This window comes from Lactuca virosa, chromosome 5, assembly GCF_052849685.1.
Source record: "Lactuca virosa cultivar CGN04683 chromosome 5, Lactuca_virosa_CGN04683_v6, whole genome shotgun sequence".
NCBI lineage: Eukaryota > Viridiplantae > Streptophyta > Magnoliopsida > Asterales > Asteraceae > Lactuca > Lactuca virosa.
This window is the reverse complement of record NC_136430.1, coordinates 222,579,373-222,651,461: the sequence shown is the minus strand read 5'-3', so window position 1 is coordinate 222,651,461 and position 72,089 is coordinate 222,579,373. Positions and strand designations below refer to the sequence as shown.

Here is a 72,089-nt window from a genome sequence, read left to right as displayed (position 1 = left end):
TAGTAGAACGACATACCTTTTGATGGAGCTTGAAGTATTGAACCTTTAAGAGCTTATTGCCCCAAGTGTTGCACCTCAAATGGTTCACAGAACACCAAAACCCTTGGAATAACTTGAGAAGAAGAATACTTATGTTCACTCTTATGAAATTGGATTTGCCCTCTTGTGTACTATACACTAGTCCCCAATTTCATGAACTAGAGACCTCTTTATATAGTGTGGAGGATTAGGGTTACATTCATGTAAACCCTAATACCCATGACCTTTCATTTCCATAGGATCCATGGGTTAAAACTCCATGGACTATCCATGAAAGCTTAGCCCAACCTAAATGAACTTGGCCCATCCTATATATAAATAAGAGTTCATATTTAATTAGTTCCTTTTGATCACTAAATTAATTCTAAATTAATTCTTGATCAATACTAATTAAATAATATGATTTCAGATTAATATATTAGAACTTATAATATATTAATATAAATCATAAGATCCTTTTTCTCATTTTGTCTATCCAATTGTTCTGATGCCATGCAACCCAAATGGATCATGCTACTCTCGGGTCGAATACATACCAATAATAATTATGGGCTTAAACATCTAATCCAACAAGAACAACGGTAGGAACAACAAGCGAAACATAAAAGATCACTTCAAAGCATATAACCTTCGAAATCGAGTTAGGTTTCTGCTGACAAGTATGGATCCTATATGCTTCGATAATTGAACCGAAAAAGGAAGAAGGAGTCACATGAAGGCCGACTTCAAAGTAATAAAGGTAAAACCCAACTGTACCGGATGGTGGACGATCGCTAACTGCATTAGGACCAGGAAGGGCGACGCCATCTTTGTCAATAAGATGATACTTTGTAGAAATCTGGTTAAGTCGTTCACGACTAACAGAAGAGTAAACGATGGGCATAACCAAACGAGACATTCTCTCGCCAACACTAATGAGGATTCGAAAGGAATAAAGAATGGAGACAATAAAAAGAAAAGAAAGGAAGAATCAAAAAACTTTCAAAGATTTAACTGGAATTTGTGAATGAAGAGACGGTAAAGCCAACTGCTATGAAAAACGCTCGAGTGCCCATAGGCCTTCACGAGGATCTAGGCACGTGGGAAAACAGCATGTACTACCTATTCCGGATAAAGTCGGAAAGGCAAGACCATTTAGGCCCAATTATTATAAACCAGCAGCACTTTATAACAATTAGGGGCTTAATGGGGGTATGGGTGGCAGCCCATGTAATACCAAACTATCCAATGAACCTGCCTTGGTGACATACACAGGAACGATACCGAGCGCGTATAGCAAGAATCACCCTGCTATCGTACACAACCTATGAAGCATCCTCATGAAACACCTAAAAGGAAAACCTATTTTATTAAAAAAGAGTCTTACCCTTGCAACCTAAAGACCAACGCAAGACCCAAAAGAAGAGACCAAGAACTGGTCCGAGCACTAACTATAAAGCAAGGTTCCACCCAATCCAAGTGAGGCAAACATACCCTTTGCAATTCTATCCAACCCATATCCATTTCCTAAATATGACATCTAACTTAGGCATCGGAGAGCAATATCGGGGTTCCACCCTCGGTATGGCTTTCTAGCCTACCTTTGTCAAATTTGTGCAGCGTGTTGCCAGGACTGCTCATTAGAAGAAGCCCGCGATGGGATAGCCATGCATGCATCCAAGACTCCATGTAGCAACAACTACCCTTGTCAGCTACCTTATCCACGACCAATCTTCTCTTCTGCACCCCTACCATCAGCTTATCTCCCTCTTTCTCATATACTAAAGCTATCATCTATGTTAACATTGGAATCCCCCCCCCCTTCTTTATCTTGCTTGTAACTCCACCATTAATGGAAACCATTATGGCGATAATGATAGAGTTGATGCCACCCAAGAGTTCATATGATGGTTAGGGTACCCAAGCCCATTTATTAATTAATTATAGTAGAAATAAAAGACAAAATCATCAAAGGGCAAAAATATGGGCAATCTCATCATTTCACACATACTTAACAGAGGGATGTCGATATAGGTGTTCATCATTGGATATCCAATGGTTTTTAATACAACCGATCAAATCCAATCATTCATTGGATGTTAGATACTGTCAAATGGTCCAATCCAATTAACTTTTGTCAATCGAACCGAACTAATCCAATTAGATATTGGATATGATCAGTTTTATCCATTGGATAGTAGTGTTGGATATCTGATATATCTAATTGGATCCATCCAGTACATGAACATCTAATTTTTATCAAATGCTACATCAAAATCCAACCAACAAAAATAACCTTTGAAAACATAAATTTTAAATATGCTTCAAATACTCAAACTTAAATGTTTATCTCTTCTAGTTTTGAATTAGGTTAGGGTTTTATTAAATTTTCAAAATAGATTTTTTTTAATATAGTTTTAGTAATGATTTGTAAATATTCAAAAATATATTAATTGAGATTGGATATAAGTTGATAATAACTGGATTATAATTGGATATAGCCGGATATCCAATTGGATTTGATCGTTTTAATTTGTGATTGGATATGGATTGTCATCCGATCCAACTTGAATATTAAAATTTTGGAACTGATCCAATTTAATTTTAATTGGATCTCCAATATATGTCTATCCGTTTGAATTGGATAGTATAGTTTTTGCACACCTCATATGGATGATAACTTGTTGAGGGATCAAATTAAAGTGATAGATGTTGCAACCATAAGGACCATTGGCATCATTTTTTAAACTATGAATAAATCTGTTGTTGGAAGGTATATATCATATGGACTGAAATTGTAATTTACTCTATAGTTAGTTAAAAAACTTATAGAAGTTGCAGTCGTGACTCATGTGGTTGGAAAAAAGTTGTGATTTTAGTCTAGTTTTTTTTTCCTTTTTTTTACAGTTTCATTCCTAAATTTGGGTTTTGTTTCAAACTAGAATAAATTTTTTCATTTTTAAAACAAACGAGGTTTTAAGCCCGCGCGTTGCGGCGGGAATTTAAACAATAATTGTTGTTAAAAGTACATTGTTATGAAAAAACAAACCATTAATGATCATTTTAATAAATTTTTGCAAATCTATTTAGAACACGAATCTCATAAAATATTTATCTTCCTTTCCATAGGGGGGTCGTCCTTGTCGTGATGTTAAAAGGTCACAAATCTCATTATTTGTATCATCATTTAGTAGCTCGGAGGGTATTTCGGTAACTGCAATTGGTTCAGTTGTTATTCTTCCCGTTGATGATGCCTAGTCAGCAAGTAATCAAGAAACTAAATTAAGAGAAATTGCAAAGAATAGAAATACATTTTACTTTTCATTTTTTATTAGAGATAAAGTTTTATCCACAATAGCATTGTACTTTCTAAGTATATTGGGTTAATAAGAGTTTTTTTAAATAATTTTAAACAATAAGATAAAAATGCAAGTAAGATGTTATATTAGACAAAAAAAAAATAAAAGTACATAGCTATTCCTTGCATTTGCTTCGATTGGGCTAAATACAAGAAAAAGCAAGGCACTTTCATTTTGTTGTCTAATATAGCATCTTACTTTCGATTTTTTTTATAATTTTACTTTAATGCCTACTAAGGTAGAAAAAACTACCCACATAATAGCAATGTCATTCAAAAAGAAAGCATTTTTCATATGCTATAACTTGATAAAATTCTCAAATACAATGTCTTACGAAGAAAAAAAAAACGTTAAGTACAATGCTACAATTAGGTTTTTCTAATAGTAGGGTACCTTAATAAAAATGAGAGTCGAAACTCTTGTTCTGTGTTGTTTGCAATAGTTCTCATGCGGGATTTATTGAAGGTGAAATGAATCCACACATACAAATTTACATTGATGGGCTTTTTCCATTTAAAGTGTAAATTTATTACAGAGAATGAAGATAAAAGGAAAAATAAAAAGAAAATAGGATTGTATCGGACCGTAGTTTGTGTCTACTACCCAATAACATCTTTTACATTGTTTGTGGGTTTGACCATGAGGCGCCATTTGATGTGGTAGTCGTCACCACGTCAGGTCCACCTTGGCATTGTAATGAAGTAATGCAAGACACCAATGTGAACCGGAAAAACTTTTATCCCTAGGTCCAGGCCTGCAGCCACAACTCCTCTGCTTCCAATAATCTGTAATTTTAATCATCATTTTTATTCTACTGCTGTAACTACAACATACATGCAATTAAAAGTAAGAATTATTAATTGCACCTTAGCAAACCTGGGTGGCGGCACCATACATATTAGGAGTGTCCACCCTGTTTAGGTAAGCTTTTATTTCAAGAATGCCAGGTCCGATTACAGTAGTTGCAAAAAAACACAATAGAAATAAAAATAAAAATACCACGATCTAAACACCCTTGGAAAATTGGTCAACATCTTCTAAAATTAAAATGTGTTAGAAAGTTCCAAGAGAAAAAGCATTGAAATTTGGAGTAAATGGATAAAATCCTATGAATTTTCGGTGAAAGAAAGACATTATTTAATAAGAAATAAAGCCAAAACAAACAATAAAATTGCAATATTGATATGAAAGAATAATTTATACTTACTTTTATAACAATAATGACAGTGTTTATTAGAAAGTCAAGTAACAATCCTGAATATATTTGAATGTATCATAATATTTACAAATTTAAACCTTAGCAGTTCAAGATTTGTCACTGTTGTTATCAACCAATGGTTAAAAAGAAGCATTTGGTATCATTTTGATCTCAATTCATCAATGATCATTACTTTAGCATGAATAATTGTAGCATCTTTTTATGTCGTTTCCATTTCCAATCTCCAGTAAATATGTAATTTCTTCGACAACACTGTATGAAATGGCGATGAAAGATTCCCCCACACCTTCCTTTGTTGGAAGATCTCTATAATCCATATAATGTTGAAATCTTCTCGTGTACATGATATAAAAGACAAAACGTTAGGTTCTTAAAAAAATGAAATTCGTTTATAGATGTATTACCAAATTAACTTGATGAAGTTTATATAGGGTGAAATCATGATCGTATTTGCTGACGATGTTGTTATGATAACAAATCGTATCCTCTCTTTTTAAACTATAAAAAAATTGTTCCCATGAAGTATAGTTTACAACGATCAAAAATTGAATTTACAAAATTTCATTTCATATCTACAATGCTTTGAAGAAGTAAAACACCAGTAATTCAATGCTCATACATAATCAAAAACTTCCCGCACCTAAAACCAAATAATTTTCAATGAAAGCACATAGAAACGGAAACGAATACAATTAAATGACTTCTACACGTAAAAAGATTAACTCTCATCAATCATATTCAGGATTTATAGAAAAGTAAATGTATCTAAAAATTAGAAGGATATTAGAGTGTAAAATTGAAGAAAGAGAGCGTACCTAAACGCATTTATTGAGAACCAAAAGGAAAACAATTATGTTAATAGGTGATCGGCGATGGGGAAACTTATAGAGGCGGAGGAATGCGTACGTGTTGCTTTGGTTTTAAGCAGGGGCGGACGCAAGATTTTGTAGTAGGTGTTGCCGGTCCGTAGTAGGTGTTGCCGGTGACACATTTTATAGTAGAAAAAAGAAAAAAAAATCGAAAATTTTGCACTACGTCGGGAAAAACTAGGTGTTGCCGGTGCCACCGTTGGCACCATACTAGATCCGTCATTGGTTTTAAGGTAATGATAACTAAATGCACAACTCCATTATTCACTTTGAAACTCCACCTCTGAAATTACTTCTTCAACTTAGACCATCTCCAACCCATCTCCATTTTTCCCCCATAAATGGAGTAAATAGTGATTCATCTCCAACCCTACTCCATTTTTTACCCCAAAAAGTATATTCCTAAAATATTCTAGTTTTATAACTTATATATATTGTCAAATACACCCCTCTACTAATTAAACTCTATATTTATGATTAATTAATATAAATTAGTATATAACATGATATTATAAATATTAAATATTGTATTTAAATTATAATTAGTAGATAAAATAAACTAGAAATGTATAAAATAAAAATGAGAGTGACTAAAATTGACAACCAAACTTCACCTCCATTTTTGGAGATATGAATAGTATTCCCCCATATATGGGGGAATACTATTCATATCTCCAAAAATGGAGGTGAAAATGGGGTATGGTTGGAGAAGAATGGGGGAAGAAATGGAGTTTGGGGGTGGGTTTGAGATGCCCTTAGCCATAATAAAAATGAAAACCCCAAATAACACAAACTACCATTTTGCATATGTAGATGGAAAAATTTATAGATGGAAATGGAGAAACAAATCGAACATGTGAATAGAAGGTGGTGATGGTGGTGTAAACAGGTGAGTGGTGGTGAATGTCCAACCCCCGAAATTTCCAAGCCCTAGTCGATCAGGGTTTCAGTTTCGCACCAAGAACATCGGTCTAGGTGGTTTTCGTTCCTTCCAAGCTTCGATCAACAAAAACGTGAGAAAATCGAAACGGTTTTTACCTCAGATTATAAACAAAATAAACATAAGAGGAGATGCACGATGTCTTTGATCGTGAGGGGTTTTAGAGACAATGAGAAGAGAAATCTGAGGGGCTTGGGATTTTAGACTGAGATAGGGATGGTGAGATTTGAGAAATAGTGAAAATTAAGCTATATCTTTGGATGAAAATGGACCTACGCAAGAACATGTTTGAGCAGTGAGCACAGTGCAGGAGACTGTTTCAAGGATTTGACCTTAAGAACAGTATATCAACATTTGGTAAATGTTAATGTTTATAATGCAAAACTATATTATTAATTATTAAATAAAGTGTTTTCATTTAACTCTATAATCAAATAAATAAACATTTACTTTTCTTTATTTTATTAATTATTAAATAAAGTGTTTTCCTTTAACTCTATGATCAGATAAATAATCATTTATTTTTCTTTATTTAGTTTAAGTTTAACAAATATAACATTTATTATTTATTTTGGATATTTTAAGGCTTTTAGTGTTACTAAATTCTCAAATATGTTTAGTCATTACATATAATCTTCAACACTCCCATCCAATTAGTTTTTGACCAAAATAGGATTTGAAAAAATAAATATTTACCAATCAAGTACAGTTAAAACAAATGTTTATCAAACTAGTGTTTTTCCATTTTTCCTTTACTTTTTAGTTTTTATTGTTTTTTGTTTATTTTAAATATCCGTTTTTTTACTTTTTCTTTTATTTCAGTTTTTTACTATCTTTGTTATTTTTTATTTTAAAATATCAAACTTTTACTTTTTTTTTAACTTAGATTTTTACTTTTTTTTTAAATATACATTTAACATAAATGTTTTAACAATTATTTATACAAATTATACAAATCATTTTGAACATGAAATTTTAGTCATATTACATTAAAACTACCATTACACATTCAAGTTCTCTTCACTTCCTCATGAAGGTTATTTGTGTAATTAATACACCAAGATCATGTTAGAAATTGGTAGGTTTTATAGTGGAGATCTGGATACCCCTTGGATCGTGTAAATACTTTCTGAACTGATATTTCTACCCTATGTCCGGGTTACAAGAAATTCAACCTAGGATAATCCCAAGGAGACACTTACAAATCTAGGCACAAAAAACGCAAGCCAAATTGTTAGATAATTCTGAGTTTGTATGAAGAAAAACGAAAGCTAAAAGGTATATCCCCTTCAAAGAGGAGAGCTGATTTTTATATAGAAAACAAGATGTAGGGTTTAGTTTTTAGGGTTGGCCATCATGGGTTTCTTTGGAAACAAATCAAGGGAATCCGCAATTAATGATGAAATCAATGGTTTCCAAAACTGAAGATCTTAGTCAGTGAGGCCCTAGCCAGGGGCTCTGTCCCTTGGACCCCGCTAGGGGTGCTGTCCTTAGACCCTGCCAAAGGGGTGCTACCCCTTTGGAAACCCCGAACCCGGGGGCGCTGCCCTCGGACCCCCAACTTGACGTCAAATTGGCTTCTAATTCGATCTTATACATGTGTGTACTCTGCACATACCCAAACATATATTAGAGTACAAATTACGAAGCCACTTAACTCACACGTAAGTTCCAATTACACAAAATATCCTGGTGACACTAAAATCACCAACATATCATTCATTAACATATGGTAGTAATTTGTACTTTCCATTCATGTATTTTTAGGATAAGGGGAAATGATATTGTTGAATATATCCGACCTTGTTGGAAAGAAATTATTGAAAAGTAAAAGAACAAATAATTGATAGGCTTTAAAGAAGAAGAAGAATAGGAAGTGACAGAAACATGGTGTGGGTCAGCAAAGGTGAATCGTTTTTTAAGTAACTTTTCTATAGATGATTCCTTGATTTTGAATATATTGCATGATATATACTCAAATTATATGGCAACTAGTTCACTGTGTTATGTATAATCTATTTAAACATTTCAATTCTAATAGGATGAAGTAACAATTATAGGTGTCATCTTACTTACTTGAAATTGTTGTGTATTCTTCATGAATTGTTCTACAATAATTTACATTAGTTGAATATATTGATAAGTTATATGTCTGTCAATTAGGCCAACTTCTCTTTCATAACCTGCAACATGGATAGTTAAAACGAAGAGATGTATTCTTAACGAATAAAAGTATGTATGCCATTTGTGTACATGTATTTATGTTCTCATTTTAAAGATCAAATGATATATTTCTCTAACTAGCATTGTTATGTGGCTTTAGAATTTGATAGTAATGCATAATTCAAGTATAAAGGAGTGGTTAGATGATGATGTCATTGGGAACAATCCAATGCTCATACTGATTGTGTGACCATATTCATGAATGAACATGATTACAATGAGGCTCGCAAACTCACGCATTCTGAAGTGACTATGGAACTCTTGATTTTTATCTTTTCTTCTATTCATTTGATGAATTTGCCAATACTTTCTTAAGTGAGGTGTGGTTTTATTCTTATCAATTCATTTCCATGTAGAAACAGATTAATTCTAGTTAGCTCTTGAGTAGTTAATATGAACTTAGTGACATGTGTAACATCTTTAAACATGTTTCGTTTAATTACTTATATCTATATATCGAGCTGATTGTGATTCCAATTCCATCAGGAGGAAGAAGTTGACAAGTCACCGGAGAAAGTTTATGTCTAGTAATGTGCGTTGTAAATAGGTTGAGCTAAAAGTAAAGCAATTTGAGTCACATCATATGATCAAACTAAAACATTTGGCTAATCAATCTATTCCTAGAGGGTTTATCTCGAGTTCAATTTCATTTGCTTGTTAAAGGCACCGTAGTAAATAATGGAAGATGCCAAACTTTAATTGTGACAATCTTATGAACGTAGACTATTTTCCTTTTTTCCTATGGTATTAACCTTGAGATAAAAAAGGATATTTAAAATAAAAATAATAATAATAACTGAAAAATAGAAGAAAATGAAAAAAAAAAAACTAGTTTTGTAAATATTTGTCAAACTATAGATTGATAAATATTTTTTTTCAATAACTCTATTGTGGTCAAAAATTTCTCATCCAATACTAAGAGGGTGTTTGGGGTTGCTTTTAAAATAACTTTTGACTTTTAACTTTTCCAAAAAGTAAAAAAAAAAGCCAAAAGGTGTTTGGATAGTTCAAAAGATCTTTTGGAAATAACTTTTGGCAAGAAGAAAATAAAGAGCTTCTAAAAGTCACAAAATCATGACTTTTTGTGACTTTTTGTTGTTTTACCTATAAAAATTAAATCAAAAGTCCTTTTGTTAATCCAAACACATTTTAAAGACCTTCTCTTGCAAAAAGTCATTTTACAAAAAATCCTTTTACAAGAATGACTTTTGATGCTCAAAAGTAATCCCAAACACCCTCTAAACTTCTAGTTCTTCAACATTTGGGATTCGGCCTTAGGCCTTTTAGTGCTCAGCCCAATAATCCACATGATAAAAAATCGCCACATGATAAAACCATCCAAAATTATGGATTTTTATGTCTAAAATCCATCCAAAATAATTATAAGCAAATCCAAATATTTTTCTAAAAATAGTTTATTAATCTACTAGTGGCTCATGTATTAAATGAGTTAATTTAATATATATATATATATATATATATATATATATATATATATATATATATATATATATATATATATATAAAGGTCTAAATATTTGAGAACTTTAAATCTATAACAAAATAAGAAAAATAATGAATTATTAAAATTGAAATGTTTTTTTTATCTTTTAAATTTAAACAAATAATTTAAATAAATAAACAAAAGAAATTAATGAGCTTTAATTTGGAAATTTTGAAATTTGAAGGTAAGTCTATTAATGAAACTGATATCTATTTATTACTACATTTATTGTAATTATTACATTAATATTATGTGAAATTTATTAAAATAAAAATATCCATAAAATGACGTGTGGAAAAAAATTAATTCAAAACAATCACAAAATGACATTTGACAAGTTGAATGATAGTGTGACATGTGACAAAAAAATTTGCATTTATTAGAATAGACTAGGTGTAATACCTAAGTATTACATGTGTTCATTTTAAAGAAAAAAAATATGAAATTCTAAACATTTGAGAAGTTTGAATTTATAAGAAAAAAAATAAAAAAATATTAAATTATTAAAATTAAATTGTTTGTTTTTTTTAAATTAAACAAATAATTTAGATAAATAAGCAAATGAAACTAATGAAACTTTAATTTAGAAAATTTGAAATTAGAAGGAAGTCAATTAATAAAACTGATATGTATTTATTATTACATTTATTGTAATTATTACATTTAAATATTATGTGGAAATTTATAAAATTAAAAAAGCCACAAAATGTCATGTGGAAAAAAATTAATTGAAAATAACCATAAAATTACTTATGGCAAAATCAATGAAAGTGTGACATATGACAAAAATTCTTTATTTATCAGGAAGAAAAGCTTTTGACACCACATAAGCAAATCAAAATATTTTTAAATTTTTTTTTAACGTCTAAGTATGCTAATAAATATTTTTATCAAAAAATGTTTATTAAAGCAATTCCAAACACCCTTTAAAGATGTTAGGGCTTGAATTTCATCACTTTCAAATTTTCAGCGTTTCTCCCGCCCTGAAGCAACTTTGAAATACATTCGAAGATCACCATTTCTCTTTAGTCGATCAAACCGTACCAAGGTATCATCTTTTCTTCTAGTTACTACTTGATAATTTCGTTTTGTTCGTTTCGAATTTGCTTTTAAGGGTTTCGTTGTTTCCTTCTATTTTAGATTTTTTGTCATTAGTTAGAACGAGGATTCTGGTGTTAGGAACGAATCGCCAAAACTTAGTTTTGCGACTAAACTTGATGAGCATCTGAAGTGAACATGTTATAATATCATTGACACCTTAAACGAACAAAGCTCTTCATTCCAAAAAGAAAAAAAAAAGAAAAAAAATCTAAAAATCTACCTAGATTGTGGTGTCTTGAGGACGAAGTGATTCAGCAAAATCAATTTGGCGATTCATCTATACAAATGACAAAAAAATATTCTATAGTTGTTTTCAGTTTTTGCTAATGCCTAATTGTGTCTGATTCTTAACCATGACATGTTATTTCATCAATGGGTACTAATTTGATATATTTCTTCTAAATCCTGTTACATTTATATGTTTTTTTATTATTATTTATGCTTCTATACAATATATCCATGATGTGTAAATTATCCATATTTCTCAGAACTTTGTGGCTTGTGCTGCAGGATCATTATATAAACTTGCGCAAATAAAGAGAGAAAAAACAATGTCAAATCAACTCATTCAACAGCGATTGATCATTCAGAATGAGAATTCAAACATCATCCCAAAGAGTATACTCTTCTTTCTCTTCTCATTATTTTCTTTAATATTGATTAAAGTTGATTTTGTTTCAGAGACGATGATGATTTCTGAAGAAAAAAAGAAATCAAAGTTGGGTTTAGGGAAAGGAAGCCGTAAAGCACTTAATGACATCACAAATAAACCCAAAATCCATCAACATCAAGAAGCATCAACTAAGAAAAAGAATTCACAAAAGGAAAAGGAAAAAGAAGAGTTTAATATTGCAGAAGAAAGGTTTTTGCATGACCACAATAAGTGTCTTCAGGCACAACAAACAATCACTGAATCAATGTTTTGGGACATTGTTCTTCCAGGACATTATGGTAAATTTCTTCTACCTTTATATTCATTCAATTCATGTTAGGGTTGTTTATATATAAGCCTAAATGCTATAATAGAAAGAAATGAAAGTAGGATGCTATAATATATCATGTCAAAAACACCAAATTCTCATTTTTTTTTTCAGGTCATTTGCCATTAGAAGCTCAGTTGTCCGATCCTTTAAAGGTTCACAATATCTTCTCTTGGAAAACAATTATGCAAAAGGTTTAATGTAAATATCTGACTGGATTCTTGTTTTTTTATATTCCTTTCTGGTGATGCAGATTGACCATTATACCCCTGTGGAGTTGGAAATGTCAGAATTCTGTGATTGGTTGGAGTTGGGACCTCCATCGGAATCTCCATTGCATTTGGAATCTACTCCATGCTCTCCTTGTGCTTGGGATTTTGAAGAGGTTGAATTCTTTTTGAAGCCGGAAATTGATATTTAAAACAGACCTAAATGGATAAAACTCAAATATTTAGCTAAAAAAGATGGAATGTGGAACCCTTTTATTAGAACAGAAAATAGGATTAAAAATGTGTATGATATTTAGATATTATGTAAAAGTAGGGAAAGAAGACATAAAAAGTACTCATTTTGACTTGTTACCCGATTTATCTAACTCATTGTTTTAAAAACCGGTTTGAACCGGCCGGTTGGACCGAAAACCGGGAGAAGGAGCGGTTCAACTATCACCGGTTTTACATTGATTTCTGAACCGGATTGAACCGGCCGGTTTTTAGAAAAACCCGGTTGAACCGGTTAAACCGAATAAAAACACATGAAAAAGAATCATTTACATAATAAACTTTGGTGATTTTTTTAAAATGTATTTAGTTTTCTCTAAATAAAAACATATGGTAAATGTTATAAAGTTTTTTGATGTGTTTGTATTCATTTAAAACTATATTTCGTTTCAGTATTATATTTTATTTTCTTTTTGACGTATATAGATTAATGTAAAACACTAAAACTTATGGTTATGTGTTATTTTAATGTATTTGGATTCATCTACAACATATTTTTATGTGTATTTTTAATGTTTGAACTTGTAAATATCAAATTCATACTTTATATATGTATGTATGTATAGGAAAATAGAAAAAAACATGAAAACTATAGAAACCGGTTCACCCGGCGGTCGAACCGGTTAAACCGGTTGAACCGTGAACCGGTCACCATATCGGTTCAACTAAAAAACCGGTTTTTAAAACATTGATCTAACTTGCTTATGTTGTTACTAGTTGATGGGTACTATTTTTTACCTTTGAGACGTTAGTTTTCCTATTTTATTTATTTTACAATACATTTTCTAAGATGTGTCAACATTTGGTTTTACATTAGTTTTCTCTTATTTCCTATGTAAGAATCGAATATTTTTCTTCGGTTTTGTATTATGTTAGATGCATATTTTTTTTTTTCTTTGTGTTTGTAATATCTTGATACCAATATGCATCAACAGTTTTTACTTTTTATAAACACTATCGGTAGGTCACCCTAATCTTGATACCACTTGGACACCTAGATAGTAAATAACAATCTTTACTTGATTGTAAACACACCCCGACTCATAAACCAAATTTAACACAATTCTTCCTTAAGGCGCTCAATAGAAGGGAACAAACGTTAGGAAATAGAGCCTCCACTTTCCATTCAAAGATAAGTATAGAATGTGCTTCCCACATTACTATTTTTTAAAGAAGGCAACTAGAAGGATGCATTTGTTACTTATCATAAACACCGTTTATTGGGAACCATGAGAAAATCCATGTCTTTTTCATAGACGAGAGATTGAAAATGGGTCCTTCCTCCGTCTTTTTGGATGGGATTGGGGATGTGCATGAATTAACTAATCTAGTTCAAATTGACCAATCCAAGTAAAACGGACCCATGGACACCGAACATCCAATTATAACTGAATTGGATTAGTTCCAAAATTTTATTATCCTAGTTATTGAATATTAGTCTCGAATCCAATAAAATTTAAGTCAAGTAAATCCAATTATTATTCGATTGCATTTATCCAATTGGAACCCACAAAATTTATCATCTAAACTAGATCAAGTCGGTTCCTCGCCAATCCTAAATCCTATAAAAATTGAACCGAGTGAATCCACTTGGATTTATCTAACTAATGTCTAATTGGACTCATCGAATAGAATGGCTCCTAGCCAAGTAGTATCAAATGTTGGCGGAAATGTGTCCCTCGGACAAAGGTTGAAGGTTCAAGTTCCATTTAGGACGAAAGGACTAGGGATTGCATGTGTTAGCAATTTTAGAAAAATAAAATCTAATTCCATATTTATATAAAACTATTAATACATATATTTAAATGTTTTCTAAAGAAAATTTAACAAAATTATAATAAGAAATAACAAAATTAAAATTAAAATTTGAACTTCGTTCTCTTTCAAAAATTAATTATAATAAGAAATAACAAAATTATAGTTTTTTTCAATTAGTTGTCGTATCTTTGAACCATGATTCTTTGAAGGGTATACTCTTACGTTATTTATGGTAATTTTGGTCGATTGGAGATTGGATGAAAATTTGATAAACATTGGATATTTTGAATATTCAATCCATATAAACCAATCCAATCGGATATCCAACTAGATCATTTCGATTCGGTTAATAATAATTAATTCGATTTGATCGGCTCGCAATATCCAACATTCAATGGATTATTCAATCACATTAGTTCTATAAAAAAATGGATGTGAACCGATACACACTCCTAATTGGACCAAAACTTGCAACTTATTTGTCTCATAAACATCAATTTTGATCTCAATCAAATGCATACACAAAAACAGTAGCAAACAACTCTAAAAAAAACAATGACTAATATTATAAAAGCCCTAAATTTTTAACCCGTAATTGGAAAAAGCCATAATATTTTTTTTATTGCTATGGCGACAACTTTCTCGCAAAATTATCACTCTAGCCCATTTAACGAGTTTCATGGTTAACTTGGTTAATTTTTTTACAAAATCAGTCCCAAAAGTTCAAATTTGGTCCCTAAGGTTTGCAAAAAATTACACTACATGATGTTTTAACTTTATTTTTCGTTTTTTGTATACTTTATTTATTTTCCTTTTTTTTATAAATATATATACATTTTTTATTTTCGTTTTTGTATATACTTTATTTATTTTCATTTTTTAACTTTATTTTTCATCAACTTGATTTTTTTTACCTTTTTTTTTCTATTTTATAGTGTATATATAGAGTACATTAGAGTTTTTTTTTAGTTTTTTTTTCATATTTCTTTTCGTATTATATTTTAATTTTTTCATCTTTTTTTTTCTTATTTGTTTTCCAATTATTTGTTTTTATTTTTTTTGTATTTTTAACTTTTTATTGACCTTTTTCAAAAAATATAAAATGTATTAATATATTAGATTATATTACAATTTATATAATTTATAGTTTTTGTAATTTTTTTTATTTTTGTTCAAGTAAATAAATTTGTTATGTTTATATTTGTAATTTCGGTCCAACTTATTTTCTTTTTACTTTTTTTTCTTTAATGCTATTATATTTATATTACGAAAAAATGAAAATTAAAAAAAAAATTAGCTTGTTTATTGAGAATTAGTGTTTCAATGTGTTATATAACTTGGAAATTAAATCATATTTTTATATGTGATATCAATAGTTTAAATTCAAGATAATATTTTTCAATTTGATAATAGACTAAAAGAAAATAATAATAATAATAATAATAATAATAATAATAATCGGTCTCTATAAAAAACTTGTTATAGTAATTTATATTAAATTCGAGTTCGTTTACTTGAATCAAAATAAATAAAAACATTAGAAAAACCATAAATAACTAAGATAGAAAAAAATAGAAAACAAAAGGTATAAAAGGTAAAAAAATCAAATTGTTGAAAAATAAAGTTAAAAAATGAAAATAAATAAAGTATATAAAAAAAGAAAATAAAAAATGTATATATATTTATAAAAAAACCGAATATAAATAAAGTATACAAAAAATAAAAAATAAAGTTAAAAAACCATGTGGTGTAATTTTTGCAAACCTCAGGGACTAAATTTGAACTTTTTAGGACTGATTTTGCAAAACATTTAACCAAGTTAACCATGAAACTCGTTAAGTGGGCTAGAGTAATAATCCTGCGAGAAAGTTGTGGCCATAGCAATAATAAAAAAAATATTAGGGTTTTTACCAATTACGCGTCCAAAAAACAAAGATTGTACCCACAAATAGACATATGTGGGTATCAAAGTTCTCCGATCATGATTAAACGAAACTAGACAAGCTTTTTACAAGGTTGAGAAGGACATTCACTTTTCAGATGAGACATAAATTTACAATTTTTGTCTGGTCCAATGCACGTCAAACGCAGTACAAAACAAGACTAACTATATGTGCAAAACTTGCAAAGAAGCGGTTTTAGTGAAATTTGTTGGAGTTTAGGCGTAACATAAAAGCAAAAAGATTTATATGTTTGGTTGTTCAAAGGAAACATTACTCTTGTTATGCACATTATGTGATTATGAGAATACATATTACATATATGGAAGTACAATGTCATTTCTTGCGTGACAGGGCCGCCGCAACTCCACCAGCCAAAAGACCAACAGCCGTCGCAGCAATGCCTATGCCAATCACTCCATCTGCATCCCCACCATAATCAAAACAAATTTAAAAAAAAAAAAAAAAAAAAAAAAAAACAATTTCACTTTCATTTATTTGGAAAATAATAAAATGTTGTAATACAAAGAAATGAAAATAAAAGTGGGTTGCTATTTCTTGCATTTCACCTAATAGAAATGATATTACCTTTCTTGATACGATCTTCGATTGATTTCTTGAGAGATATTGCCTGCCTCCATTCCGGTGCAATCTGCAATATCCATATTTTGCAGTGCATTAAGTTATTTGAGAAACTCACTTTTTTTTATTTTGGATTTTGCATTAAGCAATAAAAATAGCAATGGACTTGTTGAAAATTAAATATAAAATTATTTAATATTTAATATTTATACCTCCAAGCAGCGATCAACAAGGTGCCTGCTCCTTGAGTAGTCCCCACTTCTATAATACCCAACAGCAAGCAGATACATTTTTTCTCTCATTTCCAAAGGGCTACTTATGCTGCTTGCTAATGAACCTAACACACACACACACAAAAGATTTTGCAGATTACAATATCTTCATAAGAAATAATTTGAAATGAAAAAGTTTGACTAAAAATGCAATATTTACAAATTTGTTTTTTCACCTTCAAGCATAGCTATCCCACGTTGTACATCTTCAGGTCGCTTTGAGTGAACAAGAGCCCATGACAAACGCAAAAGGCACTCACTTTTGAGTTCATTTGAAGAGCCTTTCTCAGCTTCAGCAACCTCACGCTCACAACCCTAAATTGGAAAATTCAGATAAAGTCACAAGAACACAAGTAGAAAATTTTTCACATGTATAACTTTATCAGTTCCTTTTCCTTTTCCTCTTTAAATAACAATTTCCTTGCCCTAAGTTGAAATTCTAGGGTGAACTTACCACTCACACAGATTGTGTATTTTTTTCACATTAAAAGGGAAACATATCTTTTCAGCAACCCTATGCAGATCCTATCATACTATAAGTTTGGCTTCATCACATCAGCAAAATACCTAAAGCTCAAAAAATTTATCTATCCATTTATGTCTTCAAGCTTCGAATCAACTGATAACATGAAAAACTTCTCCCAAGTACAAGCCCACACAAAACAATGATCAAATATAGGTATTTCATAGCATACAAATTAATATACAACTCAACACCGCTAGTTACTAGTTAGCACCTCATTTAATGACTTAATCATCATGTAAAACTACCCCATGGGGTTAAGACTTCAAATTCTTTATCCCAGATATTCTTACATTAAGGAAAAGCAAATAGATCCTTTAGACTTAGTAGCTAACGAGTTTCCAAATAAGAAAACAGCTCAAAATACTACCTAAAACCTAGAACCTAGAACCTAGAAATTCGACAGCATCGTTCCATTTCTCACAATATCCAAAGAAGAAAACAACTCAAAATACTACCTAGAACGAGAATAAATTCAAGTCACGCTACATAATAGCAATGAACAACATAATTCCACATCATCGTTCGACTTCATCCTGAACCTATTACCTAGAACCACATAATTCGACATCATCGTTCAATTTCTCACAATTTCCAAAGAAATAAGAAGAAAGTAACTCAAATTACTACCTAGAACGAGAACAAATCAAATTCACGCTATATAATAGCAACGAACGAGAAAGCACACCGCTAGAAAACGCTTAATCATCAACATACACGACTGCGAAAATAAGTTCGAAATTGAAGTACTCAAAGCACTTATTTTGTAGATCATAAACTATAAACTGAAATGAACTTCGAATAAAAAAGAATTAGTAAAATAGTACTTACAACAACAATGTCGGATTCGCACCAGGGAATAGAATCACCGCCGGTGAAGAAGGTGCCCACCGACTCGAAGAACTTCCCGATCTTCGCATCCATGGATTTGTTTGCACGTATGAGCGTATGACGTGATGATCCTCGAAAGAAATATCTCGAAGCAGCTGTTCTACAAGTCGTGGGGGATCAAACTTATGGGTTAAGGGTCTTTGCCTTCTCTTGCAGCTCTTGCTATTTATGATTTCCTTTTATATCCAAGAAAAAAACCTATTATTTCTTTTATTCCAAGTTATCTATGCAAACCGTTGTTTATTTGCTTGGATTTTCATTTTGAAACCGACCGGACAAAGTAATTACACGGTTACGCTAAGTTAATTGTAATAATAAAACATGGGTTGTTTACAAATTTGACCACATATTTTGAATGGGTAGTGATATTTCCAATGTAGGTTTTTATACTGAAAATTTTGGTTATTAACAATTATACCCCTGATTATATTTTCATAAATATTCTGAACGGTTTCTTTCTTCTTCCTCCCACGATGTTACTTGTTCGGCGGTCGTCGAAGTGTGTTTCTTCATGCCACCGGTATGATAAACGGCAGTGATCTCTCTCTCACACACACACACAACAAAAGAAGATAACAAGGGCGAATTGAACAAGCTTGTTCCGGAAATTGCCATGTGAGAGTTTTTTAAGCTTTTGTAATACCTGCAATGCAATTAGCATTTAGAAGAAGACGCTGATGTTATCCCCAATTCCCAATTCCTAAAGTATTAATTTATTTAAGACCCAAAAAACCTGAAAAAACACCCAAAATTGTATATGTGCACTAAAAAGCATACAGAAAACCTCATATAAGGTTTTCTTCTTCTTGTGGCAACATCATGTGGATTCTGTAAATTGGGCAAGTGATGTTACCCCGAATTGCGAATTGCTAATTTTTCCAGAAATCCTCAATCATAGTTTACAATTCAACCACAAAATTAATTTCTAGAACAGGGAAAATGATGAAGTTCACAATAGGCATTTACAGACAGAAACTGATTAGACAACTTGTTACATTGTTATCATTTGAAACAAATTTTCAGAATGGTCCATCTAATTAGACTCTCTTTACTATCTAAAATGACCCCCTAATCATTAAACTTTTTTTTTTCTTAAATACTATCATTATAATATAATGATAACCTTTTACTGTATGATTTTTTATGTAATTATTAATTAATTATGGAGTAATGATGAAACTTTTTTTAATATACAAATTACAAATTTTACTTAAATCTATTTAACCACAAACTTTACTAAAATATATTTAATGAGATAATTTTTATGTTATCAAACATTTAAAATAAAGCAGCTTTTATATATTTTTTATATTATTTATATACAATTTATAAAAATCATTTTTTATAAATATATTATAAAGTACTTATATATAATTTATGTACAAAAGTCACTATCAACTAAAAGCATTCAAATGATAATCCATAATTTGCAGTATGTGTATTTTTATGTTAATAATGTTTCGATTTTATATAAATAAAAATATGATGGTTTATTATTATTTTTTTAAAATTAAAATGATAATCCATATGCTCCTTCATTGCCGGATGAAATTAAATAAATTTCAGTATTAAATTAAATAAGTTTTAGTATCAACAAGACACTCACCTTCAAAAAAATTTGAAAATGTAAAAATGGCTTTGAGGTAGTGACTGCAATTGTAAAAATAGATGAAATTAAAAAGTGAGTAATTACAATTCTCAAGGTCTGAAAAAGCTGAAAACTCATAATAGTTGGGGTCCAATAAGTGAATATGGGGTCTAATTAGTAGGAACCTTTTCAGAAGCAAAGTATTCATTCGATTGCCCATTCATTTACCTGTGCGAGCACAGAATGACAGAAGGAGGAAGAACTGTTGGTCTCGCATTTTTGTAGAAACAAAGAAACTTTCTCTCTTAATTATCTATAAACTGAAATCAGGGGCATAATTGTCATTACAATATTTTTTCAGTGGAAGTATAAAAATCTTTAGTGGAAATATCATTACCCGTTTTGAATGATACCCAAAATTAATGAAGAGTTTTTTTGTCACTTTATTAAAACTATCACCCAATATGAAATGTGTGGTTTTGAACAATGAATACATACTAGTGGTAACCTATATAAGAGATTCTTAAATATGGTACCCACTGCATCTCAAAATCAGACTCTCTCATGGTGAAGCGACATGGATTCATATGCAAATGAGATTTAAGTGTACAGATAGGGTGTTCAAAATGGGATGTCAAATATTTTGTGTAGAATAATCGATGATATCAATATTTCGTACAGAATGCTCGATCGAATTATCCACTGGATGTTAGATATGGTCAACCAATCTAATCCAATCCAACTGATCATGCTCAACCGAACCAAATCAATCCAATTATATATTAAATAGGATCGATTTTATCCATTAGATATTTGTTATTGGTTATCTAGTTTTCAGCAGGCTCCGTTGTGGTTTTAGTCAATACTCTAAGTAACGTGAGGAGTGACGTGGTGGCATTGTCAAGCCTCAAACTTTATGATTTATGGCAAGTCACGATGTTTGTTAAGACACGACTTATAGCGGTAATTTTGTATATAGTTAATAATTATATACATATTTTCTACTATTATTTATTTTTATATACATAAATGACTTAATGTGGTATTTTCTCGATGTGTGATGTGTGGCGTCAGACAAGCCTTGGAGCCATGGTGAAGACACGACAAGCTTTTGAAAACCATACTTTTAGTACATCCCTACATTGAAATGACTAACTTACCCTCATAATATTTTTTTTATACTTTTTTCTATGTAATTAAAATTTTTTGTAAATAAAAAGTTATAGGACCCCGCCTACCCCCCACCCCCACCTCTCTCTCTCTCTCTCTCTCTCTCTCTATATATATATATATATATATATATATATATATATATATATATATATATATATATATATATATATAGAGAGAGAGAGAGAGAGAGAGAGAGAGCTAGGTTCAAATGTTTCTAGCAACTATTGTGTGACTAAATGCACCAATGAGAATTCAAGAAATAATAAATAATTAAATAAATTATTAAAGGGTATTTTGGACCTTTTGTACTTTTAATTAAGGAAATCATTTAATTGAAATCATGCAATTAAGGAAATAAAATAAATATATTCGACCTAGTCTCTCTCTCTTTATTCGTCATCTCCTTCTTATAAACCTAGCTGTAACATCCCAAAAATTTTAAGCCAAATTTAAACTTTTTCAACCATAAAACCAAATAGTGTTTTACAAAAATGTTTTCAAAATATTATTCATCAGAGTGTCCCAATAACGAAATCATAAGGATGCGGAGCGGTACGTCACGCCTTCGCCTTGCCATGATCTCCTGAAGTACCTGAAACAATAAACTGAAACTGTAAGCCCGAGGGCTTAGTGAGCTACCCCCAAAATACCAATACCACACTGATAATACCATATCAATAACAGATAATCAACGACATGCATAATGGGCCTTCGGCCTGACTGGACCGCCCGACTGGGCCTAAAGTCTATCTGGATCTATCCCGAGCCTTCGGTATGACTAGACCGCCATACGGGCCTACAGTCTACCCGGACCGCTCGTAGGGTATATTGGCCTTCAGCACAAAGCAGGACCGCCTCAACCCAAACATCAAGCAAATAACCATGTGCACAAGACTAACATATGCTAGCATATACAGATATCATATATAACTATCTCACAGATCATCGATCATAGCAATCTCTCCTAACCAGAGCACCGACCTAACCAGGTCACTAACATACCAATCCTAACGGATCATAAGAGCATAACAACATATTGTCTATCCTGATACCGATCTAACAGATCATAACCACATGTAGCATACTGTAACCAAGATAACAACTAAAAGGGCCGGCCTTGGTGCCTTAGACCCTATTGATATAATGAGGATAACTCACCTTGCAAAAGTCGGCTCGGTAACTAAACTCCAACTCTCAGATGACGGCCACAAACTCCACCACCTATTATCATATTAGAACCATACTCGTAAGTTCTTCAACCTTTCAAGGTACCCCATAAGTCAACTAGTCAACCCCTGGTCAAAGTCAAAGTCAATAGTCAAGGTCAACAGTCCATGTTGACCCTTACTCGTCGAGTACCCTCGGCTACTCGCCGAGTTCCTCGAGATACTTGTCCACTCGCCGAGCCCTCGGAGTGACTCGTCGAGTTCCTAAGGTTCGCGATCGAAGCCCTAAGGCCCCTCGTCGAGTTTTACTTCTAGCAACTCGATAGGTTCACACGCATTCATCAATTTGGGGAAACCTTAACCGACTCGCCGAGTTGTTCATCCAACTCGTCGAGTCTACGACAATCTTCATCGGACTCGTCGAGTTGTTCATCCAACTCGTCGAGTTCAATGCTTATCTTCATATGACTCGCCGAGTCGACTATGCGACTCGCCGAGTCTCTTCAGCCCTTTAACCATGCAGACACTTTCTAAGCCATGCCAAGGCCCCAAATTGCAGATCCAACTTCCTTAGGCATGCTTATCACGTAAAGTTGCAAACTTTACGTGCATGCAAGGCTTTAAGACCCTAAAATGGCACAACTAAGCTTGCAATGAAGTCACGTCCTTAAGAGAAGGCTCATACTAGACAAGGTTGATGGCTTTATGAATCTAGAAGCCAAGGGGAGTCCAGATCTGAAGTTACAACTTCAGATCTTGGCTTAAACACAAGAATCCTTTCCTAAACTCATGCACAAAAGGGTTTAGGAGAAAATGAGCCAAGGGAAAAACGATCTCATACCTTCAAGAGAGCCCTTTCTGATGCAGAACTTGAAACCCACAAACTCTTGCTTCAACTAGCTTGCTTCCCAAGAGATTCCCTCACCAAAAATCTTCCTCCAAGCTTAAACTTCCAAAGAATACACACACACTCGAGTTAGGGTTTTTCTGGACTCTCAATGGACTGTAAAGAGGCCAAAGGAGGCTTATGATTCTTTAAATAGGGTGCAAATCCCCGGGATTAGGGTTTCATCTGCCAGCTCCTACTCGTCGAGTCCCTTCTTGGACTCGGCGAGTAGGCCACTAAATACGCGAACCAACCCGCTGCTACTCGACGAGTAGGGCAACCAACTCGTCGAGTAGGCCTTGAAAACAAAAGGATTCTTATTTAAATCAATACCTGAGAATCGGAACGTTACACTAGCCAACTGTGCTCCCACCGTCTTCTCCCATCGTCGACTAATGTCCAACCCCATTGAAATCGATTGTGGCTTATTTCCCCAACCAATCAGAATTGTAGGGCTTTTTCCAACCTGTTTTTTGTTTGATCGGGAAAAAGGGAAAAGGCACACAACGAGGCTATGAAAGATACATGAAGGAAAGCATGAGGCATAATCATTGGGGGAAAAGGACTTCGATATGTGCATTCTGATCGAGAAGGAGGACCACTGTTGAGAACGAACGCAAGGTCGATCAATGGTCCAGTGGCTGAATTCGCGATTAGGGTCGAGCAACACAAGAGGTCGATGTGACAACCCGAAAATCCTTGTCCTGTAAAGTTCAGATATTCAACTCAGCCGAGTGTCAGCCTTCGTTTTGCTATCTTTTAACGAAAATGTGGGTCTATATGAGTGTTCTAGGCTTAGTGTAACCTAGATATGAGTCTTAGGAAAGGTTAGAAAGTGTGTAGCATCGCGAAATCGGGCCAAACACACCAAAGAAGGCCGCACACACCCTCCAGCCTCACACTCGACCCTATATATTAAACACTTAGCCAACCTTACACCCCTTTTCCCCACTCTCTCAAAGCTGGAACCTTCTCTCTCTACTTTCCCTCTCTAGAAACTTCATCCAAGAACACTCTAAGGGCCTCAAAAACGTGAAGTACTCCATCATTCAACTTGTTATATTGGTAAGACACTTGAATCTAAGCCTAAAACTCATAGTGTTCTTCGTGTTCTTCATCCTTTGAAGGTGTACGGCCGCACACCTTCATAAGGTGGTCGTACACACCTCAAAAACCCTCTAAAGTGAGAGTTTGAACCCCTATCTGCTAGTTGGACTTGGTATTGGCCTTGAAACACCTAAAAATCGACATTTTGGGCATGAATGAGGAGTGTACAGTCGCACACTCCTGTGTACGGCCGCACACACCCTCTGTACGGCCGCACACTCCTGTGTGCAACCGCACACACAGCCTGGCCGCACACCCTAGCCGTACACCTGACCGCACACACATAAAAGTCGAGTTTGGTGGCCTTACATTCAAATCTAAAGCCCTACACTCATTTAGGGACTTCAATAGGTGTTTGTAACACTTAATTCTAAGTGTTTTCATGTCCCTAAGGTGTGTCCATGTGTCTACTAGTGGCTATATACCCTAAGTGTATTCATATATGTGTTATTACATGTTAAACTAGGATCCGTTTGTGCTCACGACTTCATTCGACACCCGGCAATCCTATATCAATCTTTCTTTCGAGTTACTCACTTCAGGTGAGTTCATACCCCTATACTTTTCCGAGTTTTTCATGTTTTCAGGGGGAATACAAGAAAAAGTACAAGGAAACTTGTGCTCAAATATATTATTTTGTTTAAAATAATTTCATGTTCAATATGCTTTCAAACACACAAAATCGTTTTACCACTCGATTTAGAAATCAACTCGTAGAAACAGTTTTCAAATCTAAAGCAAGGAACTTGTGAACCTTATCATAATATGTATTATTTCATAAAGGATCCACGCAAATTATAAACAGGATTTTCAACATTGTTATTTGTAAGTTCGTTCGGCTAAGTTTGAGACATGTCCTCGGTAACACTCCCCCAGATTCGTGACTGGAGGACTACGACTTATAACCAGAATCTCTTGGAGGGAGAGCGTGACTATTGTGTATAGATCTATATGGGACTGACTATCCCACACCCTCGCTGCTAGCTACAGCAGAACCATTTGGTTCAGGGGTGACAAAGTCATAAAAGATACTGGCCCATTTACGCGCCTTATCCAGTCTCAGTACGGTTATGGCACTCACAACTTAGGTAACGAGAATTTACTTTTCCAATATACTCCTCTGGGTGTAACCAGAGCTTCGAAAATACGGCTAATGTACTCCTCTGGGTGTAATCAGAGCTTCGAAAATACGGCTAATGTACTCCTCTGGGTGTAACCAGAGCTTCGAAAATACGGCTAATATACTCCTCTGGGTGTAACCAGAGCTTCGAAAAGAAAACTGCTGTCCGAGTATGGTAGATACTCGCGTATGGATAATCAACTATCAATCTTTAAGAAAACATGGTATTTTCTAAGATAACTTAATCTTTCATAAACAGTCTGTTTAATGTGTAACTAATGGATAATCAAACCTCTTTCATAAGAAAATATGGGATTTTCTTGGGGAAATAACTTTTCAAAGAATCAAGGAAACATTTCTTTCACCAGAATTAACTGCTTATGAACTCACCAGCTTTATGTTGATATTCTTCAAAACTGTTTGTATTCTCAGGGAATTAGTAGACAGGTACTTCCAGGAGCTCGGAGAAGTCGAAGTGTTAGAGTCGCGTCTTTCTATTTTGCTTTTGATATGAACAAATCTATGTATTAAGACAATGTAAAATCTTTTCATATATGTATTCAATGTTTGGTTGTGTTTACTATGCTTGCTATGATACAACTGTTGTGATACTACCCATGACGTCCTCCGCCCCGGAACGTTTCCGCCTTCGGTTTCGGGGTGTGACAGTCGCCGCCTCTTGTCTTTCATTGGGAAGAGAAATTGATGCCTCTCGGTGTTTGGAGGATGAAGCGAGGGCAGCAGGGGCTGAATGACTAGAAGTATCAATCAACGAGGAAACCCTTCCCCTTTCTTATTTGTGCGAAAAATCAAGAAACTTGGGGTCACTCAATCTGTTCTTGAATCACCAGTTAACGAGGAGATGCTGGTAAGTTTACATGAACTTTATTGATCTTTGATTAAGTTTTTTGAGTTGGGTTTTTTTTAATTTTTAATTTTTTCAGAAATTTGAGGCACCATTCTTTGATGGTAGAGAACTTGTAGCTGGAAGTATTGATGATTCAATCTATGTTTATGATGTTGAAGCAAACAGACTTTCCCTTAGAATTCAAGCACATATGGTAATAGTATACCCATTTTAGCAATAATTAATCTTGATTTTACAATTAGGTTGTTGGTTGAGAGTGCATATCGTTTTTGGCTGAAGTGAATGTGATTTATTTATTTAGTAAAACCTAAATACTTGTTCATGGACGACTTGTTGTGGATCTTGATTGATTTGTTATGAATTGGTTGGAATATTTATTAGAGTAACATAGGTTGTTACATGATGCAGTCAGATGTAAACAATGTGTGCTTTGCTGATGAAGCCAACCATCTAATATATTCTGGGAGTGACAACAATTTGTGTAAGGTAATAAGAAACAGTTGTTTGTAGTTGGAAATCCTTTTTTTAATTTTTTTATAAATGGATGGGGAAATAGTGATATGAGATGGATTTTATTTATATATAGGTTTGGGACAGAAGATGCTTGAGATCAAAAGGAAAACCTGCTGGAATCCTGATGGGGCATCTGGAAGGAATTACATTTTTTGACAGCCATGGAGATGGTCGGTATTCCATTTTATATATATTCTGTTAGAATTAAATGATAATTGCACTTTAGATTATATGATTCGATTAGAATTTGTTTTTTTTTTTTTGTTTTTTTTTTGTAGTAGATGTTTCTCTCGATATGCCACTTATTTTGACATAATATGATATCATGACAATTATTCTCATAATATGATTTCATGATTCGGGGAATACTTGATCAAGTGACTTGAGTATTACATTATGTTAGAATAAATTAAAAGTCTTTAATGTCTAACACATTCTATTAGAATTTATAGTTTATTCTTTTAGAATATACTGAAAGTTATAATATTTTAAAGTTGATCATGTTTTTTTTATTATTTAGGTTTTGAAGCGGCTGCCATTGATGTGGAAAATGAAGAAAATAAAAAGAACGAGAGTATTCTAGCAGAATGTTGTTATTTTTTAAGAATTTTATTCATTTTTGTTGATATTCTTTTAAAATATGTATAATTATATTAAAATGTATAAGGCTTTTAGGTTGTAAGAATATGTATGAATTTGTATTTAAGTTCGATGTATAAGAATATATTAGAATGTTGTTATTTTTTAACCTCGGATTCAATAATTTGAACAAATTACTGAAATCGTCCCTGTGGTTTGGTTAAAATTGCGCGTTTGTCCCTAACTTTTATTTTGCACTCGAACCATCCTTACTGTTTGATTTTGTTGCGTTGATGGTCCCTCGTAAACATAAAAAGACTATAATACCCTTTATATTTATTTTTTTTACTTTTTTGATATTATTTATTAATTATTAAAAGATGTATTAATATAGTAGGTCCAACCATCACCATCACCACCACCTACTACCATCAAAAAACCACCAGCTACCAGAAAACACCACCGATGACCACTAGCCACCAGCTGCCAACCCCAACCCCTCACCAATCACCTCCGATAACCAACACCACCACCCACCTATTCCCGCAACACCACCACCCGCCTATTCACTCCGCCCACATCATCGATTTCATCAAGTGACACCCCATTTACATCCAACAACCACCATGTTCACCTCCGACAATAACTAGCATTCACTTCATGCAACCACAATTGATCATCACCTTGACCAAATCAAAATCAAACCAAAACCATGATCAAAACACATAAATCAAAACCAAACAAATATCAAATTCTGAAATTAAAACCTAGCCAAAGTCAAATCCCGAAACCGCAAAATCATAACATAAACGGAAATCAAAATCAAATCCGAAAATCATAACCTAAAATATAAACCTAACCTAAAATTGGTGATGAAATCCCAAAAATCAAATCGAAAAACAAATGGAGTCAAATTCTTGTATTTGAAATCGATGACGTCGCCGGATTAAACACATTGGGATTAATCTGAAAATGAAACACCTCACCAGATATCCCATAAATCAAAGACCAATTTTCCAGATGATGAAATCGATTTTTCCAGGTGAAATCCACGAGGTCAGCAGAACAAGAAGAAATTGGATTAGACGAGAACATGCGAAGGCAGAGAAGAACAATGGAGTTACAGGTTTTCGGTGGCTTTACAGTTGCAGGTTTCTGGAGGCGTTAGGGTTGCAGGTTTCCAGCATGTTTACAGTTGTAGGTTTCAGGCGTTAGGGTTGCAATCATCTGGAGGAGTTGTTCACATGATGGCTGGTGGAGGCTGCGACTTTCGGGAGGAGAAGGATCCGATGGGGAGTTGAGGTGAAGATCGTTGATTTAAGGTGGGGTTCAGAGGGAGAGAGGTATATCTTGAAGCCTTGAACTACGATCGATATCTTCAAGTTACAGAGGGGAATGGGTATACTGGGGGAGGGGGGTGGGGACGTGTGGAGCCCAACATTTTTAACAATCTATAAAACACTTTTAATAATCTTTGAGGTGAAGATCGTTGATTTAAGGTGGGGTTCAGAGGGAGAGAGGTATATCTTGAAGCCTTGAACTACGATCGATATCTTCAAGTTACAGAGGGGAATGGGTATACTGGGTGTGGTGGGGACGTGTGGAGCCCAACATTTTTAACAATCTATAAAATACTTTTAATAATCTTTAAGAGTTTTTTAAATATAAATACAAAATAGTAAGGGTATAATAGTCTTTTTATGTCTAGTAGGGACGAAAAACGTAACAAAAAGAAACTATAGGGATGGTCCGAGTGCAAAATAAAAGTTAGGGACCAAACGCGCAATTTTAACCAAACCACAAGGACGATTTCAGTAATTTGTTCCAATAATTTTGTTATTTTTCAATAGTATTCTAATAGAATAAAATTCTGAAAGAACATCATTCTAACAAAAAAATATTCTGACAGAATAAAATCGATTATTTTTACAAATTACGTTAGGACTAAAATTGAATTAATTAAAAAAATTCAGATTTTTAAAATTAGGAGAATTAATTATCCCTAAAAATCCGAAAATTTCCTTTTATAATTGTAGTTAATTGTCCAAAATACCATTTTGCTAAAATTGGTGTGATTATATGGTACATGCTATCCCATTGTAATATCATAGACCCTCAGATCATGACCTTTAATTATATTTCATCCGATGGTCCAGATCTGTGCATTCTGGCACACAATAGTTACTAGAAACAAAATAACCTAACCCTATATATATATATATATATATATATATATATATATATATATATATATCGACTCTCGACTCTCTTGGACATGAGGGAAACATAAATCAAGAACTTTGTTTTTGGTTTTTGGTTCACACACGCATGCACATCTTGCATGATTTTTGGTTCGATTTTCAAGTTTTGATAAACACAAGTTCTTGGATGCACATACACATCTTGTATTATATTTGGTTTGTATTGAAGATTTGGTTTTTGAGTTTTAGTTTGGATTTATTGAGTTCTTGGTTCCAAAAAACTTGAAGATTTGTGTAAATTTTATTAAGCATTTCCCATGTGTATTTAACCAAATAAATAGAGTACATAACTTTACACACCAAGAACACATCTATTTATTATAATATATATATATATATATATATATATATATATATATATATATATATATATATATAAAAGCAAGAAGGGAGAAAGTTTACTTTGAGAAAGAAGGTGCTTTCAAACCTTTACTTCATTTTGTTTGTGCACTTTCAATAAATCAAATATTCGGATATCAATCGGCGAATTGCTAGCATACATAATATAACGACACTGAAATTGAAATCGTGATGCTTCACTGTTGATATTTGTAACTAAAATAGATTTTTTTAGTTCTTCAACACACACCCACACTTAAGATGATTTCTAAAAATCAAACATTCTTGAGTTCTTGATTTTTGGAAATCAAATGGTTTAGGTATGTTTTAAATATGCTTAGATGTAGTCTTTATGAGGTTGTGGTCCCTTTTTGGTCATATGATGAGATCTAGTGGTTTTCTTCCACTCCAGAAGTTAGGAGTTGCTTCTTTTGATATTTCTGAGGTCCCTATTCCATAAAGTTAGCATCTTGATGGTTGTGGATCAAGCATGCATGTGTTTAGGTGTCACACCCCCGAAACCAGACGGCGGAAACGTCTGAGGGCTCGCGTGACTTAAATTGAATATCATCACAATGAATATACATGAATCATAACATAAACATCACCATGCATCAATACATTACAACTGATATTGTTCACATCCAGTACATTGTTTTAAATATTACACATCCATAACATAAATTGTTTGAGAGTTTTCAAAACATAACATCATAACATACTTGGTATTACCCTTCAGCTTACCTGTTACCTGAGAATACAAGTTATTTTGAAAAACGTCAACATATGACATGTTGGTGAGTTCATAAGCATGGTTGTGATAAAAATGATTTGTGTTGTTTATAAAAACCCAGAAAATCCGATATTTTCTGAAAAGACAATTGTTTACCAAAGTGTGAAGATCCATAAGTTGACGCATGAATGATTTCAAAACGTGTATAAAAGGGAGTTTTGTATTATAGTCATAGAAAAATACAAGCGAGTGATGTTGATTTCCTCGAAAAACCCGTTGTTTTCCGAATACATAAAATATATAATTGTTTTTCACATTGCTATACCGCCACAACGAATGATTTTGATTACTCTTCCTTGATTACTCGGATGGTATTGGATTAATTAATTTCATGAGTCGTTATAACCATGCATGATAATGACTAGTTATAACTACAAACTACGAACGACCCTTAGAGGTGTCGCCCGTTATTACTCACTTAATCCAAACAAAATTGATTACTATTGATTAACGACCTGAATTTGTTTACTTTGATTACACATAAGCCTAACAAACGAGGAGAAGAGGAATACAAAGTCCTGCTACTTTCGTGAGTTATTTTAGGCTGTTGGGTATACGAATGACACGTTGGCCCATTTCGCATTTGATTACTTGGACCTTACTAGCAAGGCTAATGGGTCACTAAGGACCAATAGCACTTAAAAGCCATTGAGGGTCCCTTTAATATGAAATTGGGTCATATAAGGCCCAACAACATTTATTATTATTATCCCTTGGGCCCAAAGATCATGTTAATGGATCACAAAGGCCCAACAAGCATGATTGGAGCTTTCAAGCCCAAAGTTTTGAATGTTTACTTGTTTTAGGTATTGTATAATTGTTGGAAGGTTTGATTGAACGATTGATATTTTTGGATTGGCACGAGGCCGTTCGGTTGTTTATAACGATTTTTGGAATTATACATATATTCCTCTTCCCATTTTCATGAGTTGTAGTTTTTGGTATTTTTGACTCAAAAATCTTAATAGTGAAATAATTGATTCAAAATATTGGTTTGACCTTTTCCGCCTTTCTTTAACAAAAATGACAATTTTAGTCCCTTATATATATAAAAAAAGACATTTTAGCCCTTAAACCATTTTCTTGACACATTTGACCCATAGACTTGTTCAAGTGATATTTTTAGCTCAAAACTTATTCTTTGGCAGTTTCAGCCCTTCCAGAAAAGTGTTTTTCGGTTAAAGTCCAAACTTTTTGCAACTTTTACAAATTTGGCCCAAAATCCAAAAACTTTACATTTTTTATCCTTTTTGGAAAAGAAAAGCATTTTAACCCTTGAAATAGTTTTGTTTAACTTTTTATCCCCTGTTTTGAGGAATTTATCATTTCAGCCCCTTGAAAATCATGTTTTTCGCAATTTTGGGCTTAATGGGCCGAAAGGCCCAAAAATTGGCTCATTAAGCTACAATTTACATTTCAAGTCCTTTGAAAAGCATAGTATTCATAAAAACATTTATTTTAACTGTTTTGACTCTTTTGACCCTTAAGAAAACCGTGAAGGGCAATTTTTAACCCAACTTTTGTTTATTTGACAATTTAAACCCAAAAATTGGTTTTATGTTGAAATGTGTTTATCATAATCTTAGAGGGTAATATTCTTGACTTGTTTAGTGTAATATTTCATAGATCATGTTTGTTTTCCTTATTATGCCATAGATTTCGTGATTTCTTCCCTTTTTGTTACATATTTACCACATAAACACATATAATCTCACATACATGCATAAAATCATACATAGCATACAATACACATAGATCTACACATTTTACTTGTATTCTCCCCCATAAAACTTATGAAAACCGAAAAGAGAGGGGTATGAACTCACCTTGAGTTTGTGGGTTCGGTTTTGAAGAAGAATGGAAGAAGTTTGATGCTATTCTCGGCCTAGCAAGCTTCTTGGAGGATTTTTGGCTTAGATGTGTTCTAAGAGGCAAGATCACGAATTTTGTATGAGTTAAGGGAAGATTTTTAAGGAAATCAAGAAGTTAAAGTATGGATCAAGCAACAACTTACCAAAGATTTGTGATATTAAGAAAAGATCTCCTTGTAGCCCTTGTGATTCTCGAAATTTTGAGGGAAAGTATAAGGATGTTCTTGTGAGTGTTTGAGAGAATTTGGAAGAGTGTGAGTGTGTGTGATGTGTTCTCGGCCGAAGAAGAAAAGAGAGGGGGAGAAGAGAGAGTGTGAAGTGATAGGTGCTTGGAAGTATGAGATGTTGCATGGATATCCTATGTGTAATTGTGAGGTGACATGTAGGAAAGTCAACTCTTTTCCCCCCATTTGTGTAGTTGGGCCGAGAGAAGGAGAAGAAAGAAAAGAAATTGGGCCTTTTTGTGCTTAAGTCCATATTTTGGCCCAATTGGTCTTTGGAGAGGGTTCACGGCCCAAAATAAGTCAAAGAATGAGTTTTATGGCCCATTAGGGCTATTTTAATTTGTTATGGCCCAATAAGGCCCACTTGAATATATCCTAGTTCATTTTAGGCTTATAAGGCCCAAAATATTAAGTTTCATGCATATGGGTCCAATTAGGGTCCATTTAAGCGTTCTAAGCCCAAAATAGTCAAATTGGAAGCTTATCGGTCCATTAGGCCCAATAAGAAAATCCTAGTCCAAAATGGACTTAAACCGGGATTTCTAGGGTTTCCAATTCTTTGTTGACTATTTGCAGTGCTTGTATAAAGTGTTTGATGGAAGTTTTGTTGTTATTGAATAAGCATCATACATGCTTTCACATTTTTGGTTCACAAATGTTATCATTGTTGTTGTTACAAAGCATCAAAATTCCTAGTTGTGACATCAGGTCCATTTGGTGAAAGTAGGATGCTAAAAGTAAGGTTTGGGTTATTTTGAGCCATGCAAAGGCTCCACGTTCATGACTTTATGGATTAAGACGTTCCTATAGAATTGGATCTGAAGTTTGGACGTTTGGTGGCAAGAACTAAGCACTTAATGGAGAAAGTTCTCAATGACGCGTATGTTGGGTGTACACAAGCATACGTTGCCGAGTCCCTGATCCATGAACGCGACCTAGTATGTTGGGCGTACGTCTGGTACGCGCAGCGTACATCCGTGGGCTTTGCGGTTTGGGCCGTTTTTAGGCTATTGGGAGTTGTAGGCCTTGTTGGGCCACTACCCTTTTGGCTTTGGGCCATTGTTAGGCTTTGGGCCTCCCTGGATTTGGGTCATTGTACTTTCAATACATATCTTAGTAAATGTATGTTAAAATGGCCACATCCTAGGATAACGTAGTACCTAGAAGTTATGCTGGTCAAATATAAGGATATGCACCGTACTTAGTTGTTACTCTGCCCAAATATCTTGTTTTCAAATAACCATAATTAGGGTATATATATGAATACTTATATATACAAAATAATCATGAGATCAAAGATTATAATTATCAAATATAAGATAAAAGATTTATATTGTGATAATTATAGGAAATCCCTAGGAAAGATTAAGATAAAAGATAAAAGACAAAAGATAAATACCTAAGGTCAATGCGTTAGTGAGATGTTAATTCATCCAAAGGTCTTGTGTAACACCCTGTTTTCCGTTTAATTATTTAATTAAGGGTTGTAAGTATAAAAAAATAATAAGACTAATAATAAGAAGAAAATAATTATAATATCAGAATTTAGTAATTGAGAGATTTGTAATTATTTTCCAAAAGAGGAGTGGAAATTACCAACTTAAAAACCTTGTGGAGCCGATCCTTAGAATAAAAAAAATACAACGTGCAAGTGTGTGTGTGTGTGTGTTGTGTCGTGTTTACCCTAGACCGAGAAGAATAAAGAAGCGGGAAAGAAGAAGGAAAGAGGGGTGGTGTCGGATATGGTGATAGGAGGTTGAGAGATTTCTTGGTGATATCGATTGGTTCGAGTTAGTCTCATATTTCACCCAAATTCTTCTTATTTTTCTTTTGTTTTATGTGTAATTTCCGGAACAACAATATATCTCGAACTTGCATACCTGTTTACGCAAAATAAAGGCCGAATTGTAGAAAATCACTAGAGATAAAAGTTGTGGGAGATTGTGTCTACTTTTAAGGGACAACTGATTCACATGATTTCGAGTTACAGTTTAGAAGCCATGGCCAAAACACTGAACATGGGTTAAAATGTCCAGAAACCTAATTGTTGGAATTTTCTCTTTTAAGAAATGTACTTTGGAGTATGGGATTGGAATTTTTATTGGCTTTTTGACTCAATGGGTTTTCAATACTATTAACGACTTGTTTCTAGAATATAATCTGCTTTGGATTAGGTCTTAATGGGTTAAGGAACTAAATAACCCAAATTATCGAAGTTGGAATTGTTGGAAAAATGACTAATCTGTCATTGTCTTTTAAAGATCATATTTCGGTCATGGAAAAATATTTTTGGTCGAAATCAATGCACAAAGTTTTGTATTTGAGTCCTCTACATTTCATTAGTTTTGACCGGAAGCCAAAAATGCCTCTAACTAGGGTAAAATCGACCATTTACTTAGATTGGTCCGGAGTGAACTGCTATGCGAGACAGTTTTGTAAAATTCGTCATAAATCGTAGAAAAACCGTATGGAGGTGTGTGAGTACTACTATTAAATCTATGGACTTGCTCTATCCTCGTGTGGTGGAGTTTTGAAAAATATGGAGTTTAAGGTGGGAAAAACAGGTCCCGCACAGACCCTAATTTTTATGTAGAAATCTGGAAATTTACCCATTAGTTTAATTACACAATTAAGGCGATTTAATAACTAAAATAAACTCAATTTATTATTATTAGGAAGTGTAAAAGGCAAGAAGGTGTGAGTGATTTTCGGGTTGCTTTGGAGGTTGCTTTGTTTTTTGAGGTGAGTTCCTCACTATACCGTCTTGTGTTATATTCTCTTTACGTTAGCTCATGTGTGCTATGCGTGTATTGTTTATGCAGGTAGTACTAGGATGGGTAGAGTCTAGTGGTTTTCCTCACGTATTGAAGATTATGCATGATAGGACTCGAAGCATCCGAGTGGGGATCGGGCATAGCCAATCTGTCCCAATGGGTTCGGTTACGGGGGATCGGGCTTAGCCAATGTGTCCCAAGGGATCGATGTACTGAGCAAGGGGGGTTGGGCCTAGCCAATGTGTCATCATAGGATTATGTTTGTTACTGATTCTCTCTTTGACATGCATGCGTGGTTATGTGTTTGATATCGTTTTGTATCTGTGTATAGGGGTAAGGATTATATGATATGATATTGTGTATGTGTGAAATTCACTAAGCTTCGTGCTTACCCCTTTTCCCTCAAAACCCGGATTCACTTCAACACGATCCACGCGGACCGTTTGTGGATCCACGCGGACCGCGTGGGTCTCGCTGATTGTTGGACTTGGCCCATTTAAAATATATTCCAGCCCAATCTTCTCATTCACACTTCAACCCACATGCACAACTCTTGGGATCCCAATTGTGTTATTCTAAAGCCTCCAATGATGGTCCAATACTCCTTTTGTCTTCCGTAGCTCGAGTCCTCGTCCAAAGATTAAATCCAACGCACTTCTTGTTTATATTGACATCAAGCCCAATTGCACCACCTTAAGTCCACAAGCAATCCACAAGTCCCGCAATCCCTCCATACCTCCAGTAACAAATAGTCTTCAGTAAATCCTGCAAATTACGCTCAAAAGACTGGAAAGCACCCGGTAAAGGAGAAAGATAATAAAAAGAGAAAATATGCATGAAGATTAACTAAAATGAGATGGTTTTAACTAAAAATAAACTATGAAAAGAAGTAATAAAAACGAAACTATCAACTATCAATGATTTGCAAAACAGCCCATGTTCCTTTAATCAGTTCCTTTAATCCTAAAATTAATTCAAATTTAATTTATGATTAATTACTAATTAAATAACATGATTTCTAATTAATATATTATTTTCATAATACATTAATAAATCAATTTATTATTCCAAATAATAAATTCAACCTCTCTCTCCAAAAGTCATATTGTTGAGTTGCTAGAGTGAAGGCAACCCAAAAGGACCATGCTATTATCAAATCAAGTACATACCAATTATAGTTATGGGCTTATACACCTAATCCAACAGTACATGGATCTGAGGTTGAGTTATTGGTGGCCCTCTATGAAGAGGGAAATAGCTTGGTTTGTGGAGCGGTGTTTGACTTATAGGAAAGTCAAGGCATAACATTAGAGACCCCACGACAAGATGCAACCCTTACCCATTCCCATGTGGAAGTTGGAATAGATTACCATGGATTTCATCACAAAATTGCCAAGGACGACACGTGGTTTTGACTCCATACGGGTCATTGTTGATAGATTGACCAATAGTGCATATTTCATACCTATTGCCGAGAGTATATTCGCAGAGAAGTTAGCAGATATCTATGTCCGGGAGGTAGTAGTTCGACACAGAGTGTTAGTATCAGTGATTTCGGACCGGGATGTTCATTTCACCTCCAGATTTTGGAGGGAGATTCATGAGGAGTTGGGTACTCAGTTGCACTTTAGTACAAAATACCACCCTCAGACCGATGGCCAAAGCGAGTGGACGATTTAGACGCTCGAGGATATGCTCCGGGCTTATGTGTTGGATTTTGGAGGGAGTTGGGATACTTACCTCCCACTGGCCAAGTTCTCCTACAAGAATAATTACCATGCCAGTATTGACCGACCACCATTTGAGATGTTGTATGGAAGAAGGTGCATGACTCCGGTTTGCTGGGAGGAGGTTGGGCATTGAGTCATGGGTAGTACAGAGGTTATACTCAAGACTACCGAGTTAATTCAACAGGTGCGCGACAGATTACGGGCCGCGCAAAGTCGACATAAGAGTTAGGCAGATCGGCGACGTTCAGATCTCGAGTTTCAGGTGGGATACTTGGTGCTTCTGAAGGTGTCACATTGGAAAGGTGTCATCCAATTTTGAAAGTGGGGCAAGTTGGGCCCCAGATTCATTGGACCTTTCGAGATTTCAGCCCGGGTGGGCAAGGTCGCATACCAGCTGGATTTTCCTGAGGAGCTCAGCCAGATCTATAACACCTTCCATGTGTCTCAGCTTCGGAAGTGTGTGGTCGATGAATCCGCAGTTGTTCCTCTGGATGACATTCAGGTTGATGATCGCATGAATTATGTGGAGAGACCAGTGACGATCTTAGATCGGAAGACGAAGGTTCTGCACAACAAAGAAGCGTTACTAGTCAAGGTTCAGTGGCAACATCGGAAGGGTTCCGAATGGACATGGGAGCCTAAGGCGGAGATGCGAGAGCACTACCCAGATTTATTCGCGGTTGTAGACTTCAAGGACGAAGTCTAGATCAAGTGGGGGAGAGTCGTAACATCTATTATTCAGGTATTCGTTTTAACCATTGAGATGTGCTTTATTTGCAAGCTTAGTCCCCGATGGCAATTTCGTAATTTCGGAGTCAGCTGGAGTACGCGGGGCGTACACTTTTGTATGGAGGGCGTTGCGTGTACCCTAGTACGCCAGGCGTACGCAACCAGGGTGCAAACCTTAAATTTTAGGGTTTGGACCCTATTTAAACACATTTATGGCCACATGCACCTTCGTATCTTCAACCCCCCTCCTCATTTCGGAACCTTAAAGAGTGTTTGTGAATTGTGAAGCTTGTTGTGGCATTTTTGGTGCTATTTGGAGCTTTTGGAGTAGAAGGAAGAGCATTAAGGTGGTGATGTTTCACTCAAGGCTTTGTAAACTTGATACCATGAAATTCATTATGCCTATAACTTATCCACAATTAAGTTAAGGCTGAGAGTTATTCACATACTTTTTAGTTAAGGGCTTTATAGTAAGACATTATTCATTAGCTAAGTCTAAACACTTAGCATACCCACACTACTGTATCCGTTAATCTTCGGAGCAAGATACATATGTATAGATCTATACGGGGTTGACATCCCCACCTGCGGTTGCTAGCTACATCCTCGACTGATCAATCGAAGCGGGTGATAAGTGTCTACAATCGTTACTACAACGTCTAATGAAGCGTTGCAGCATGTACACTCAATTCATATAGCTCGGTTATAGAACTCATTGTAAACATTAACTCAAATATCTCTCTCTCTCTCTCTCTCTCTCTCTTACCACAACTCATAAACTTGATTCTTTAAAACCATTTTAAGCATGAATTTATTTATACCAAGACACATTTTTTGGATTTTTCAAAGGTTATTTAAATATGGTTTACTTATAAAGAAAATACTTTTTGAAATGCTTTTAAAAGTATCAATACTACTGTTAGCAGAAAACCTGTGACCCCCCACCAACCTTATGTTGACCTTCAAAACTACATGTATTCTCAGGAAATTAGTAATCAAGCAAATTCAGACGACAGATAATCAGGGATCTCAGGAAATTTAGTTTACTCCTTTTTGTTAAGTCCGACTACCTGTTTAAGGCAAGTCATATATTATACTATTATATGTAAACACCAAGATGGAATATAAATGTTGTTTTGTTTATTGTTGTACTTACTCTATATACTTAGTTTATCTGTGATCCATGAACTTAGTTGCACAACCTGACATGTTCCGTCGCCTCGGACGGGTGTGTGACAGGGATGGATTAGTTACTTAGATTATGATAAATAACTAGATTATAACACGCGTTAAACGCGGGGGAGCGTATAAAAAAACATAGAATTGTAAACATATATTACATCATAGGAAGCATGACAATTAAAAGTACATTACCATAGCTATTTTAAATTCATTATCATACATTACAATAACTATTTTAACCTCATAACAACTAAAAGAATAAATAAAAAAACTAATAAATCATAGAGTAATATAAAATATTTAAATAGTTCATTACAAAAAACAACTATGTTCGAATGCAAATTAAAATATATATAATCACTAATATCTACTTGGCATAGTCACTTTATCAAAATCAGAACGGATTGAAAAAACTTGTTGAGAAGGATGTGCCGGAACCACATACTCAATCATATTTCCTTTAAAGAAATATAGGGTACTGTTTCTATAATCCCACCATTCATGTGCACCTTCATTGTAGTTACTAACATCTACTTTAACCCACCGATTTTGAATGAAAACCCAAATAGCCCACAAATGATCTCCACTTACAGAGAAATATCCCAATTTTCCGTGAAACTTGATCAGTCTCGATGCATACGGTCTGAAGTCATTAATAATAGAAGGTGTAAATATGAGTATATGTTCTTCTGAATAAATATCAAATCGCATTATGGTATCATTAGATAATAAGAAGTAAACGACACCGCCACTTGTAACTGCTTCATCAGAAACATGATAAACAGATGATGGTAACTGGATATTTTGAAACTCCCTCCATTGCCATGTAGCAGATGGATAAATTTCGTTATTACCATCCTAAAAAAAAGAACGTTTATAAAAATAAATATACAAAATAATAAAGTTGTTTTATGTAAATGAAGTTAATATATATAACCTCATGAAACTGATGAACCAACTCTTGTGCGTTTTTTTTATAAGCTTCTTTGCGTCATAATCATATAAAGTAAGTGAGACCGAACCGGTAATATCTTCAACTATAATGGTGATTTTAAAACTGAAAGCATTGATGTAAACAGATTTAGTAATATAAATTTATATAATTTAACAAAACAATATAATAATATTTATAAAATAAGTTTCAAAACCTGGGAACAACATAAATGACTTTGTTCATGCAGTTTGAAGTGTTACAATAAAAAACTTCTTTATCTTGAAAGATAAAAAAGTGTAAAAAAAAAGTATTAAAAATAGAAAAAAATAATATTGTTAATTAAAATTTAATAAAATAGAAATAAAATTTAACGATAAAGTATCAACAAATTTAATAACATAGAAATAAAAGAGAAGAACTGAAATCGATAAACATCCATATTTTTCTGCCAGGAAATATTCAGTAAAGTCCAACCTATTATCTCACTATATACAAAAAAAAACATTTTATTATTATTAATTTTGTTAAAAAAAACCAACCTATTTTGTTTTATCGTTTAAAAGAAACAAAGTTACAGGTATCCAAACAATGTGATCGGCTGATTATATGACCTGACACAATTAATAATATGAAGAAACCGACATATTTAATTGATTATTAAAACTAATAAAGCTATATAACATATTTCATTACATAGAATAAATTCCAGTGAAGGGATCAGGAACCAAAATCACAAGATTTTGAATAATTGTAAATTTATCAGATTGATAAAAAAAGAAAGGAATAATAAGAGATTTCATTAAATAGACTAAAGTTTATTATTAAAAATAATAAAGTTGATTATTAAAATTATATGAATAGAAGTAAAAAAGCATAACAGAAATCGAATTAAAATTTTTTTTAATAGAAATAACATAAGAATTTAACAATCTAAAAAATAAAGTGTGTAAAAACAGTACCTCCTGGTCAATTAAAATCATGTCTAGGCTTGCGACCATATTAGGATTGTTTATATAGGTCGGCTTCCAAAGCATGACGACTTTAACACGTATGTTCCGAGACTCTTTGGATGCATTGATTTCAGCAACCTTATCAAAGACGACCTGATCTGCATTGTTAGCTGTCATGGAATACTATTATCTGCAATGAAAGGAGATAATTAGTTAGAGAGAAATTGTTTGTGAATGAAAAATCGTAGAGACTATATTTATAGGGAAAATATAAATTTGGTAAATGTTGATATGACATAGAGATTTTGGAATGTAATATCATTTCCATACTTAAAATATATGATATCGAAAATAATTTCAATATAACATGTAAGATATAATTACAAAAATAGATAAAATCATACCTAATTTAAGATAATAATTACCATATAAAAAACTGTAAATTTAAAAAATTGTAGAATAAGAAAAAAATATAATAAATATATAATATTTAAAAAAATATGAAATATAATTACAATAATAGAAGGTGAGTACAAACCTTTCTGTGGACATGATTCTGCTACTTCAATTGTACGTTTTCATCAATCTTTGTATATTAGAAAACAGTTTACTATGTTCCAATTAAAATTTGTCACTTGGACTCCAAACAAAAGAATTGATATAAAATTTCAAATATGACAAGAAAATATTGGTTGATGATGTTTGAGTTCAAAGTAATTAAACGTAAGTGTTGATATTTTAATGAACAATAATTGTATGTGAGCTAGAAAGTCAAATTCTGACTTTTGTAATGGATGTTAAGTTGTTAATTTTGAAGGATAATTTAGGAAATAGGACTCAGATTTATAAACTTTTATTTTCATTTGAAAATTGCGACTTTAATTTAACATAAAGAAAAAACAAAACAAAAGGTTTCGACATATTTTATAACACAACAAAATTTGGATATGCTAACTCAAAGCAATATTTGTAAATACATTATTTTCACGCAATTTAGCCCACTTTAAGTATTAAGATTATAAGATTCTCTTATAGATATCATCCGACTTTTGCTGCTCCAAAGTTTCTGATTCATTCTGTAAAAAAGAAACTTCTGTCATGATGAAGTAATGAACACTTCATAAAAAAAGTAACCATATGATTATATGAACAATATCTTAATACTTAATACCATTTTGATCTGCTCATGCTTAGTGATAATATTTTTGACTTTCTTGTTGGCATTCTCTAGCAAGTTTGTAAGATCTAATCAAGAAGCAAAGTTAGCATATGTCAAAGTAGATATTGTCTGAAGCAGTTCAGATGAAAAATAAAGGACGAATGATTCAAGCATATAATCATTAGTACATGAGACACTTTAGAAATTAAATGCATGACTACTATTGATCAACTCCTTGAAATACCTGCACTTATATTCTCAAATGCAAGACTACTATTAATCGGTTCTCCTCTTGTTTGACTCATGGTACACCTGTAGTAAAGGAAGAAAAATAATTAAAAAAATAATAATAATAACAAAAAAAGGGAACACAGAACCTTCCCATTCTATCATCTGATCCAAGAAAATTCATATCAATCCTCTTTCTAGCCATTCCAAAGAGAAACATTCCATTACCTGTAATTTGTAATTTTGAATTAAAAATGAATGTAAAAAAGAAAATTGTAGAACGTCAACGAAAAAGTCAATATCACTTACAATATCAACAAAGAAAGGTCGATCTGGATCAGCATAAATTGTGTGCCAAATTTTCACCTATAAGGGTATCCCCGCAGTCAATAAAAGGTGATCAACAAATTAAAAAAGTTGACTAATTTTTTTTTTATTTTTAAAAAAAGGATTTTTTAAAAAAGGAAGAAAAAAACAATCAGAGAAGGAGTAAACTAAGTACTAACCTGTGTATATGTGATTCTCCATCGTTTCAGAACAAACTCAACACCTTCTTTCAGTGTTGCTCTTCTTTCTTCTTTATTGGTCCAAAGCTCAGCCAATGGATATCTGCCACTTCGATTGTACTCATTGAGCTCTTTTAGGGCTTTCACAACCGCATTGGATCCCTGAGATAACCTTCCCATAAAGATATAAACTTGGTTGTATCCTCTTCACTTAAACAACATTGTTTAGCAGCATCCATCAAAGGGTTTGCATCAAGCTCACCAATTCTTGTCACGCTAATTGTAGAACAATATCCACGAACATGATTATCTTCAAAACCCTGTTTGTTGTAAGAGGGGTAAAAAGGTAATTAGAAGATAAATATAGCAGCATCCATATGATTGATTATATGAAACCTTCACTGTATTCTCTACTCTGGGGCAATACGGACATTTATACACCTTTTCTGAAACCTTCATTTTGACATTTATACACCTTTTCAAGTGAACCCATATTTAGCTCAACTGTATCAAATCCCAGCTGCTTACATTCCTGTTATGGTATACAATACAATTTATTAGGGTAGAATTGGAAGTCAAGAAATTCATGAAATGTGATTTGACATTTTGTGAGTTGTGACAATAGCTAATTACTTGTATATACTCTTCTTCAAGAAGATAAACCTTTTTGAAGCAGATATTCGGCCCAATCACCTGTACTAACATATATATCATGTTCATGGGCTAATTTTGTTGATTCTTTAATGAAAACTCAGGAATATCTTATTACTTTATGAGACACTTTAGAAATTAAATAATAAATACCTCTGTTAAAGTTGTCAATGATGATTTCATTCTGTTGAATAACAAAAGCCATATCAGAATCAGTCCAGCTTATAAGTTCTTGACTTCTTTTGCTCGTTTCTTTTAAGAGAGTTTCCAAGCCCAATTGAGGATCTCTGGTTCTTTTAAAGGTTGATTCAGAAGGCAACCAACCACAGACGCCTCCAAGGGCAGAATCGGAGAGCGGTCTTTACAGCGAAGCCATCTGATGTAGAACACATAGGATCGAAAATCGTTGATGGTCGACGCGGTGCCCCTCAGGGCTTCCTGGGGTTACGCATAGGATCGATTCCATATCAGCAGAAATAGAACACATAGGATCGATTCCATGTATATATGAAATCAATGGGGTTACGCATATCGGCAGAAGGAAGGGGTTAGGGTTCATATCTATTGAGTTTCATGGGGATGTCGATAGCTCTTGGCTGATTGTGTTGATTGTGTGGAGAGAAAACCTAAGAATGAAATTAGGAATGAATCGTAAGAAGGAAGTTTTATTCGGGAGGCGCGTGTATTTTTTTGGGTTAGGATGATGTCAGCAAAATGATCCTAAGGTGGAGACTAAAGGAGGGAAATGCAATCAAGAGCCCTTGTTTCTTCATTGTAGAATTTAAGGTTCTCTTTTAATATTTAGAGAAATTAAATGTGCCACAAAAGTAAAAAAAACCAAAATACCCCCACGTGGGAGACATGTGATATGGCCTAACGACTAACTTACCAAAAATGACATTCCATGCAAGTTTTGCAAACCACAATGGCCATGTTCATCAAAAAAATTAGTAGAGATTGAGATTGTGACATTTAGTAAACCAAATGGACCGTTTTCGTAATATTATCTAAAAACTAGCAATGATATTTTTTTGAGAACCTATTGGACCATTTATGTAATTGTGTATATTTTATTTTGTAAAAGTGGAACAAATGGAGTTCTGTTGAGGTCAAAGAAAGCCAACGTAGGCTGCCTTCACAAACCCGAATCAAGGCTTCGAAATCTTCTCTCCTGATACTAATTTGCTCCCTGTAGACAGACTCAAAGCTTTGCAACAATGGCGACATCAACAGTATCGTCCTCTTCGTCATATTTTACAGGGAAATCGGATGAAGAAATCGAGGAAATGCTTGATCGAATGCTTACTCGATTGGCCCTTTGCGATGACCCCCAACTCGAAAACTTGCTCCTTAAGTTACTTCCTGTTACCATTTCCTCGCTCTCACGTCCATCCTCTGCCGTCAGAACCAAGGTATTGTCTGCGATTTCACTCTTCTTATCCAGTTTGTGTCTGTAGGTTGCTCAATTCGATTAAAAGTGTCTGACACCTCCTTTATGAAACCCGGTATAGTTGTATTAGTTCGACTTCTGTGACGAGCTATTAGATGCCGTGTTGTTGCTTATGATAGTATAATCTGTATCATTTTACTTAATCACGGTTAGGAGGCAAGATGTTCGTGTGTGAATATGCGATGAACATGAGAGCTACACTTTCATTTCCCATATTAAAGAGGTTTTATGACTTCTAAACTGTTTGAGACAGCTTTGCTATCTGCACCAAGTTTTGTCACTTTTGTGAAATCATAACAACATCCTTATGTAATTAGCATATGAAATGCACTAGATTCAACACCCAAAATCATATTTCTTTTGAAACCAAGGAGTATACTTTTTTTCTAGTTAGACTCTCCTAATGGTCGTTGAGAGGTATTTGGAGTTTTTCTTACTTGGTTCCCCCTCCTTTCCACCAGTTAAGATCATTTTCTGAAACCTTAAACACTAACAAGTCTCTTAAACTCTAGCTATCAAGTATCAATTACTTTAACTTTCATATCTAGTAAACTTCCAGGTGTAAGCAAATTGATCTGCTCTGTATTCTTCTGGTCATGGTGAAAAGAGGGTATTATATAGTTAATCACATTGCTACCCTAAATGTTCATATGCTTCTGGTTGATTTCGAGTTTATTTTCACTATTGAGATGGCTGTGAAAATTTGTTAGTTTTTGTTGATTATAATTAGGTAATGGAAATCCTAAGCCATGTCAACAAGAGAGTGAAACACCAGCAACAGATAGGTTTGCCTTTGGAAGAATTATGGGAATTGTATATGGAAGCTAATGCTGCTCCAATGGTTAGAAACTTTTGCATTGTGTACATTGAGATGGCATTCGACCGTGTCAGCAAAGAGGTCTGTATTGTTATCTTTTCTCTATGGATTCTCTAAAGGATATTTCTTTCATGCATCATGCAAAAGTTTGCAAATCGCTTTTCTAAAATCTGTCTTTCTTGTAAACAATTCAGAAAAAGGAAAATATTGCACCCACTATGATAGCTAACATCTCAAAGCTTCCTCCTCAACACCAAGATATAATTTTCAGAATAGTCATAAAGGTATGTTTTACTTCCAAGTTCTATCTTCTAACCACTTTTGACATTGACAATGCCGTCTTCCATTATTTGTTTTTCACTATATGCATAACTGATGATTAATATACACCATCCATCTGTTTTTAGGTGATTGGTGAATGTCACTCAAGTAAAATTAGTGATGAAATTGCTGCAAAGTATAAACTCATAAGTGGATCTCAAGACAAAGAGATGTTTGTTGAGTTTTGCCTTCATACACTTTTGTATCAACCATCATCCATTAGGTTGGGATCCAGTTTGCTTTTTAGTACTTCTTTTTTTCTATTCAATTGAATATCATCATATATTTTTCTTGAATCTTAATAACTCAATAATGCAGTGGGGGATCCCCACCTGGGCTTTCAGTTTCTCAAAGCAACCGTGTGGCAGGGAAGACTCCACTGAATCATGACATGCTTCTCATTAGAAAGGTGAAGCTCATGGCCTGTTTTACCACTTATCTCTGTGTTCTTGTAATTTACTCTTTTCTTTTATTAATGATTTTCTTCACTTTGTTTTCTGTTTTGTAGTTGGGTTTGCTGAATGTTATAGATGTCATGGAGCTTCCAGCTGAACTTGTATATCCTCTCTATGTTGCTGCATGTGTTGATAGGTACATGCTTGTTGTTTATACTTTATATTTCATCCAATGAATTTTATTGCATCAAAATCTCATTATGTTTTTGGGTATTGTTCTTTCAGACATGAGCCTGTTATTAAAAGAGGCGAGGAACTTTTGAAGAAGAAAACTTCTGGTGTACAATTAGAAGATTCTAAGCTGATAAATAGGCTGTTTTTGCTATTCAATGGTATGGAAACTTGAACCATTTGTTATCTATATGAAACAGGAACTTCATTGTTTATTATCACACCAACTTTAAGGATAATATTAAGCTTAGATTGCACAATATAGCAACACACTTTACTCTTATTTCTTCTAACTATCTCACAACTAACTAACTGACCAACCCCCTTTAATCTCCAAATGAGTTGACTAATCTACCCTTATTGTTTATAAGGGAATGTTGGAGCTGAACATATTGCTCAAGATTTGAGGGTCAGTCCTGGGAATCCTGCTTTACGAGTGAGGTTAATGTCGGTATTTTGCCGGTCAATTACAGCAGCAAATAGTTTTCCTTCAACTTTACAGTGCATATTTGGCTGCATATATGGTATGTATTAAATAATAAATATTAATGTGTGTATTGGTTTGTATATCTATTATTGGATTTCTTTTAAATGTTAACAATGTGCTAAAAACATCTGTTACTTTTAGGAAATGGTACCACATCAAGGTTGAAGCAATTAGGAATGGAGTTTACTGTATGGGTTTTTAAGCATGTAAGTGATATGTTTTTTTTTTATATAAAATTACTTTGGAAGAAATTTATGTTACAATGTTCCATGGTCAACACAATAAAGAGTCACATTTAAAAAAAAAAAAAAATTCTTTATCTATAAAAATATACAGGCAGAAATTGAGCAGCTGAAACTAATGGGCCCTGTTATACTTAGTGGTGTTCTTAAGTCCCTTGATGGTTATACAGGTTCAGAATCAGGTGTTTCTCTTAAAACCTTTTAAATTAATTTGACTTTTTTTTTTGTTGGTGGAAATTTTAAGAACTTATAATATTTGTTTTTGATATCACATTCAATATAGATACAATTGCACGGGAGACCAAAACCTTTGCTTTCCAAGCAATTGGATTGCTTGCAAAGCGCTTGCCTCAACTTTTCAGGTTTTTATTTTTATTTATTATTTTTTCATCTATTTACTAATTTTTTACTATCGTTGACTTATGTTATGGTGTATACTTATTCTTCAGAGATAAAATTGACATGGCTGTTCGGCTTTTTAATGCTTTGAAATTAGAGTCTCCATTAATTCGTCTGATTGTCCAAGAAGCAACCAACTCTCTTGCTGTTGCATATAAAGTATCATCTCCAAATTCAAATCAAGTCACTTTTTGTAATTTTTTACTTCCTTTTCTTCTATATCCAATGATTTCTTAATCCTGTTTTGGTTAATTGTCAGGATGCACCAAAAACAGTCTTAAATGATTTAGAGTCACTTCTCCTGGAAAATTCTCAAGTGGTAAAGTTCCTTAACATGCTCTGATTCTTTCACATACCTGTTTTTTACTTTGTTGGTTTAAATGCAAGAAATAGCAACATATTTTATTTATAATATATGTTTCTTATAGCATCCCACTTTCATTTCTTCCTATTAAAGCATTGTACTTTGAGAAATCTACCCTATTATAGCAATATCATCCAATTACAAAGCAAATATCACTGCTATTTCTTTGTAGGTTTTTCAAAATACATTGTCTTAACAAGAAACAAATTCAAAGTACAATGCCTTGATAGGAAACAACTTGGAACTATAATGTTGTAATATAAACAAAGAAATAAAAGAACACTTCTATTTTTTGCATTTAACTTCTTCTAAATTCTAATCCATGATGTTATTCTTATTCCCACAAGGAACAAGGTGAAGTACGATTTTGTGCATTAAGATGGGCTACAACCTTATTTGACTCACAGCATTGTCCAAGCCGATTTATCTGTATGCTTGGTGCTGCAGACACTAAACTGGATATAAGGTTTGTTTTTATTATTTATATTAATCGTCTTTTAAGAATATATTAATTAATATTTATTTCTTTACAGGGAGATGGCATTGGAGGGTCTCTACCTTGGGAAAGATCAAAGTAGATCCACCAGTGAAACCCTAAATCTCAAATACCCTAAACTGTCAGACATGCTAGATTACATTGTTAAACAACAGCCTCAATTGCTAGAATCAAGTGAAATTAGGGAAGAACGGCTTCTTTTTCCATCTCAGACATATATTGCTGCAATTAGGTTTTTGTTACAGTGTTTTGAGGCTGATGTAGATCAAAAGATTGCAACAGAAACAACTGTAGGGAACATGTGTTTATTGTTGGAGCATGCAATGGCATATGAAGGTTCTGTTGAGTTGCATGCAACTGCCTCCAAGGCTTTGATTGAAGTTGCATCTCACTTTCCAGAGGTTTGTGATTTCGTTATATGGATGTTAATTAATTTCTATTATTGTTTTTTTTTTTTTTTTTTTTATAGTTCTAATGTGTACTTTAATTTTAGGTGTTGGCTTCTCGTTATGCTGTTAAAGTACCATGGTTAAAGCAGTTACTAGCCCATGTGGACTTAGATACACGAGAATGTGCAGCTCGATTACTTGGAATCGCTTCTTGTGCTCTTCCTATGGCTGCTGCTTCTGATCTTATTCATGAACTGATTTCATCTATCAAAGGATCAGTAAAGTCAAGGTTTGTGCATTACAATGCTTTTAAATTTTTATGCTTATGGATGCTTTTTCTTTTTGTAATTGTTGGAGAAGAAGGGCATGGTTGGTTGGTGGATTTTGACGGAATTGGAATTTCAGATTCCATTCCATGGTGTGTTTGGTTGCCAAATGGGTGGATTCCAATTCCTGCAGAATCCTTCTATTAGGTCGAATTAGGTGAACTAGATTGTAGGGGGGGGGTGGAAGGAATTCAATTCTATTCTACCTCCTACATTAAAAGACCAAAATACCCTCATTATATATGTACAGCAAACAAAAAGTATTATTGTATTCCATTTCATTTCTTGCCAACCAAGCACATTACAATTTATAATTCCTTCTGATTCCAATTTCCTTGATGGATTCAGTTCCTTCCAAAAACATTCTATCAACTAAACACCTGATAATAGAGTCACTGATTGGGTTTAACATTGTTCATCAGGTTTGAAATTCAGCATGGAATTTTATGTGCTCTTGGATATGTCTCTGCAAACTGTTTGTTAAGAACTCCTACTGTAAGTCACCCTCATCTCTCTTGCTCAAATCTGTTCATCAACCTTCAACCTTTAAAAACATGGATTTGACACTGTATAATTATTCTGCAGATCACAGATTCATTGCTTCAAAACACACTGAAATGTCTAGTTGATGTAGTCAATTCTGAAAGTTCTACATTAGCTTCAGTTGCAATGCAAGGGCTAGGTCATATTGGGCTATCTGCCCCCCTACCAAAACTTGCTCATGACTCTCACACAGGTGAATCTAGAGAACTATATGACATGCTTATCTATTTAGCTACTGCTAACTACTTGCTAATTCTTTCAACTTCAGATGATGTCTTGACATTTTTACGTGAAAAGTTAAGCAAGATTCTTTCTGGTGATGATACAAAATCAATTCAAAGAATTGTTCTATCTTTGGGGCATATGTGTGTCAAGGAATCATCTTCTTCCATCATCAATGAGGCACTTGACTTAATCTTTAGTCTTGCTCGATCTAAGGTAGATAAAATTTCTTCAGATTACTCTTTCCTATTTTCTATGTAGTTTCATTGATTTATTTGTTAATTGTTATAGCACCCTACGTTCGTTTTTTTCCTATTACAACATCATACTTTGAAATATCTATCAATTATAGCAATGTTGTTCATATAAAAAAGCAATTTTCACTGCTACAATAAGATTTTTTTCCAAAGTATATAAAACTACATTTCTATTTTGAGCAGGTTGAGGATATTCTTTTTGCTGCTGGTGAAGCTCTTTCATTCTTATGGGGTGGAGTTCCAGTGACTACAGATATGATCCTGAAAACCAACTACAGCTCACTCTCCATGACTTCAAATTATCTAATGGCAGATATACCCTCAGCTATCATCCCAACATCTATTGGGCTTGAAGGAAATGAAGAGTGCCATGTTTTTGCTAGAGATACGATTACTAAAAAACTGTTTGATAGTCTATTATACAGCACCAAAAAAGAAGAAAGATGTAGTGGAACTGTTTGGTTAGTATCTCTCACAATGTACTGTGGTCAACATCCATCAATTCAACAATTACTTCCAGATATTCAGGAAGCATTTTCACATCTAATTGGTGAGCAAAATGAACTCACACAAGAACTTGCATCTCAAGGTTTAAGTATTGTATATGAACTTGGTGATGAATCAATGAAGAAGAATTTGGTAAGTGCATTAGTTGGCACGCTGACTGGGACAGGAAAGAGGAAAAGAGCAGTGAAGGTAAAGTTATTTGTTATTTCATCTTTGTCATAAGTACATAGTTATATATACTTATATATATACATACCAATAATAGAAATATGTCAGGTAAAGAAATGCAAGTACTAATTTGGCCTTGTTGATGATAGTATAAATATAATATGGTGGTGTGTATTTAAGTTTTTAGGGGTTTTGTTGTTTAGCTTGTTGAAGATACTGAAGTATTCCAAGAGGGGTCGATTGGGGGAACTTTGAGTGGAGGGAAACTTAGTACATACAAGGAGCTTTGCAATTTGGCAAATGAAATGGGACAACCAGATTTGATTTATAAATTCATGGATTTAGCCAATCATCAAGCTTCTTTGAATTCCAAAAGAGGTGCTGCTTTTGGATTCTCAAAGATTGCCAAGCTGGCAGGTGATGCATTACAACCATATCTTCGCCAGTTGGTTCCAAGGCTTGTAAGATACCAGTACGACCCTGATAAAAATGTTCAGGTAAATGTCGTATGTGGAGTTTTATAATTGTTGTTAACTTATTATTATTATTATTAAGTTGAACTGTTTTATTTTTCCTATAGGATGCAATGGCACATATTTGGAAATCACTTGTTGCAGACTCGAAAAAAACTATTGATGAATATTTGGATCTGATTATTGAAGATATGTTGGTACAATGTGGGTCCAGGCTTTGGCGTTCCCGTGAGGCTTCCTGTCTTGCTCTTGCAGATTTAATCCAAGGGCGTAAATTTAATCAGGTTATTATTTTATTTTATTTTATTTTTCTTCAGAAATTATGTATTTAAACATTTATTTGCTTAACTCCTGGGAATTTTGAAGCATTACATGAACACCGTAATAGAACCTATGGCTCCCCAACTTTTTTTTTAAAGGGTTAAGTGCAAGAAAATAGCAGAGCTCAGTTTTACTTTTTTGTTTATAATAATATCATGCCACTTTTATTTCTTCCTATTGCAGCACTTATAGCTATGTCACCCAAATACAAAGCAATTTTTCTCTTTAATAAGAAAAAATCAGAAGTACAATGCTATAATTGGGTAGATTTTTTCAAAGTGCAATGCTATAATAAGAAAAATAATGAAAGTAAAATGCTGTAATTGGGTAGATTTGTCTTAGTAAGAAAAGATTTGCAAGTAAAATGCTAGTATAATTTTGGGTAGTTTTTTTCAAAGTACAATGCTATAATATAAGAAGAAAAAGAATTAGAAGTAGAGAATGCTACAATAAAAAACATAAAAATGAAAGTACATTGCTATTTCTTGCATTTGATTCACTGATGCTGATCAATGAAAAAAAATACACTTGTATTGTAGGTTGGGAAGCATCTAAAGAACATATGGACAGCTGCATTTCGTGCTATGGATGACATAAAAGAGACTGTTAGAAAATCAGGGGAAAGACTATGTCGTGCTGTTACTTCATTAACATTAAGGCTTTGTGACATATCTCTCACTGAAATTTCTGATGCAAAAAACACAATGGATATTGTTTTACCTTTGTTGCTCACTGATGGAATTATGAGTAAAGTTGATGACATTCGCAAGTCATCAATTACCATAGTCACAAAGCTTGCAAAGGTACTAACTACATCACCACTCTAAAATTTTCATTTACTTTTAATTTTAATTCTATGTTTGTGTTTTCAGGGTGCAGGCATTGCAATCCGCCCACATTTATCTGAATTAGTTTGTTGCATGCTTGAAAGCTTATCAAGTCTTGAGGACCAAGGACTGAATTATGTTGAGGTTTGTCTAATTATATGTGCTAATAATAATAATAATACTTATTTGAGGTTCTTTTACTGTTTTTGGTCCCTGTTCTAAGTAAAATGATTATTTTTGTCTGTGAGTATAGCTTATTTTTGTAATGTCTTAATAAGAAAAATAAAAATGGAAAATACAATAGTGTAATAAAAAGAAATGAAAGTACGTTGCTATTTCTTGCACTTAGCCCTTTGTTATATACTCTTGAAAGTATGTTGCTCATTTTTGTACAACAGATGCATGCAGCAAATGCTGGGATACAAACAGAAAAGCTTGAAAACTTACGAATTTCAATTGCCAAAAGCTCTCCACTTTGGGAAACCCTAGACTTATGCATAGATGTTGTTGATGACCAATCACTAGAACAGTTGGTTCCACGTCTTTCCCAATTAGCTCGATCTGGTGTTGGCCTAAATACTAGGTATATTTATATTACATTTCTTTCTTTATAAACATTAAAACCTATTAGTTAATTGCATTTGATATTTGTGCACAGGGTTGGTGTGGCAAGCTTTATTAGCCTTTTAGTTCAAAAAGTTGGTGGAAGTATTAAACCGTTCACAAGCACGCTTCTTAGACTCCTGTTTCAAGTAGTGAAAGAGGAAAAAAGTGGTGCATCCAAACGCGCCTTTGCAAATTCTTGTGCATTTGTTATAAAATATGCAGCCCCTTCACAAGTCCACAAGCTCATTGAAGAAACTGCTGCTTTATATAATGGTGATCGAAATTCACAGATTGCATGTGCTCTTTTATTAAAAAGCTACGCATCGACAGCTGGCGATATCTTAAGTGGATATTATGCAACAGTTGTTCCAGTTATTTTTCTCTCAAGGTCGCTTAGCTTCTTTTTCAACAACACATTATTACCTTTTTTTTACAATGATAATATATAATTTAAATTCATATTGAGGAATTATATATGCAGGTTTGAGGATGATAAAAACGTGTCTAGTCTTTATGAGGAATTATGGGAAGAGAACATGACAAGTGAACGTCTCACACTTCAGTTATATGTAAGTGAGATTGTTACTCTAATAACTCAAGGCATTGCTTCATCATCTTGGGCTAGTAAAAGGAAGGTAATTTTAATTTTTTAATTTTTTTTTTCATTTTCACTTCTTGTAAGCTCCCATTTTTAATGAATCACATGGTTATTTTTGTAGGCAGCTAAAGCAATTGTAAAGCTTTGTGAAGTGTTGGATGAATCTTTATTTTCATATCATCAAGTGTTGCTCACATCTCTTATGAATGAGATTCCTGGACGTATATGGGAGGTAGGTTTATTTATGATATGCTTGTTGGAACATCAATAGGGGAGGGGCATAATGGACTTTTTTTCATATGGTACAGGGAAAGGAGGATCTACTGGAAGCCTTGTCTTCTCTTTGTACATCTTGTCATACAGCAATTTCTGCTGCTGATCCATCTTGTGAAAGTGCCATATTAAGTGTGGTAACCTCAGCATGCAGTAAAAAATCCAAGAAATTTCGCGATGCAGGCTTTAGATGTCTAGAGAAGGTAAAAAAAAGTCAATCCTCTTCTACTAAAGTCAACAGTTGGGAGAAATTTTCAATCTAGGTTTTAACATAAGTAAAATAAACAACTCCCAAATATTACATTTTAAGAATATTTTTATTTTACCCAACTCACTTTAGTGTCCCTTTCCATTTCTTTTAGTTGTTATTTTGTGAGAAGTAAATTCCTGTTTTGAGAACTTTTTATCATTCTTTAATATTTTCAAACAATGACTTGGCTTGTTACATATGTGATAGGTTCTAAAAGCCTTCAAAAATCCAGACTTTTTCGGTGTGGTGTTCCCATTAATGTTTGAAATGTGCAATTCAGCATTCAACTCTCTATCCAAACAAGTGTCTTCACCAAATGACACTGAAAAAGCAGGTCAGATATACTTCTTTTTTTAATTCTATGAAAGTATAAATGTTGCTATTTCTTGCATTTAAGTAGTTTACGTTGATATAATGCAGAGGCACATGAGAAAGAGGAATCTTCTGTTCCCCATGAAAAGATTATGGATTGTGTTACATCTTGTGTTCTTCTTGCTCGATTAAGTGACATTCTTAAATGGCAAAAGGATTTGGTACATGTGTATCTAAATTCCCTAGCACCTGCTATTCCTTGGATAGGTATGCACTTAAATTCCTTTTTATAGTTGATTTTTTTTCAGTTTTGGTCACAACAACTTTTCTCTTGCAAATTTGGTCCTTATTTGTAAAGTTTTTGGTCCTTGAATCCTTGTTCCAAGTAAAATGACTATTTTGGGGACCAAAAATAGTCACTTTCTTTGGAACAAGGACTAAAATCATTACAAAAACCTCAAATAAAGACCAAAATTTCAAGAGAACTTTTTGACACCAAAATTGCGAAAATTAGATTTACTCAGGGACCAAAAATGTAATTTACTCTCTTTTAGAAAAAAAAAAAATCCTTTTATTGGATATAAATCTCTAGAATGTTTTGAACAGTTAAAGTTTCGGTGTTCACATCGATTAAAGAGTTATGTTCGAGGATAAATGAAGGGTTAAAAGATTCGGATAAATCTAGCCAACATGTTGATACATCAGCATTAGCTATAGAGGTAATAAAATATCTTTTTCACCTCAAGTAAATATATAAATCTTAGATTCTATCTAATTATAATTTGTTTTTTTTTTTTTATACCTTCAGTTGTTTTATTCTTTATCACCCAAGGTGATCGATTGTATATCCATAGTAAAGATTGCACAGGTATGTCATTCTTTCTCATCTCATGCTGTTTATTTTAATCATGATCATGGTAAATGACCATTTTGCCCATTTGTTTTCAGGTTCACATAGCAGCTTCTGAGTGCCTTCATGAACTAACCAAGCTATACAGAGACCTTCCGGAAGCATGCATAGCAGAGATACCTTTTAAAACCGAGCTTCTCCATCAATGGGAGATTGAAAAAAACGAACAGGCAAAGTCATATATGAAGAACTGCATCGACATTATTGACACTATTCAACACAAAATTCTCTAGAACAATTTTTATCTTCCCGGATTTTGTACATTCATAAAACTTTTTCTTTTTTCATTGTGTGTGTTTTTTAATCTCACAATCTTAAAACCCTAGACTTGGTTATATACAACAATTGATCTCAAGAGTCCAACACTTGTATCAATTCTTGCCCTACGTTTGGGATTTTTGTTTATCAAGTGATAATGTCGACAATATGATTCTAGGCGTGTATGTATATGTATTATCATGTCGACGATATGATTCTAGGCGTGTATATATTTACTTAACTATTACAGCAATTGAAATTTGAAAATAACTAAATTGTAGTGATTATAATCTAAAAATAAACAAACAACGTATGATAATAATAACACAATTACGTTTTTTTGGCCATCTAGAAACATGGTCCACGAGCAGAGCATACAAATGATCCAATAAGCAGTAATTTTAAGTTTTTAGACTACCATTAGGATAGAAATTATTATTATTTTAAGAAACTTATAATGATAAGTTGATAACCAACACAACTATTAAAAACAAATAGCAAACAAATAAAGAGCTTCTAACTTCTAAGGTTAAAGAGAGTAACGTGTGAAAATGGTGCCACATCACTTCACAAACCATTTCACAAGACAATTATTCAATTCGGAGAGAGAGAGAGAGAGAGAGAGAGAGAGAGAGAGAGAGAGAGAGAGAGAGAGAGAGAGACCATCTTTTGCTTAGGCTAAGGGGAATCATCACGTGTGAATTGTGAATGAAGATGAATAATGTATTAGGTTGTAGAAATGGTGTTCACCGGTGGATTGGTAGTGAAGGGGTAGAAAGAAGAGAGAAAAAGAGAGTGACCGTTGCTGCTGCTTGCTTCTTATTAGTTGTCTTCCATCTTTGTAGAGACTCCACAACCAAGCCACCAGACATTGGGGCGTTGTTCACTCGTCCCTTAGGTTGCCACATAGGCTTTCAATTCACGCGTGACCGATGCTCTATTCCCGATAGCCTTAGTCAATAAGACCCTCCGTGATGTATACCACTCCACAAGATAACCACTAGGTTTTGGGGCGGTGTCACCGGTGGAAACACCCCTCTACCTCAGCTTTCACACTTGAAAAACCTTCTATACTGGAAGGCCTTAGAGGCGCCAATTAGGAGTGATAATCCAAGTCATCATCGATTGGAAATAATTTAATTAGGCTTTCTTTCTTTATTTTTTTTTTTTTCAGTTTTACTTTAATTCCGTCGCAAAACGTTATTTATACCGTCCTAAAATAATAAAATAAAAAAGAATAGAAAATAAAAGAAAATGCTACAAAGCCTGCTATATGCCGCGATAGCGGACATAATGGTTGTGCTATGGCTGGTATTGACAATACTTAACGTTAAGTGGCGATTTCATATTTATTTTTCCATAATAACTTTCTATCTTTTTCAAAAATATTTTACATTTCCTTCAAAATAGTGATATCTTAATTTTTTTTTCATTATATATTTTTCTACTGTACTATAACAAATATTTAGATTTAATTTTATTATTAAACATATTTTAAAAATATGCTTAACTTCAGTTACTAATATTGTAGGTTTTTTTTTCTTTAAACGATGAATAGTTAGAGGGTAACCCAACCCGAAGGAATGCCTGGCGGGCCACCACTCATCTCCAGAGGGAACGAAGAACCGAACCTGCACCAATCCTGAAAAAATCCCGCACATATGCTCAGCTAGGAATCGAACTCCTGACCTCACCTACTGAGGCCTATAACCCGGATGCATCACTACCGGCTAGGCTGATAATCACTTGCAATATTGTAGGTTTTTAAAAAATTAAAATTTGTTGATGTGAATTTATTATTTAATAAATGGAAAATTGTTATTTGTAAAATAGTTATAGATTCAGATCTAGACAGTTTGATTTAATACAAAAAAAAAACATATTTATATCAACAATAATTTATCTTCACAAATATCATTATCAATTAAATATACTTTATCAATACATTACTTAAATAAGGGAAAAAAAGACAAAGGACTAAGTTAAGAAAAGTGTTAAGTAACTTGACCAGGCCTTAACCATGCATCGATTAATAGGTTACCCACTTACCCTTGCCTATGTTTACTAGATTTAAAAAATAAAATAAAAACAATTAAGAAAAATAAAAAATAAAAAAGATGGATATTTAATTCGTTTTGTGTAACACCTCTCGCATGAGCTGTTTCAAAATAGTTTATTAAAATCCAAAATTTGAGTCTAAAACTTTCAACATATGCAAAATTTGATCATAGAACTTAAGTTTTAACAAAGTTGTTTAGTTACGAGGTTGAAACAATCAATACAAAAGCAAAAATTAGAAATAAAGTTCTTTGAGTAAGAAGTATTCTAGAAGATCCAAGCAATCTACTCATCGTTTCACCTAATCTAAATAGTGAATACATGTCAAAATACAAGTGTTATGTGACATTCCCATTTTCACGGCCAGAAAACACTGATTTGTTTATGTTTATTTAAAAATTAAAGTATCATTTTTGAAAAATAGTCTTGCGGAATTTTTCCCAGAAAACATGATAAAGATGTTTATCAAAGCATTTCCGAAGAAATGTATTTTTATTTATATTAAAACATTGAGATGTAATCATCAATACAGAAAGATAAGCATAACGAAATATTACAAGCCTTACAGTAATAAAACTAGTGGCCTAATACTCATTGAATCTCTCAGCAGAATGTATCTTTCATATAGCCACATGTGATACAATAAACTGAGTGGGTCAGATTGGGAAACCTGCTGAACACATAGGGTTTTCAACCCACAATAATATAATTATTATGTTTAATCATTAAACAATTAATCCAATTTTCCATCCCATTATCTTCTTTATTCTTAAGAATCTACCCTAAGAATAATATATTCTTCATTTATTTATTCCTAAGGATTGTCCTAAGGAATAGGCACGAAATCCATCGCTGCCAGGGTTTATCCAACAGGCACTAAGTCCATAGATGTCGATGTTGTCTATTAGGCACAACTGCCAATGTTCATTTGTAAGGCACTAAGTTCATATCTGTCAATGTTCATTTGTAAGACACTAAGTCCATAGCTGCCAGGGTTTTTAGAGTACATCTGGTGAACACGTCATTCACAAACACCTACAGGTTGCGAGTCTGGTAGCGTTCCACTGGACTGTCTAGAATAGTCTGTAGTCGTCATCTATACTCTGCTCTAGATGGCTGGATCATCGTTAAAGTCAAGGATTCTCATTATCTTTCACCTCTCATCATCTATATAATCTTTCATCTCTCATCATTCATCTACCCATCTTTACCCAATATATTTATAAGTATAAAAATACATATACAGTTTAAATCATGTAAAACATGTATAAATCGTTCATCTAGCATAGATATCAGGAACAAATATAATAAGCACATATAGCAAGTAATATATATTAAATACTTCATATCTATGTGTAAGATGAAAGTAGCTATGCACTCACTTGTTAGAGTGACGATTCGAAATTCGGACACCACTTCGCTTCTAGCGATTGTCTTTTCCTTTGACGTAACCTAGTATTATTATCACTAAGTTTTAGTCTATTATTTATTGCAACTAATTATTAGTCTAGATTCATCATTAATTCAAAGTCTACTTTCATAATCTATCAAGTAAAGAACAACCAGGTAGGATCATAGTGGAGATAGGGTCTGTTTCGTATACTGTTTGGAAATCCCACTTTAAACACCTCACTAAATCACAGCCTAGACATCATCCCCGTAAGTAGATCAATCAGTATAATGACTTGGAATCACTGATAAATCTTGTTTATAGGTTCATAATAACGATAATGAACTTAAACATAAGTTATACTTAAAATATGGTAAGCATAACTCACTTACAAGGGGGTTTAGCGAGGAACCGGACTCTACGCGGACATAACTTCTGAGTGTAATGCTCGATTCAGGTATCATTTATTTCTCAAAATTTTAGGGTTTTGGACCGGAACTCGACGAGTTGGGGAGCTCCAACTCGTCGAGTAGGGATCATTTTGGACGCGAGATTAAAGGTCTACTCGACGAGTTGGAAGCCCCAACTCGACGAGTAGACGCTTGAAAGGAAAACCCTAATTTTCAGGGTTTGTACCCTATATAAAGAGCTTATGGCTCATTTATGGCCTCCTTCATCGTCCTTACAACCCAGAGAAACCCTAGTTTGAGCCTTATACCTTCTTGAGTGTGTGTGAGAGCTTTGGAGAGTGATTTTGGTGTGGTTGTGAAGGAACTTGGAGCTTGAAGAGGTTGGAGTAAAGGGAGAAGCAGTAGATCCGACACCTACTCTGTTTTGGCAACCATCTTGAGGTATAAAGTTGCTACCTTGACCTTTATTTGCTTAGATCTCCTCCTATGAAAGTATTTGGCCACTTTTGGTGCATAATGATGTCATTCTCGGATTTGAACTTGTCATGAGGATATGGTTTCAGATCTGGACACCTCTAGGCCTCCATGGACATAAAGTTGTCCACTTTATCTAGTCTTGGCCCTCCTCCATGCCCTAAACCTTTTATTAAACTTAGTTTTAGTGTTTTAGCCTCTTTAGGCCTTGCATTAACATAAAGTTAGCAACTTTACGTGATATTTCAGTCCTAAGTGACTGGATCTGTAGTTTGAGGCTTTAGATTCGACTGGAAGGGCTGAATATGTTAAGACAGGGGAAAACTCGATGAGTTGTCCTGGCAACTCGACGAGTTGGATCGGGTCTTCCCTTTTTCTGTATACAGAGTGAACTCGGCGAGTTGATAAGATAACTTAGCGAGTTGGTTAGGGTTTTTCCCCATTATTCTGAACACCGAAGGAACTCGACGAGTTGCTAGATGCACTCGACGAGTTGGGTCAACATGGACTGTTGACCTTGACTGTTGACTTTGACTTGGACCATGGTTGACCAAGTTTGACTTTGAGGGTATTTTTGGTATTTCAGGATTTTGACAAAGTCAGTCACATGATGGTTGTAGGCAGTTGAGTTGGAGGTGTGCGTTGGGACTTATCTTATCAGTTCAACATTTCTTGAGAGGTGAGTCTCCTCACCATACCTATGGGTCGAAGGCACCAAGGCCTATCCATTATTTGTTACGTGATATGCTAGTTGGTTATGTGATTTGTGGTATGCTAGTTATTTGTGATACTTGCATGAAAGACCTCGGGGGGTTCCTGAGGCACTTAGGTGTAAGACCTTGGAGGGTTTCCCATGCATCCTTAGTAAAGACTTCGGGGGGTTCCCGAGGCACTTAGGTGTAAGACCTTAGAGGGTTTCCAAGGCATCCTTAGTAAAGATCTTGGGGGGTTTGTGACATCCCCATTTTCACGGCCAGAAAAGACCGATTTTGTTTATGCTTGTTTGAAAATCAGAGTAACCTTTTAAATAAAAGAGTTGCGGAATTTGTCCCAATAAAAAAATATGATAAAGATTTATCAAAAGCATTTCCATAGAAATGTATTTCATTAAAACCCTCGGGATGTCATGTTCGATACAGATCAAAAGCATAAACAGTACAATATAAGTCTTACTACATTTATTCATATCTACATGCCTATATATGCATAATCTCTCATCCCAAACATCATATCTATGCTCGTGCACCACTACCTGTAATACAAGAAACTAAGTGGGTCAGGCTTGGGAGCCTGGTGAGCACATAGGGTTTTCAACCCACAATAAATAAGTTTATTAATTTCATCAACCAACAATAACCCGATTACCCGTTCCCGTTATCCTCACTTTACGTCCCTAAACACCTATCATAAGGGACCTAGCCTAAGGATCATCATCGGGATGTACACTACTGATAAGGGGGTTCCTCAGCAATAAATGTCCTAAAGGCAACCATGAGGGGGATGGAGTACACCGGTGAACACATCGTTCACAAACACCTACAGGTTGCGAGCCTGCTAGCGTTCTATTGGACTGTCTAGAAGAGTCCGTGGTCGTCATCCATAATCCGCTAGATGACAGAATCAACAACAACAACATCGAGGCCTCTCATCATTTTATCACACATCGTCTATTACATCTACCCATGTTTTACCCTAACATTTTTGTAGATATAAAATACATATACAGTTTAAATCATTTAAAACATGTATAAAAATCTTTCATCAGCATAGACAGCAAGTATTCAGACAATATGCACACATAACACGTAATTTATATTAAATACTTCATATCTATGTGTAAAATGAAAGCGACTATGCACTCACCTGAAAGGTGGTGACTCTGCACTCGAACAACGCTTCGTTATCTCAAAATAAGTTTCCCTCGACAAAACCTAGTATCAATACCACTAGGGTTTAGTCTAACGTTAACAGCGACTAATTAATAGTCTAGCTATTATTATTATTATATAAGCGTTAAACAACACTCTATATAACTCATAATAATAGCCCAAATAATTATTTTAAGGTCCTAATAATGTTACTATAATTAATTAGAAGCTATATTAAAAATTGCGTAGGCGTAGCTTACTTACAACGGGTTTTCTTAAAAACCGGGCTTCGCTTGGAGCAGCGTTTCCGAACCGAAAGACCCTTTTTCTCGGGACTCCGGGAGCCTCGGGGCTTCCTTCGGGTGCTAGGGGGGTTGGAATGGGTTAGAGAGAGAAAGAAGTTAGAGAGAGAAGTGAGGAAGGTGCAAGAAATGAGGCTGCCTCGGCCTCCTTTTATAGCTGCGAGAGGCCTCGCTACGCGGGGCGTAGAACCGAAGTACGCAGCGCGTACATCCGAAGTCGTACCTACGTGTCGATAATCTGCTGGGGCGACGTGGGCGAAGCTGGACCGAGGAGGGGTTCGCGTATGCGGCGCGTTCCGAGCTCGGACGCTGGGCGTATGCAAGGGCTACGTGTCGCGATCCGAAGCGAGTTCTTTGATCAACATCGGACGGCCGGGACTCGGCCACGTCATCATCATTGCATCAGGCTTCGCAAATTGCACACTCGACTTTAAAAATTCGTAACTTTCACATACGAGCTCCGTTTTCGACGTTCTTTATATCCACGCGTAGGCGAGAATGTACTATACAACTTTCATTTAGACTCCGTCGGCTAATTTTGACTTTATTTTAAAAGTTATATTATTAACAGGCCGGGACATGATTGGTCCGTTAAAATCTCATAACTTCTTCATCCGACGTCCGTTTTCGTCTGTCTTTTTATCGTTACACTACTATTAACGAGATCTTCGATTCTCGTTTAGGTTGTGTCGGCTAAAAACCGCTCGATCTAATATTCGAACTTCGGGTTGTACACTGCTAAGCCGAAACTTCGAAAAATCATAACTTCTTCATACGAAGTCAGATTTGGGAGTTCTTTTTATGGACGCACTCGGTTTAATGTATTCTACGGCTTTTGTTTAGATCGCTAAGGCTAAAAGTCGCTCTATCGTAAATTCACTATTTACGCTTCCCGGTGTTGCGCCGGTTCCGTCGTGAAACTTCGACGGGTCATAACTTCTTCGTTATAACTCGGATTTCGACGTTCTTTATATCCCTAGAATCCCTGTTTCGACCACTACAACTTTATGTAGAGATATTGGGTTTATCTCATACTTTAATTTTGACGCTTATTTTTATTCCTTATTTCTTTCACATTTATAAATGAATAATAAGCATATAAATTCACATAATTCTCATAATACTCAAATATTTCATCTTTATTACTTCAAAAAGAGTTACAATAGTTGACCTAGACTATTACATCGTCTAAAAATGCTTAGCCCCGAAACGCGGGAGTTACAATTCTCTCCCCCTTAGGACGATTCCGTCCCGGAATCATGCATCAGCAAACAGATGCGGGTAGTGACTCATTATGTCACTTTCTGTTTCTCAGGTGAGATTTGGCCCATTCGAATGTTTCCATCGGACTAGAACTAAGTCGACCATCTTGCGTCGTAACTTCTTAGTCTTACGGTTAACAATTGCCTCGGGCTCTTTAATCAGCCTCTTATTCTCATCCATCCTTAAATCTGATTGGAATTATGTCGGGAACTTCTCCCGTGAATTTCCTCAGATAACACACATGGAAGGTGTTATGAATACCATCGATCTCTTTGGGTAATTCGAGCTTGTAAGCTTGGTTCCTAATCTTCCGAAGAACTTTGAACGGTCCAATAAACCTCGGACTCAACTTTCCTCGTTTCCCGAATCTTATAAGTCCCTTCCACGGTGAGACTTTAAGCAAAACCGAATCCCCAACTTCAAAGGTCATCGGTCGTATTTTCTTGTCAGCATAGCTCTTCTGACGATCCTGAGCTGCTAACATTCTCTCCCTAATCACCTTCAGCTTCTCAGCAGTTTCATGGACTATCTCGGGGCCCATAAACTGATTCTCTCCGGCCTCAAGCCAACAAGACGGCGTACGACACTTTTGTCCGTACAAAGCTTGATAGGGTGCCATCTTGATGCTCGAGTGGAAACTGTTGTTGTAGGAAAATTCTACCAAAGGTAAATGCTCGTCCCAGTTCCCTTGGAACTCAAGGGTACATGCTCTCAGCATATCTTCGAGTGTTTGTATCGTTCTTTCGCTCTGACCATCAGTCTGCGGATGGTAAGCTGTACTCAAACACAACTTCGTACCCAATTCCTCTTGTAGACTTCTCCAAAATCGTGACGTGAAACGACTATCACGATCCGATACAATCATTAGAGGAACACCGTGAAGTCTTACTATCTCCTTCACGTAAGCATTTGCGAGCTTATCCATAGACCACCTCTCGTTGGCTGCTATGAAGTGTGCACTCTTAGTGAAACGATCCACGACCACCCAAATCATGTCATGTCCGTTCTTCGTCCTGGGCAGTTTAGTCACAAAATCCATGGTGATGTCTTCCCATTTACCCATGGGTACAGGAAAAGGTTCTAAACTCCCATACGGTTTCTGATGTTGTGCCTTAACTCTTACACATGTCACACACTCGGCCACATACTTTGTAACATCGATCTTCATCGTTGGCCACCCGTAGTAGGGTTTTAGGTCCCTATACATTTTAGTGCTACCGGGATGAATTGAGTACATGGTCTTGTGCGCTTCTTCCATCAGAAGTTCTCTTACTCCTCCTGTCTTAGGTACCCAAATCCGATCTTGGAATACCTTCAGTCCTTGACGGTTTGTACCGAATACCAACGTCTTTCCCAAACGTTCTTCCTTTCGGTCATTTTTTTCTGAAGCTTCTACTTGATCTTTCTTGATACTTTCCACAATTGTCGAGACAACTTTAATTCTCAACGCTCTTGGCCTTTTCCTTTCAAGATTGACTTTCCGACTGAGAGCATCAGCAACAACATTTTCTTTACCGGAGTGGTAAAGTATCTCACAGTCGTAGTCCTTGAGTAATTCTAGCCAGCGTCGTTGCCTCATGTTCAATTCTTTCTGATTAAAGAGATACTAGAGATTCTTATGATCAGTGAAAAGCTTGCACTTCATGCCATAAAGGTAACGCCTCCATATCTTTAAAGCGAATACTACCGCTGCCAACTCCAGATCATGAGTGGGGTAGTTCTTTTCGTGTTCTTTCAATTGTTGAGAGGCATATGCTATCACCTTTTCTCTTTGGGTCAGAACACAACCCAACCCGACTTTAGATGTGTCACTGTAGACTGCGAAGTCTTCGACTCCATCGGGTAGAGAAAGAATCAGTGCTTCACATAACTTCTTCTTTAGCTTCTCGAATGCCTCATCGTGTTTCTCACTCCATGAATATGTAGCTCCTTTGTGGGTCAACGCTATCAATGGAGCAGCTATCGAAGAAAAGCCTTGGATAAATCTTCGGTAATATCCGGCTAATCCTAGAAAGCTTCGAATCTCTGTGGGACTCTTTGGACGTTCCCACTTCATCACAGCTTCGATTTTTGCTGGGTCAACCATTATTCCCTCCTGGTTAACCACATGACCCAAGAATTGTACTTCTCGGATCCAAAAATCGCACTTGGAGAACTTTGCATACAACTTCTCCTTCTTCAAGACTTCCAACACTTCTCGTAGATGCTTGCCATGCTCCTCTTGGCTTTTTGAGTAGATCAGAATGTCGTCGATGAACACTATCACGTATTTATAGATGAATGGTTTACAAACCCTGTTCATCAAATCCATGAATGCTGCTGGAGCATTGGTTAGTCCAAACGACATAACCAAGAACTCGTAGTGTCCATATCTCGTTCTGAATGCAGTCTTCTCGATATCCTGCTCTCTCACTTTCAGCTGATGATACCCTGACCTAAGATCGATCTTTGAGAAATAGCTCGAACCTTGTAGTTGATCGAATAGGTCATCAATCCTTGGCAAAGGGTACTTATTCTTTACCGTTGCCTTGTTCAGCTCTCTGTAGTCTATGCACATTCGCATGCTTCCGTCTTTCTTCTTTACGAATAGCACCGGAGCTCCCCATGGTGATGAACTAGGTCGAATGAAACCGTTGTCCAACAGCTCCTGAAGTTGCGTCATGAGCTCCTTCATCTCCGTCGGTGCTAATCGGTAAGGTGCCTTTATTATCGGTGTTGTACCTGGTAACAAATCTATCTGAAACTCCACTTGTCTATCAGGTGGTAATCCAGGAAGATCTTCGGGAAAGACTTCCGGATAATCACACACAACCGGTATATTCTGCACCTCCTTCTTTTCCTTCTTAGCATCGATCACAAATGCCAAATATGATGCGTATCCTTTGGACAAACATTTCCTGGCTTTCATCAGGGAGATTATTCCAGAATTTACTCTACGTTTGTCCCCGTACACCATAAATGACTCTTTTCCAGGTGGGTTCACCCTTACTATCTTCTTTCGGCATTGTATCTCGGCGTCGTTGGCGCTAAGCCAATCCATTCCCAAAACGATATCAAAACCGTTCAAATCTATGGGCAACAACTCTTCGTGAAATTCGTTTCCATTTAGGTCGATGACGATGTTCCTAATACGATCACTAACAGGTACGAATTTACCACTGACAACTTCTACAATCAGGGCATTATCAAGTTTTTCTACGGGCAATGTTAGTTTCCCACCAAACTTATGTGACACAAAGGAGTAGTTTGCTCCGGAATCAAACAGTATATTGGCAGGCAAACCATTTACAAGGAAGGTACCTGAAGCGACATCGGCTGCCTCCTTTGCAGCTTCGAGCATCATCTGGAAGGCTCTTGCCTTCGACTTCGGTGGAATGTTGGGTCTTCCTGCCTCCTTCTTCTTCGGGCAGTCCCTCAAAATGTGTCCTTCCTCGTTGCACTCATAACAGACCTTCTTAGTGAACGTGCACTCGTTGGCATAGTGTCCGGGCTTTCCACACTTGAAACAGGTGACTCCTCCGTCACATTTCCCCTGGTGCTTCTTCTTGCACTTGTCACACCATTTGGTTTCACCTCCTCCAGACTTCTGCGTACGAGACCTTGAGAACTTGCTTTTCTTGCTGAATTTCGATGACCCATCAAATTTCCTTTTCTCTCCCACCTCCGCTCTCTCCAGACCCTTCTCTCGTATCTGGGTCTCCACATTCTTAGCAGCCCAGATGGCGACTTTCAGAGTGGTTGTTTGCTTGACCATTAGACCGAAGTCCGCTGGTAATCCGAGGGCAAACTTGTTAACCTTGGAGAGTTCGGTTGGGACTAGGTGAGGAACAAGCTTCATTTTCTCTGTAAAACTTGCAGCGTATTCAGTAACGCTCATTCTCCCTTTCTTCAGATTCTGGAACTCATTGTTGATTTCCAGCAGATCCTGCTCAGAGCAGTATTGCATCTTCAGCTGCACCAGAAAATCCTCCCAAGACATCTTGCTAGCTTCACCTTTGGGTATTGAATCAGCTAGTAGCTTCCACCAGCTTAGTACTCCAGATTTTAACAGGGGAACCGCAAGAGCGGTCTTCTGCCTATTGCTGCACTCGCAACTCTCAAACATTGTCTCCATCTCGGAGATCCAGTTCATGACTTCCACCGGCGTCGGGCTTCCAGATAGACATGGTGGTTTGGATGCCATGAAATCCTTGTACTTGCATCCACGTCCGTCATTTCCTCCATCCTGTTTGTTTGGTCTAACTATTGGTGGGTTGGCTTGACCAATAGTCCCACTGTAGTTTCCTCCTTCTGACGACCCATCATTCAGCTCGGGCTGTTTGACCAATATTGTAGCTTCCTCTCGATTCTGTTGAAGTAAACGTCTGGTCTCCTCCATCTGACGATCCAACATCATCTGGATCATCGCTTGTACTCCGGCCATCATGATTGGCTCAGGAGCGACTGCTACAACATGTATTTGTTCAATCACTGGGGGTTGATTCCTATCCCCATTCGCACTCCTAGCTCCACTGCGGGTTCTTGCCATTTTGATCTATACACCGAATAAGGTGAATTTAGATCTTTATTTAGGATAGACGTTTAAATCATCCTTATCTCTCCGAAACGTTTACATGCTAGTTCTAATATCGTAGTCGTACGTTTAGAATCCTAAACACATAAGGTTTCCAGATCCGGTCGGCAACAGACCATAGATCCGAACAAGTAACATCATATAAGGCATCAAGCATTTAGCACATAAAAGCATTTTAGGCATAATTCCTAAAATAAGCTAGTGCTCACACCTCACAATCATCGCTTAGCATTCTAAGTTTAAGTCTAGAAATCCTACAAATTCCTAGTTCGCTTAAACTAATGCTATGATACCAACTGTGACATCCCCATTTTCACGGCCAAAAAAGACCGATTTTGTTTATGCTTGTTTGAAAATCAGAGTAACCTTTTAAATAAAAGAGTTGCGGAATTTGTCCCAATACAAAAATATGATAAAGATTTATCAAAAGCATTTCCATAGAAATGTATTTCATTAAAACCCTCGGGATGTCATGTTCGATACAGATCAAAAGCATAAACAGTACAATATAAGTCTTACTACATTTATTCATATCTACATGCCTATATATGCATAATCTCTCATCCCAAACATCATATCTATGCTCGTGCACCACTACCTGTAATACAAGAAACTGAGTGGGTCAGACTTGGGAGCCTGGTGAGCACATAGGGTTTTTAACCCACAATAAATAAGTTTATTAATTTCATCAACCAACAATAACCCGATTACCCGTTCCCGTTATCCTCACTTTACGTCCCTAAACACCTATCATAAGGGACATAGCCTAAGGATCATCATCGGGATGGACACTACTGATAAGGGGGTTCCTCAGCAATAAATGTCCTAAAGGCAACCATGAGGGGGATGGAGTACACCGGTGAACACATCGTTCACAAACACCTACAGGTTGCGAGCCTGCTAGCGTTCCACTGGACTGTCTAGAAGAGTCCGTGGTCGTCATCCATACTCCGCTAGATGACAGAATCAACAACAACAACATCGAGGCCTCTCATCATTTTATCACACATCGTCTATTACATCTACCCATGTTTTTGTTAGATTAATGTCTAAGTCCATAACTATATTTGGTATGTACTTGACCCGACCCGACATGGTACATTTGGGTTGCACTTCACCGGAACAATTTATATGGATAGTCTTTTGAGAATAGTATATTTATGATTTATATTAATATATTATAAGTTCTAATATATTAATATGGAATCATATTATTTAATTAGTATTGATCAAGAATTAATTTAGAATTAATTAAGTGATCAAAAAGAACTAATTAAATATGGACTCTTATATATATGGAATGGGCCAAGTTCATTTAGGTTGGGCTAAGCTTTCATGGATGGTCCATGGAGCTTTTAACCCATGGATCCTATGTAAATGAAAGGTCATGGGTATTAGGGTTTACATGGATGTAACCCTAATCCTCCATAATATATAAAGGGGTCCTTGGCTCTCAAAATTAGCACAAGTGTGTGAAAATAAGAGTGGGCCGATTTTAGTGTGCATAAATATTCTCTCAAGTTCTTCCAAGGTGTTTTGGTGATTTGTGATTCCATTTGAGGCTTCTACACTATTGGGGCTAAGCTCTTAAAGCTTGAAGACATCAAGCTACATCAAAAGGTATGTCATCTAACTAGAACTTTGTAGTATAGGTGCTTCATAATATGCTAGTTAGGATGAAACCTTGGAATAGTTAATATTTGCATGTATAATAGAGAAAACATAGATCCAAGGTTTATAGGGTTGCATGTACACCATATGAGTGTTAGAATGCTCAAAACCCAACAGTGGTATCAGAGCCTGGTTGTTTTCTGTTATATTGATGCAAATGTTTTATTTTCAAGTTGAAAAAAAAAGGAAAAAAAAAACATGACGTTTGTCAAATTTAAGATAATTACTTGTTTTGTGAAAAACGAATTATTTGTAAAATTTGAATCATTTGTTATATGAGTTGAATTTGGTCAAATTTAGTAAAAGATAAATTGATATGATTATTTTATTAGTTTTAAAAGTTTGATCTAAATGTTTTAAGGAGTTACATATTTTGTCATAAAATTTTGGAGCTCAAAAGTTTTTTTTAAAGTTGTGATCTTAAGGGTTTTTGAAACTTCCATAAGTTATGGATATGAAAGTTTTTTTTTTAAAAAAAAAAATTGATTCAAAGTTTTTATGGAGTTACAAAATTTGGTGTTAATGTTTTAAAGAATTTCATAACTTGTTCTTAAGTTATGGAACATGGAAAGTTTCATCATAAAACATCATTAATTCCATAAGTTATGGAATCCAAAGGTTTTCAAGAATTACAAAACTTGCCCTCAAGTTTTGGAATTTGAGAAAAGTTTTTTATGAAAAAAAGAATTGAATTCTAAAACTCTTGGGTTCATAACTTAAACAGTTAATTAAATGGTTTTAATTTTGAGTTTAATAATTGGAATTATGATGTTTTGTTGAATAGTTCAAATTAACTCTTATGGACTTTATTAATAGTTAATTAAAGCGTTTAATTAAAAGAGTACTATTAATCCATAAATATATGGTTTGAGTTTAATTAAATTAAAAGTCTAGTTTAATTAATAGATTAAACCACCAAGTATTTTAAATGTCTAAAATACACCCTTATACTATTATAATATTAAAAGTTTAATATATTATATGTATAAGAGCAAGTCGTCTTACCATTAGTAGGCCTCATTCACGAAGCCGGTCTATAAGGGGGGTATAAGGTTACTGCCTATAAAATGGCAGTTTAATGGGTGTCCACTCTCACTCACCGTTTCCTTGACCTGTGGAGGGTCGTTAGCCGAACAGGTAGGACAAGGACTATAATTCTCCCTTCATTATAAGTATAATGATAAATACTAAGTAACTAAACACTTATAAATTCCCAATCTTAGTTACTTAGGAAAATGTGAATAAGGTGCTAATCCATGAAATTACACTTTGCACTTTGTTTAAGCTGTTAGTGGAGCGTGTGTGGTTAACCGGCACACTAACCTGGACTTAACAAGGTAGGCAAAGGGTAACTTAATGTTTATCATAGTATCGTTGGAGCGTGTGTGGTTAACCGGCACATCGGTTGAGGGGTAAATATTAAGGGTACCAAGTATATTTGCATGGTTACTTCACACCTTGTTTTGTGATCCTCGACATCCCAGTCACAAAACCTGAAGGGCACACTCGAGATTGAAACATGCCATTGAAAAGTTCAATGAATCTCAAAAGAATCTAGGAGTTTCAAAACCAATTAAAACCTAATAATACATTTCGTTTATCTTGGTGGAAATTGGTGAATTGTCATT

General features: G+C 34.6%; 3 protein-coding genes across 3 annotated transcripts; 2 read left to right on the top strand and 1 right to left on the bottom strand.

Annotated features, from left to right (window-relative positions):
- The first annotated feature begins 11,078 nt into the window (after positions 1-11,078).
- On the top strand, positions 11,079-12,803 carry LOC145116503 (protein PATRONUS 1-like). Its single transcript, XM_079052843.1, has 5 exons — positions 11,079-11,180; positions 11,744-11,851; positions 11,915-12,184; positions 12,328-12,368; positions 12,467-12,803. Exons 2-5 carry the CDS (start codon positions 11,785-11,787, stop codon positions 12,632-12,634), a joined length of 546 nt encoding a protein of 181 aa, XP_078908969.1. The 5' UTR covers positions 11,079-11,180; positions 11,744-11,784; the 3' UTR covers positions 12,635-12,803.
- A 3,833-nt stretch (positions 12,804-16,636) lies between these two features.
- On the bottom strand, positions 16,637-18,861 carry LOC145111204 (mitochondrial fission 1 protein A-like). The gene is made up of 5 exons (XM_079047500.1): positions 18,620-18,861; positions 17,442-17,580; positions 17,206-17,330; positions 17,000-17,063; positions 16,637-16,833 (listed from the first exon to the last, which is right to left on the bottom strand). The coding sequence occupies exons 1-5, from the start codon at positions 18,710-18,712 to the stop codon at positions 16,748-16,750; spliced, it is 507 nt and encodes a 168-aa protein (XP_078903626.1). The 5' UTR covers positions 18,713-18,861; the 3' UTR covers positions 16,637-16,747.
- Positions 18,862-45,106: 26,245 nt separating this feature from the next.
- On the top strand, positions 45,107-56,635 carry LOC145111895 (ARM repeat superfamily protein). Its single transcript, XM_079048134.1, has 34 exons — positions 45,107-45,422; positions 46,191-46,358; positions 46,472-46,561; positions 46,685-46,821; positions 46,917-47,007; positions 47,107-47,189; positions 47,279-47,385; positions 47,596-47,748; positions 47,853-47,917; positions 48,048-48,135; positions 48,237-48,315; positions 48,403-48,511; positions 48,612-48,671; positions 49,064-49,182; positions 49,250-49,613; positions 49,706-49,890; positions 50,350-50,422; positions 50,513-50,663; positions 50,739-50,908; positions 51,133-51,645; positions 51,828-52,121; positions 52,205-52,381; positions 52,958-53,221; positions 53,291-53,389; positions 53,644-53,828; positions 53,904-54,239; positions 54,333-54,486; positions 54,571-54,681; positions 54,758-54,925; positions 55,180-55,306; positions 55,393-55,551; positions 55,891-56,003; positions 56,093-56,152; positions 56,233-56,635. Exons 1-34 carry the CDS (start codon positions 45,228-45,230, stop codon positions 56,425-56,427), a joined length of 5,442 nt encoding a protein of 1,813 aa, XP_078904260.1. The 5' UTR covers positions 45,107-45,227; the 3' UTR covers positions 56,428-56,635.
- The last annotated feature ends 15,454 nt before the right edge of the window (positions 56,636-72,089 follow it).

What these genes read in the sequence shown, in the direction of transcription:
- LOC145116503 (XM_079052843.1), top strand. Translation starts at nt 11,785, where the DNA reads ATGTCAAATCAACTCATTCAACAGCGATTGATCATTCAGAATGAGAAT. An exon ending in TTCAAACATCATCCCAAAGA is followed by an intron (nt 11,852 to 11,914) that starts GTATACTCTTCT and finishes ATTTTGTTTCAG; the next exon opens with AGACGATGATGATTTCTGAA. An exon ending in AGTTGTCCGATCCTTTAAAG is followed by an intron (nt 12,369 to 12,466) that starts GTTCACAATATC and finishes CTGGTGATGCAG; the next exon opens with ATTGACCATTATACCCCTGT.
- LOC145111895 (XM_079048134.1), top strand. Translation starts at nt 45,228, where the DNA reads ATGGCGACATCAACAGTATCGTCCTCTTCGTCATATTTTACAGGGAAA. An exon ending in CATATTTGGCTGCATATATG is followed by an intron (nt 47,749 to 47,852) that starts GTATGTATTAAA and finishes TGTTACTTTTAG; the next exon opens with GAAATGGTACCACATCAAGG. An exon ending in AAAGGATCAGTAAAGTCAAG is followed by an intron (nt 49,891 to 50,349) that starts GTTTGTGCATTA and finishes ATTGTTCATCAG; the next exon opens with GTTTGAAATTCAGCATGGAA.
- LOC145111204 (XM_079047500.1), bottom strand. Translation starts at nt 18,712, where the DNA reads ATGGATGCGAAGATCGGGAAGTTCTTCGAGTCGGTGGGCACCTTCTTC. An exon ending in GCGAATCCGACATTGTTGTT is followed by an intron (nt 17,581 to 18,619) that starts GTAAGTACTATT and finishes TTTCCAATTTAG; the next exon opens with GGTTGTGAGCGTGAGGTTGC. An exon ending in TTGTTGATCGCTGCTTGGAG is followed by an intron (nt 17,064 to 17,205) that starts GTATAAATATTA and finishes TGGATATTGCAG; the next exon opens with ATTGCACCGGAATGGAGGCA.